This window comes from Oncorhynchus masou, chromosome 31 (genome assembly GCF_036934945.1).
Source record: "Oncorhynchus masou masou isolate Uvic2021 chromosome 31, UVic_Omas_1.1, whole genome shotgun sequence".
Taxonomy (NCBI): Eukaryota; Metazoa; Chordata; class Actinopteri; order Salmoniformes; family Salmonidae; genus Oncorhynchus; species Oncorhynchus masou.
This window is the reverse complement of record NC_088242.1, coordinates 40,615,047-40,687,135: the sequence shown is the minus strand read 5'-3', so window position 1 is coordinate 40,687,135 and position 72,089 is coordinate 40,615,047. Positions and strand designations below refer to the sequence as shown.

The following is a 72,089-nucleotide window of genomic DNA, read 5'->3' as shown; positions in this document are numbered from 1 at the left end:
CCCCAAAACGTTCATTAAAAATCATACAATGTACCCTTTGCTAACTCTCTGCCTCAATGCAATCCTGCCTCAGAGCTCTACGGACAATTACTTCGACCTCATGGCTTGGTTTTTTCTCTGACATGCACTGTCAACAATGGGACCTAAAATAGACAGGTGTGTGCCTTTCCAAATCATATCCAATCAATTGAATTTACCACAGGTTGACTCCAATCAAGTTGGATGATCAAGGAAGCAGGATGCACATGAGCTCAATTTCTAGTCTCAGCATAGTGTCTGAATACTTATGTAAATAAGGTATCTGTTTTTTATGTTTGATAAATTTGCAAACATTTCTAAAAATCTGTTTTCACTTTGTCATTATGGGGTGGTGTGTGTAGATTGCTGAGGAAAATGTTTTATTTAATCCATTTTAAAATAAGGCTGTAACATAACAAAATGTGTTAAAAGTCAATGGGTCTGAATACTTTCCGAAGGCACTGTATACAGTGTATAATAGTGTGTGTGTGTGTGTTATATTTTTATATATATACACATACACATATATATATATATATATACAGTGCCTTGCGAAATTATTTGGCCCCCTTGAACTTTGCGACCTTTTGCCACATTTCAGGCTTCAAACATAAAGATATAAAACTGTATTTTTTTGTGAAGAATCAACAACAAGTGGGACACAATCATGAAGTGGAACGACATTTATTGGATATTTCAAACTTTCTTAACAAATCAAAAACTGAAAAATTGGGCGTGCAAAATTATTCAGCCCCCTTAGGTTAATACTTTGTAGCGCCACCTTTTGCTGCGATTACAGCTGTAAGTCGCTTGGGGTATGTCTCTATCAGTTTTGCACATTGAGAGACTGAATATTTTTCCCATTCCTCCTTGCAAAACAGCTCAAGCTCAGTGAGGTTGGATGGAGAGCATTTGTGAACAGCAGTTTTCAGTTCTTTCCACAGATTCTCGATTGGATTCAGGTCTGGACTTTGACTTGGCCATTCTAACACCTGGATATGTTTATTTTTGAACCATTCCATTGTAGATTTTGCTTTATGTTTTGGATCATTGTCTTGTTGGAAGACAAATCTCCGTCCCAGTCTCAGGTCTTTTGCAGACTCCATCAGGTTTTCTTCCAGAATGGTCCTGTATTTGGCTCCATCCATCTTCCCATCAATTTTAACCATCTTCCCTGTCCCTGCTGAAGAAAAGCAGGCCCAAACCATGATGCTGCCACCACCATGTTTGACAGTGGGGATCGTGTGTTCAGGGTTATGAGCTGTGTTGCTTTTACGCCAAACATAACATTTTGCATTGTTGCCAAAAAGTTCAATTTTGGTTTCATCTGACCAGAGCACCTTCTTCCACATGTTTGGTGTGTCTCCCAGGTGGCTTGTGGCAAACTTTAAACAACACTTTTTATGGATATCTTTAAGAAATGGCTTTCTTCTTGCCACTCTTCCATAAATGCCAGATTTGTGCAATATACGACTGATTGTTGTCCTATGGACAGAGTCTCCCACCTCAGCTGTAGATCTCTGCAGTTCATCCAGAGTGATCATGGGCCTCTTGGCTGCATCTTTGATCAGTCTTCTCCTTGTATGAGCTGAAAGTTTAGAGGGACGGCCAGGTCTTGGTAGATTTGCAGTGGCCTGATACTCCTTCCATTTCAATATTATCGCTTGCACAGTGCTCCTTGGGATGTTTAAAGCTTGGGAAATCTTTTTGTATCCAAATCCGGCTTTAAACTTCTTCACAACAGTATCTCGGACCTGCCTGGTGTGTTCCTTGTTCTTCATGATGCTCTCTGCGCTTTTAACGGACCTCTGAGACTATCACAGTGCAGGTGCATTTATACGGAGACTTGATTACACACAGGTGGATTGTATTTATCGTCATTAGTCATTTAGGTCAACATTGGATCATTCAGAGATCCTCACTGAACTTCTGGAGAGAGTTTGCTGCACTGAAAGTAAAGGGGCTGAATAATTTTGCACGCCCAATTTTTCAGTTTTTGATTTGTTAAAAAAGTTTGAAATATCCAATAAATGTCGTTCCACTTCATGATTGTGTCCCACTTGTTGTTGATTCTTCACAAAAAAATACAGTTTTATATCTTTATGTTTGAAGCCTGAAATATATATATATTTACACTCACACACTACTGTTCAAACGTTTGGGGTCACTTTTTTTCTCCATTTAAAATAACTTCAAATGGGTCAGAAATACAGTGTAGACATTTAACATTGTAAATGACTATTGTAACTGGAAACGGCAGATTGTTTTTATTTGTATGAAATATTTACATAGGCATACAGAGGCTCATTTTCAGCAACCATCACTTCTGTGTTCCAATGGCACGTTGTGTTGGCCTTTTAAAATGATAAACTTGGATTAGCTAATTGACCATTACATTTTTTTTTTTGCAATTGTATTAGCACAGCTGAAAACTGGCCTTTAGACTAGTTGAGTGTCTGGAGAATCAGCATTTGTGGGTTTGATTACAGGCTCATAATGGCCAGAAACAAAGACATTCTTCTGATACTCGTCAGTCTATTCTTGTTCTGAGAAATGAAGGCTATTCCATGTGAGAAATTGCCAAGAAACTGAAGATCTCGTACAACGCTGTGTACTACTCCCTTCACAGAACAGCACAACCTGGACCATTGTCCCGTTGTTGTCCTTCATTCATCCAGGTGAGGAAGTTTTTTGGCCCTTTCGCCTGTACCTTTGTAATACAACGGTAGAGATGGAGATTTTTAACTGTCAGACAGGCTTTAGGAAAACTTGTTTAACTAATTAACAAGGATAGCAGTACAGCAAATGTGACTCCGCTATCAGAACATTCATTGAAACCTGTGTGTGTTATGGTCTTTGTGCATGGCCTCTTATCCACAGAAGGCCAGTATGGGTGTAGATTTTTTTTTTATAACCATTTGAAGTCTATGATTAGTTGATTTGTTCAATCAGGTATTTAGAACTCACATATGACAAGGTTGAAGGGTACATTCGGTACCAATTAAGCCCAGTCCGGACTTTTCACGTATTTTATCAAATGTTTTTATCTTAACACATTTTTGTAAGTACAGTCATAAAACTTCACATGAGAAATTACTCTTTCATTTTATCTCAATTTATCTTACAGAAATTAGGATAGTATATGTTAGGAATGTCTAAACTTAGATTTTGGTAGGCTTAGTAGGTACACTTACCCTATGCCTTTTTTTCTGACTTGGCAAAGATGGTATGATTTGCCCAGTCCTTCGGTGTGAGTCGTGGTGTTTGTCGCTTTATGTTGTGAATAATAAAAACAAATAGTGCCCCCGGTGGCTAAGGGGGATAATATCGCTCCCAAGACTGAGGCACCTGGCTGTGGGCCAACCTTGGAAAGGCAGCACTAATGACTGTCACACAAAGGCAAATGTCTAACTGCGAGGCGGGGGAAGCCGGCGGCGGCTTGGCTCACGGCTTGGCTCTCACACCGGCGCTCAGAATGTGGAGCACAGCCAGCCGGCCATGGTAGCATACTCCATCATCACTTCCTGCAGCACTGACCAGACTGCCTCTAACCTGGCCCTCTGTGCCTTAACCGTTGCCCTCTTATCTGGTCCTTCCACTGCAGATTTTATTCTGCTCTCCTTTTTGTTCCTCCCTTCATTCATAGTTCATTCATTCACTACCTTTTCTGGATATAACCCCCCCCCTTTGCTATTCCTTATGCTCCCTTCCTCTGTTCACCTACTCCTCACCAGTAACCCTAAGCTCTCAATCTATTTACCTTTCCCTCTCTTCATTACAGGAGGGGAGCCCTCTGCTCCTTGACTTTCCTAGTTCACTTTCATGCCCTGTGATTGGTTCAGAACCCAGTGCCTTTGTCAGTGATTGGTTAAGGTGATACAGTAGCGTCCTCTCCTCAGGGCTACAGTGAATGAAGATGAGGAGGATTATACTGGGCAGCTTGGCTGCAGGGTGGCTAGTGGAAACGAATGTGAATGCAGCAGGGTTTTGTGCAGGAAAGTGGTTCCCTTGCATTTCTTTGCCACTGAGAGCTCTTGGCCCCAAGCCTAGGTCTGCCACACTAAGAAGCTGAAGTGGGCACTTTTTGAGCAGCTCCACAGAACACAAGGCCAAGGACAGAAGAAGGTGGGTGTGTGTGGGTGGGGGTTCCCGCAAGCCTACAAGAAAGAAGTTGGTACCACAGGCTATGCCAGATCATGATCTCTTCATTAGTTAGATTTAATAATGCTTCAATGCAAAATACTTTTACTATTATGCATACTGAAACGGATTACTGTTTAAAAAATGTCATCAAATGTCACATGCGCCGAATTTATATATATATATATATATAACCTTTTTTAACTAGGCAAGTCAGTTTAGAACAAATTCATATTTACAATGACGGCCTACCCCGGCCAAACCCGGAAGACGGTGGGCCAATTGTGCTCCGCCCTCTGGGACTCCCAATCACCGCCAGATGTGATACAGCCTGGTACAACAGGTGTAGACATTACCATGAAATGCTTACTTACAAGAACCAATAACATTGAATGAGTTCATCATGTTGCTCCAGCGAGCACCATAACAATAGATTTTACATTGGCCTTCCTTTGCGAACAGTTTGTTTTTACTTTTGGTGATGAAGGAGGAGGTCTGAATGTTATTAAAATAGCTGCCGGGGAAATTCTGTTTGAAAAACATGAAGTTTCCCTTTTTTGTGGTTGTCTTGTCATGCTCGATTCCTTCCGTCAGAGTGGAAGCAGGGCTGTGGAGAGGTGTCTGTCTGTAAGGTAAATCCATTCGAATTCAATCCTATTTTGAGAGCATCCCTTTTGATTTAAAAAAAACTTTCAATACATGTTTGCCCCTTTGAAGAAGTGTTCAGAAAGTGACTTTTTGGACCTGAACGTCAAAACATTCAGGAGATAAAGCTGCTCAAAGTTGACCCATTTTGCATCCCCCACCATACCATGAGACATTCATGTCTTCATCACTGGAAAAGATAAAACGCTTGAGTTTGATATCTTTTCAGTTTACAAGCAGCATTGTCAAACGACAAACATTTTCACCTCCAAAAATGTTTTCATAAAAAGGAATACATTTTTCTGCCCTTAATGTCAGTTATCAGTTAAACTACAATTTATTTCATATTCGCACATTTTGCAGATTAGACCCTACTTTACATAATCTGAGGTTCTATTGTGTTGTGCTCGCCTTCAGTTGAGGCACAACATGCTCTTGAATACACGGTGGGTGTCATTTCTATCAAGAAATAGAATTCATAGAATGGAACAAGCCTGTCAGACCACTGCAATTTAGCTGGTGCACCATTGAAATTTTAATTTTTACTTCAAATGACTAACCCACCCTATGTCAATTTACAGTGCCTTCAGAAAGTTGAATGGCTGTGAACTGACGATAGATCAACATTGTAGTTACTCCACAATACTAACCTAAATAACAGGGTGAAAAGAAGCCTGTACAGAATACAAATATTCCAAAACATGCATCCTGTTTGCCATAACGTGATTCTAACAGGTGTAGATGGGTGATAAAAACATTGATTTAGTCTATTTTGGATTCAGACTAACACGACTAAATGTGGAGTAAGTCAAGTGGTCTGAATAATTTCTGAAAGAGGATTGATAGTATAATTTAATACAACAGATGTTCCCATTCAAGTCAATATTCTCTGTGTGGACCTCCAACTGTTAAAAATGTGCCAGAGAAATGTACTTTATGTTCTGATTACAAAGTGTTATGTTTGCGGCAAATCCAACACAACACGTCAATGAGTACACGCCTTCATATTTTGAAGCATGGTGGTGGCTGCATCATGTTATGGGTATGCTTGTCATCGGCAAGGACGAGGAAGTTTTTTTAGGATAAAAAGAGACAGAATAGGCAAAATCCTAGAGGATTGGTTCAGTCTGCTTTCCAACAGACACTGGGAGACAAATTCACCTTTCAGCAGGAAAATAACCAAAAACACAAGGCCAAATATACACTGGAGTTGCTTACCAAGATGGCACTGAATGTTCCTGAGTGGCCAAGTTAAAGTTTCGACTTAAATTGGCTGTCTAGTAATGATCAACAACCAACTTCACAGAGCAAAAAAAATATTGTACAATCCAGGTGTGCAAAGCTCTTAGAGACTTACCAAGAGCTGTAATTGCTGCAAAACGTGATTCTAACATGTGTAGATGGGTGATGAAATTGATTTAGTCCATTTTGAATTCATGCTGTAACACAACAAAATGTGGAGTAATTCAAGGGGTATGAAACCTTTCTGAAAGAGGACTGACAGTATAATTTGATACAACAGATATTCCCATTCAAGTCAACATTCTCTGATGTGTGGACCTCCAACCATTTTTGTGGTACCATTTTGAAAGCAGAAATGTACATTTTATACCCATTTTAATAGGCTACATTTATCAGCCAACATGTATTCAAGAGCATGATGTGTCTCAGCTGATGACATGCACAGAACAAAAACCTCATTATGTAATTTAGGGACTAAGATACAACTTATGCAAACATGATTTATTTAGTTGTTTAATGTGTTTTTTTTTAAATTATTGACGTTAAGGGCAAAAATAATTCTTGATTTCCATTAAAACATTTTTGGGGGTGAAAATGTTTATATAGTTTGACAACCCTATATGGATACACTGAGTATACAAAACATTAAGAACACCAGCTCATTCCATGACATAGCTTTCACCTGGTCAGTCTATGATCCCTTATTGATGTCACTTGTTAAATCCACTTCAGTCAGTTTAGATGAAGGGGAGGAGACAGGTGGTTAAAGAAGGATCTTTAGACAATTGAGACAAGGATTGTGTGTGTGTGCCAGGCAGAGCGTGAACGGGCAAGACAAACCTAGGAGGTGCCTTGGAACGGTGTATGTTTGTAGTCACGTAGGAGCCTCTACTAGTCAGCTTCTCACAGGCACACATTGACTGGAGTGGCCCTGTTGCAACAGTAACTTTAAAGGGGCTGCTGAAAATGTGTCTCATCTGTCATATTTAGCTTAAGTTAGCAATATACCACATTGCATCTTAATAGTAATACATTCCTTGTTTTAGAATACATCATCCATTTTGTTTCGTTTTTTTTTGGTGTAATTAATGCAAAAAAAGATATTTTGATTGGTAGGAAATCTGAGGGGTTGGTAAAAAAATATTAATATATTTTCTGCCTACCACAGTAGCTGGTAGACAATTTTTGTTTTGTTTTAGGCACTGCCTTTTTCTCTTGAATGTTTTGGCTTTCAGGTGAAAAAAAAGTCAATTTCTGAGCACTTCTACAATAAGCAAATATGTATGGATGGTTTTGTTCAAATCAAAATGGGTGCTGTCAAAATTGATTGAATTCAAATGGATTTACCCTTTTGACTGTGTGAGAGAGACTGTGTGTGTGAACATGGTCTCTCTCCCTAGCAGTGGGCTGCTCCACTAAGCCATAGAGAATTGAGTGAACAGCAGAGTACTGTGGAAAATGCACTTCACTTCACATTGCAAGTGTAACAGTAAGGTCGTGTGAGGACAGTTTCTGCTGTCATTGTTTTAGGGAGAAGTGCCCTGATCACAGTGTCTGTTTTGGTTGGAGTTGGACTATGAGTGAGCAAAGTGGTTTTAGAGATGGACCTAAACCCTCTTGTTTTTTAGTAATGGATAGTTGTTTCTGATTCATTTTATGCGTTTGAAAGATGAATACTGTGAATTTTTGAGCAATGGCCTTCAAGTACTTACTGCCTGACTGTTAGTGTTTTGAGGGTTAAGAGGACTTAACCAGGCGCTCTGTTACTTTGCTTCTCTTCTCTAAGGGCAGCTTTTTCCTATCTTCTCTGTGTTAGTGTTAACTACCGGACAGTAGCTAAGTCCATTCCTAGTTGGAGAGGAGTGCTGGCCGGGGCCAGGGAGAGCTTATCACTAATGGCTTCTGAAAGCAATGTGACTTCCTTTCCCTCTCACTGCCCTGGGCTACTAGTGGGCACCATTCACATGGCCACGATCACACACAGAGACACACCAGGGTTCTGTACTAACTTCTTCCACCGGTGCCACCAGCTGTTTGTCAGCAGTGCCTCTCTCTGACTGACAAATTATATATAAGCTGTAAACTGAAATAAAAGTTCCTAGAATAATTCATACTCACAAATTTCTCTCAAAAAATTTTTTCTTTACATCCCTGTTATTGAGCATTTCTCATTTGCCAAGATAACCCATCCACCTGACATATGTGGCATATCAAGAAGCTGATTAAACAGCATCATCATTACACAGGTGCTCCTTGTGCTGGGGACAATAAAAGGTCACTCTAAAATGTGACTCACCACCTGGATTAGGTCTTATAGTCGTATGAAAACGTTTGGGCACCCCTGACAATTTCCATGATTTCCATTTATAAATAATTGTGTGTTTGGATTAGCAATTTCATTTTGATCTATCAAATAACTGAGCAGTATTTTGGGTCGTTGTCTTGTTGAAATATCCAGCCCCGGTGTAACTTGAACTTTGTGACTGATTCTTCAACATTATTCCCAAGAATCTGCTGATATTGAGTGGAATCCATGTGACCCTCAACTTTAACAAGATTCCCAGTACCGGCACTGGCCACACAGCCCCACAGCATGATGGAACCCCCACCAAATCTTACTGTGGGTAGCAAGTGTTTTTCTTGGAACGCTGTGTTCTTTGCCTCCATGCACAATGTCCCTTGTTATGACCAAATAACTCAATCTTTGTTTCATCAGTCCACAGCACCTTATTCCAAAATGAAGCTGGCTTGTCCAAATATGCGTTTGCATACCTCAAGCGACTCTGTGGCGTGTGTGCAGAAAAGGCTTCTTCCGCATCACTCTCCCATACAGCTTCTCCTTGTGCAAAGTGCGCTGAATTGTTGAACGATGCACAGTGACACCATCTGCAGCATGATGATGTTGTAGGTCTTTGGAGGTGGTCTGTGAGCTGTTTTTGACCGTTCTCACCACCTTCGTCTTTGCCTCTCCGATATTTTACTTGGCCTGCCACTTCTGGCCTTAACAAGAACTGTGCCTGTGGTCATCCATTTCCTCACTATGTTCCTCACAGTGGAAACTGACAGCTTAAATCTCTGCGATAGCTTTTTGTAGCCTTCCTCTAAACCATAATGTTGAACAATCTTTGTTTTCAGGTCATTTGAGAGTTGTTTTTAGGCCCCCATGTTGTCAAGCTTCAGAGGAGAGTCAAAGAGAACAACAACTTGCAATTGGCCACCTTAATTAAATACCTTTTCTCATGATTGGATGCACTTGTCTATGAAGTTCCAGGTTTAATGAGCTCACCAAACCAATTGTGTGTTCCAATTAATCAGTGCTAAGTAGTTACAGGTATTCAAATCAACAGAATGATATGGGTGCCCACATTTTTGCATAGCCTATTTTTCAGATTTAATTTCACACAACTTAATATTGCTACACTAAAGTATTTGTCTGGACAATACCCCAATACTCAGCTTTTATTAGAAAATGAATGGCATGCCACTGTGATCATTTTCTGTGACGGCAGAGTACATTATTATGCAGCCTCAGAGGGGTGCCCACACCTTTTCATGCGACTGTAGCTAGCAAAATGTGAATTGTGTTTTTTCTACATTGGATAAAAGTAGAGACTCAGAGATACAAAATGGCATATCATACACTGCATTTGAGGAACAATGGGAAAGTAACTCTTTTTTTAAAGTTGATCAACTTGTAAACTCACTTTTGAGAAAATTGCATTTAAATGTTTTGGTATCTAGTGAAGAGCTCTTCTTTATCTACACCCATTCAGCATCGTTCACACCCTCTTAAGCTTTAGCCCCACCCATCTCCTTTCACTCGCAGAGCGCACACTTGACGTTCTGGCCGATGATTTGTTTGCCTATGGATAACATGAAAACAGGCTAACCAGGCTAACCAGCTCTGCTGGCAACAATTTCATTGCGCAATTTCATTACGCTTTTCTGCTTTTCCGCTTTTTTTTCTTACTGACACCGGCCATATTCAACTGGTGCTCTACACGTCACGTAATGTTAGCTAACGAGCCAGCCAGCTACGTTAACAATGAACAAAGTGCCAACAATGCCTAACGTTAGGCTCTAACTAGTAAAGCAAACAGTTCTGGGAAATGAATAATAACGTCCGCTAGGGAGCCAGCCAGCTAACACTAGCTAGCTAGTTAACAGTACACTTTAGCTTAAAACATATAGCTAGCTAGCTAAGTAAACAATTAACCTAACTAGATAAACAACGTTTAAGATCACACACGTCACGTAATGTTAGCTAATGAGCCAGCCAGCTAACGTTAGCTAGTTAAACAACATTGAACAAAGTGCCAACAAAACCACAGTGCTGGGAGCTAACCAACCAGGTCCAATGCTAGCTAGCAAACAGCTCCGGGAAACAAATAATAATGTCAACTGGCTGGCTCCCTAGCTAATGTTAGCTAGCTAACAGTACACTTTAGCTTGAAATGACTTTCTGTCAAAATATATTCAATGTGGCAGACCAATCTGAAATCATCTCTCTGCATGTCCAACCCACTCATTATCCCAGCCTATCATGGCTATTGGGAAGGTTGCTAACTTTTTCTGTGGCTCGTAATTTAACAATTGGTTTGTATTTACAGAGGGCATACACGTTTGTTATTAAGGCACATGAAAGTTCACATGTTTGAGAAGGCATTTCTGCCCCCAAAAAATGCATTTTGATTAAAAAATGTTTTTATGTTCAAACGGCTCTCCTGTGAAGTCGTGACTTGCGACATACATTTACACATGGATCTCACAGCTAGCTAGCTGCTATCTGTGTGACTATTGGCTTACGTTGATCCCGGAGCAAACATAAATTATTCCGGGAGCTAGCCAGTTGAAGAGTTCCATCAGCCACTCCTGGGCTACAATCACCTATCCGGACCCGTTTTACTGCCAATGTGGAGCCCCACCTGGCCTTGGATTACCGACGTTATCTGCCCGAGGGAGTTATTCAACTGGCCCCTCCGTCGCGACGTTACCTGAACGCCCATCTGCAGCCCGCTAATTGTAATCTGTCTTATCGGCTGCTATCTGAATAGGTCTATCGGACAATGTTTCTTGGGTCACTATGACTATATCTATTTTGCCAATTGGATTGATCCCCTCTACCACACAGAACCCCACTAATCTACCGACGGAAACGAACGAGGTGGCTAAAAACAGACCTCCATCCTATGCTAGCTTGCTACCGATGGCCCGGTTAGCTGTCTGAATTGCCGTGACCCTAACCAACCTCACTATTCACTGGACCCTTATGATCACTCGACTAAGCATGCCTCTCGTTAATGTCATTATGCCTTGTCCATTGCGTTTCTGGTTAGTGTTTATTGGCTTATTTCACTGTAGAGCCTCTAGCCCTGCTCACTATACCTTATCCAACGTTTCAGTTCCACCACCCACACATGCGATGACATCACCTGGTTTGATTGATGTTTCTAGAGACAAATATCTCTCTCATCATCACTCAATACCTAGGTTTACCTCCACTGTATTCACATCCTACCATACCTTTGTCTGTACATTATACCTTGAAGCTATTTTATTGCCCCCAGAAACCACCTTTTACTCTCTGTTCCAGACGTTCGAGACGACCAATTCTCATTGCTTTTAGCCATACCCTTATCCTACTCCTCCTCTGTTCCTCTGGTGATGTTGAGGTGAATCCAGGCCCTGTAGTTCCTAGCTCCACTCCTACTCCCAGGTGCTGTCTTTTGATGACTTCTGTAACCGTAATAGCCTTGGTTTCATGCATGTTAACATTAGAAGCCTCCTCCCTAAGTTTATTTTATTCACTGCTTTAGCACACTCTGCCAACCCGGATGTTCTAGCCGTGTCTGAATCCTGGCTTAGGAAGACCACCAACAATTCTGAAATGTTCATCCCTAACTACAACATTTTCAGACAAGATAGAACGGCCAAAGGGGGCGGTGTTGCAATCTACTGCAAAGATAACCTGCAGAGTTCTGTCCTACTATCCAGGTCTGTACCCAAATAATTTGAACTTCTACTTTTAAACATCCCCCTCTCTAAAAACAAGTCTCTCTCACTGTTGCCGCCTGCTATAGACCACCCTCTGCCCCCAGCTGTGCTCTGGACACCATATGTAAACTGATTGCCCCCCATCTATCTTCAGAGCTCGTGCTGCTAGGCGACCTAAACTGGAACATGCTTAACACCCCAGCCATCCTACAATCTAAGCTTGATGCCCTCAATCTCACACAATTTATCAATGAACCTACCAAGTACCACCCCAAAGCCGTAAACACGGGCACCCTCATAGGATATCCTAACCAACATGCCCTCCAAATACCTCTGCTGTTTTCAACCAGGATCTCAGCGATCACTTCCTCATTGCCTGCATACATAATGGGTCTGCGGTCAAACGACCACCCCTCATTACTGTCAAACGCTCCCTACCTAGCATTTTTCTACGGCTGGCCATGATTTTCACCTGGCTACCCCTACCCCGGTCAACAGCACTGCACCCCCCACAGCAACTCACCCAAGCCTTCCCCATTTCTCCTTCTTCCAAATCCAGGGCTAGACAATCTGGACCCTTTCTTTGTAAAATTATCTGCCAAAATTGTTGCCACCCCTATTACTAGCCTGTTCAACCTCTCTATCGTGTCGTCTGAGATTCCCAAAGATTGGAAAGCAGCTGCGGTTCCCCCTCTTCATAGTGGGGGACACTCTTGACCCAAACTTCTACAGACCTATATCTATCCTATCCTGCCTTTCTAAGGTATTTGAAAGCCAAGTCAACAAACAGATTCCCGACCATTTGGAATCCCACCATACTTTCTCCGCTGTGCAATCTGGTTTCAGAGCTGGTCATGGGTGCACCTCAGCCACGCTCAAGGTCCTAAACGATATCTTAACTGCCATCGATAAGAAACAATACTGTGCAGCCGTATTCATTGACCTAGCCAAGGCTTTCGACTCTGTGTCAATCATGACATCCTCATCGGCAGACTCGACAGCCTTAGTTTCTCAAATGATTGCCTCAAATGATTGTCAAATCGGAGGGTCTGTTGTCCATGCCTCTGGCAGCCTCTATGGGGGTGCCACAGGGCTCAATTCTTGGACTGACTCTCTTCTCTGTATACATCAATGATGTTGCGCTTGCTGCTGGTCTCTGATCTACCTCTACGCAGACGACACCATTCTGTATACTTCTGGCCCTTCTTTGGACATTGTGTTAACAACCCTCCAGGCGAGCTTCAATGCCATACAACTCTCCTTCCGTGGCCTCCAATTGCTCTTAAATACAGGTAAAACTAAATGCATGCTCTTCAACCGATCGCTACCTGCACCTGCCCGCCTGTCCAACATCACTACTCTGGACGGCTCTGACTTAGAATATGTGGACAACTACAAATCCCTAGGTGTCTGGTTAGATTGTAAACTCTCCTTCCAGACTACAATCCAAAGTTAAATCTAGAATTGGCTTCCTATTTCGCAACAAAGCATCCTTCACTCATGCTGCCAAACATACCCTTGTAAAACTGACCATCCTACCAATCCTCGACTTCGGCGATGTCATTTACAAAATAGCCTCCAATTCCCTACTCAATAAATTGGATGAAGTCTATCCCAGTGCCATCCGTTTTGTCACCAAAGCCCCATATACTACCCACCACTGCGACCTGTACGCTCTCGTTGGCTGGCCCTCGCTTCATACTCGACGCCAAACCCACTGTCTCCAGGTCATCTACAAGACCCTACTAGGTAAAGTCCCCCCGTATCTCAGCTTGCTGGTCACCATAGCAGCACCCACCTGTAGCACGCGCTCCAGCAGGTATATCTCTCTGGTCACCCCCAAAACCAATTATTCCTTGGGCCGCCTCTCCTTCCAGTTCTCTGCTGCCAGTGACTGGAATGAACTACAAAAATCTCTGAAACTGGAAACGCTTATCTCCCTCACTAGCTTTCAGCACCAGCTGTCAGAGCAGCTCACAGATTACTGCACCTGTACATAGCCCATCTATAATTTAGCCCAAACAACTACCTCTTTCCCTACTGTATTTATATTTATTTTGCTCCTTTGCACCCCATTATTTCTCTCTACATCTCTCTACTACATTATTTCTCTGCACATTCTTCCACTGCAAATCAACCATTCCAGTGTTTTACTTGCTATATTGTATTTACTTCGCCACCATGGCCTTTTTTTGCCTTTACCTCCCTTATCTCACCTCACTTGCTCACATCGTATATAGACATATTTTTCTACTGTATTATTGACTATGTTTGTTTTACTCCATGTGCAACTCTGTGTTGTTGTATATGTCGAACTGCTTTGCTTTATCTTGGCCAGGTCGCAATTGTAAATGAGAACTTGGTTAAATAAAGGTGAAATAAATAAATACGCCAAGTTTCCTGATTCGAGTCACAAGTGCACTTTTGTCACACAATGCAATGCCACAGATGTCTCAGGTTGAGGGAGTGTGCAATTGGCATGCTGACTGCAGAGCTGTTGCCAGATAATTTAATGTTTATATCTACCATAAGCCACCTCCAACTTCATTTTAGAGAATTTGGCAGCATGTCCAACCGGCCTCACATCCGCAGACCACGTGTAACCCCACCAGCCCAAGACCTCCACATCCTTCACCTGCAGGATCAGCCACCCAGACAGTTGATGAAACTGTGGGTTGTGCAACCGAATAATTTCTCAGAGAAGCTCTTCTGCGCGCTCGTCATCCTCACCAGGGTCTTGACCTGAATGCAGTTCGGTGTTGTCACTGACTAAATGGGCAAAGGCTGACTTTTGATGGCTACTGGCACGCTGGAGAAGTGTGCTTTTCAAGGATGAATCCCGGTTTAAACTGGGCAGATGGCAGACCACGTGTGGGTGAGCGGTTTGCTGGTGTCAACATTTTGAACAGAGTGCCCCATTGTGGCAGTATGCTTATGGTATGGACAGGCATAAGCGACGTACAATGAACACAATTGTATTTTGTCGATTTTAATGCAGAGAGATACCGTGACAAGATCCTGAGGCCCATTGTCATTCCATTCATCTGCCACCATCACCTCATGTTTCAGCATGATAATGCATGGCCCGATGTTGTAAGGATCTGTACACAATTCCTGTAAGCTGAAATTGTCCCAGTTCTTCCATGGCCTGCATACAGACATGTCACCCATTGAGCATGTTTGGGATGCTCTGGATCCACTTGGACGAAGGTATGTTCCAGTTCCGGCCCATATCCATCAACTTCACACAGCCATTGAAGAGGACTGGGACAACATTCCACAGGCCACAATCAACCACCTGATCAACTCTATGCGAAGGAGATGTGTTGCGCACAAATGGTGGTCACATCAGATACTGACTGGTTTTCTGATCCACACTCCTACTTTTTTATTTTTAAGGTTTATGTAACCAACCGATGAATATCTGTATTCCCAGTCATGTGATGTCCATAGATTGAATTATGTCCATAGGTCCTAATGAATAAATGTTAATTGACTGATTTCCTTATATGAACTATATAAGAATTGTTGCCTGTTGCATTTGTATTCGTGTTCAGTGTGTGTGAGGTGGAGTGTGTGTATATAGTATATACACACACTCACATACTGTAGTACTGGCAAAAATATTTGCACTTGCACTTTGTTCATATAATGCAGCATTTCTTCCAGAAAACGGTTGAAATTTTGGTATGTTTTGTATGTTTTCAATGTCTGAATAATTTTACTAAATCTTAGTTAATTCAACAAAGAAATCCTAAAATGTCCCGGACAATATTATTGGCACCTTCTGGAAGTAGTTAGAAATAATTCAATTTCAAGCAGGTGATTCTCTTTTACTTTGGAATTGAACTCACCAGTGGTGAGTTGCAGGTGCCTGCAGTATAAACACCACGTATTCATCCAGGTTAAATAGAGAAGAGGACTCATTCTCCTGTGTTGTGACACTGTGTGTACCGCAACAAGCATGGACAAAAGAAAGAACCAGAGAATTATCTGAGGACGTCAGACACAAGATTGTAGTCAAGCATGGACAATCTCTAGGCTACAAGTCCATCTCCAGAGACCTTGATGTTCCTGTTTCCACCGTACGTAATGTTATCGAGATGTTTGAGGCCCATGCCACTGTAGCTAACCTTACTGGACGTGGCCACAAGAGGAAACTTGATGGAAGATTGCAGCGAAGGATTGTTAGAATGGTGGATAAGCACCTCGGCCAACTGCCACACAGATTCAAGCTGACCTTCAGACACAAGGTAGGACAGATTCCTGTTTCACCATCCGTCGCCAACTCAATGGAAGGGAGTTATATGGTAGGAGACCCAGGAGGACCCCACTGCTGAGAGAAAGACATAAGAAAGCCTGACTGTAATTTGACAAAAACACACCTGAACATGCCAAAATCCTTCTGGGAAAATGTCCTGTGGACAGATGAGACCAAATTAGAGCGTTTTGGTAAAGTACACCATTTCTATGTTTTTGGGTTGCTTTGCTGCCTCTGGCACTGGGTGCCTTGAACGTGTGCATGACATCATGAAATCAGGAGAATACCAAGGTATTTTGGAGCGCAATGTCATACCCAGTGTCAGAAAGCTGGGTCTCTCTTCCAGCAGGACAATGACCCCAAACACATCCAGAAGTGGCCAGCAGATCTAAATCCCATTGAAAACCTCTATAATCTGGGAGAACTGGAGCAGTTTGCACAAGAGGAGTGGCCCAAACTGCCAGTACAGAGGTGCAGGAAGCTCGTCGTTGGCTACAGGAAGCGCTTGATTGCAGTTATTTTGACCAAAGGCTGTACTACCAAATATTAAGTCAAGGGTGTCAATGCCATTTTGTTTATTTTATGATTTAAATGGATATATCAACTTCTGAATCAAAAACAAAGGTTCTGTAATATTAACAGTGAAATGAAAAATTGTGGCGACCAAATACTTTGTTCAATTTCAACTTATTTTTAGGGATAATTGTGAGAAAAAAGTGCAAGGTTGCCAGTATTTTTGGCCACGACTGTGTATGTATATATTGTGAAAGGCCATACCTATTCACTGACAAAATCCTAGGCAGGAGAGCACGAAATGAGACGCAGAGACGTGACTTCAACAAAAAAGAAGGAATAGTCTCCAGCTCATCACTCTCCCCCCTATGCCCCTTTAGTCAGGCACAAACAATAATTAGTCAATCGGCCTCAGGTGAGCTCATCAGTAGTGGCTGTACTGCGGCCCACATCCAGGGGAGGGTGCAGTCGGACCACTTGATCCGGCTGATCCCTCACAATTCCCTCACAATATATATAATATACAGTACCAGTTATTTGTGTGAAAACATCAAAACTATGAAATAACACATGGAATCATGTAGTAACCAAAGGTGTTAAACAAATCAAAATATCTTTGAGATTCTTCAAAGCAGCCACCCATTGCCTTGACAACAGCTTTGCACACTCTTGGCATTCTCTCAACCAGCTTCATAAGGAATGCTTTTCCAGCAATCCTGAAGGAGTTCCCACATATGCTGAGCACTTGGCTGCTTTTCCTTCACTCTGCTGTCCAACCATTTACAAACCATCTCAATTGGTTTGAGGTCGGGTGATTGTGGGGAACAGGTCATCTGATGCAACACTCCATCCCTCTCCTTGGTTAAATAGCCCTTACACAGCCTGGAAGTGTGTTTTGGGTCATTGTCCTGTTATTGAAAAACAAATGATTGTCCATCTAAGCTCAAACCAGATGGGATGGCGTATCGCTGCAGAATGCTGTGGTAGCCGTGTTGGCTAAGTGTGCCTTAGATTCTACATAAATAATAGACAGTGTCACCAGCAAAGCACTATCACACCTTTTCCTCCATGCTTCATGGTGGGTACCACACATGCAGAGATAATCCGTTAACCTGCTCTGCGTCTCACAAAGACACTGCGATTGGAACCAAAAATCTCAAATTTGGACTCATCAGACCAAATGACAGATTTCTAATGTCTAATGTCATTTGCTTGTGTTTCTTGGCCCAAGAAAGTCTCTTCTTCTTATTGATGTCCTTCAGTAGTGGTTTGTTTGCAATTCAACCATGAAGGTCTGATTTCACGCAGTCTCCTCTGAACAGTTGATGTGTCTGTTACTTGAACTCTGTGAAGAATTTATTTGGGCTGCAATCTGAGGCTGGTAACTAATGAGCTTATCCTCTGCAGCAGAGGTAATTCTAGGTCTTCCTTTCCTGTGGCAGTCCTCATGAGAGCCAGTTTCATCATAGTGTTTGATAGTTTTTGCGACTGCATTCAAAATCACTGAAATGTTCCAGATTGACTGACCTTCATGTCTTAAATTAATGATGGATTATTGTTTCTCTTTGCTTATTTGAGCTGTTCTTTCCATAATATGGACTTGATCTTTTACCAAATAGGGTTGTCTTCTATATACCACCCCTACCTTGTCACAACACAACTGATTGGCTTAAATGCATTAAGAAGGAATGAAATTCCACAAATATACTTTTAACAAGGCACACCTGTTAATTGAAATGCATTCCAGGTGACTACCTCATGAAGCTGGTTGAGGGAATGCCAAAAGTGTGCAGAGCTGTCATCGAGGCAAAGGGTGGCTATTTGAAGAATCTCAAATATTAAAAACAAGTTTATTTATTTAGCAATTTTTGGGTTACTACATGATTCCATGTGTTATTTCATAGTTTTGATGTCTTCGTTATTATTCTACAATGTAGAAAATAGTAAAAATAAAGAAAAACCCTTGAATGAGTAGGTGTTCTGAAACTTTTGACAGGTAGTGTAGCTCAATGCTATTTTGTAAGATGCTGGTGTTGGTATCACGACATGTCAGTCAGATGTTCAATGGTAGGCGACAGTAGCTGATTATTGGCTCTGCTGTATTGCTATCTTTCTCTCTCAATCTCTCACACACATACATAGCACCACAGCAACATTTGCACTCCCCCTCTTGTCACTCCTCCTCTCTCACCTCCTCCGCAGCTCAAAGTGACCCTTCTCTTCACCTCTGGGACCCATGGCTAGAACAGGAGTAGAGAGATATGTCTTGGTCTATTAAAGGACCTCTTCGGTTGTAGCTGTGTTCTTGCCTGAAAGGGTTTAATGGAGTTGAACTAAGGGCAATTAGCTGGCCAGGACACCTGGTGCTCCAGTGGAGCTGTAGTGGAACAGTGGGACTTACCCGGGCCAGTCCAATCGCCGTCAATCTTAGAGAGAAGGCTTCTCATATTCCCGTACTACATGAAAGCACACAGTACAAGGCATAAGGAATATAGACTTACAATGCTTTTCAAAAGTGTGCACAGAATCATATTAAAAGGGAGATTCACACCTCTTAGGATGTTGTCTACAGTCAGTTCTGCTTCATATCCCTTTACAATGAACTGAACAGACATGCTCTGTTATTTATCTACCACCACTCTTAAAAATAGGCTACATTTCATCAGAAATGCGAAAGAATGTCCAGTCAATTCTGCTACACTTTTACACGGGCAAAGGCCGAGATGGATGTATTTCCTACTGTGTAGCACCTGTAACACACATTGTAATTGTATAACGCTGTATTATTAATAGTGACAGATGTACCCTGGCTAGCGAGTTGGTGCTAGTGCTGCTAGTGGTGCTAGCTCTTAGCACCTGATCTATTTCCCTCCCCATGTCCGTGTTCACACACGAGTGCTTTGATTGGCGATGACATTTATGGGCTCCGCTCGAACAACACCCCGTGACGAGTGTCCCCAGGGACATCCTGGTCCCTCGCCTCCTTCAGCCTGGCACCCTCTAGAGTTGGTCAACCGTGCCAGTCCCCTAGGACGGCCGTATGAACACATCTAGTTGGAACAAATCCTAGTTAAAAACACATCCTAGTTTGAACACATCCTAGCTTGATTGTTTTTAGTTTGAACACGCACTTCCTGTTCCTAGTTGGAACACGCACTTCCTGTTCCTAGTTGGAACACGCACTTCCTGTTCCTAGTTGGAACACGCACTTCCTGTGCCTAGTTGGAATACGCACTTCCTGTGCCTAGTTGGAACACGCACTTCCTGTTCCTAGTTGGAACACATCCTAGTTAGAACTAGAATGCTAGTCATTCTAGTTTTGAAAATCATCACTTTCTTTCAGAATTGGCCTAAACACACCAGCAAGGCCAAAGCCCCAATCCAAGATGGGAACACAACCGTCAGTGCCTATTTAAATAAATGTAGTGCTTTCATTCCAACTCACTCTATTTCCCCTTCTGTCTTCTCCATTAGAATTGGCCTTAGGGAGGATGATAGAAGGTGTTAGATTAGAGGTCCTGGTGTTTCTCCATACCAATAAGTGTCAGTCAGGTGGATGGTTGTGAGAGGGTTGTATATGGTTGTGAGAGCATTCACTCTGTATTCTCCTGCAATAGAAGCAGCAGCTTCTTCTGCTGTCTCTGTCTGTCTGGCTCCTTTCATCACAGGGGCATTGTGTATGGATTTACTGCCCTCAATGCCCCCAGGAGGGAGATTTGATTCCACTGCACTGGCTAATCTCTGTCTCTCTTCTCTCTTCCCCTCTTTATCTCTCTCTCGCGCTCTCTCTCTCTCTCTCTCTACTCTCTCTTCTTTTTTTCTACTACTTATCTCAACTCTTCTTTTTACCGACTGCTCCTAATATCCCCCCCCCCTACCTTCATACAGCCACTCTCACTCACCGGGCTCCATGGCGGCGGCGGTGCAAGGCAGCGAATGGTCTTGTGGCCGATGCACCTTCCTAAACGCAGCGGCGGCGCCGCGCTGCTCCATCTGTGAGGCACCTCGCCAGAAGCCTGACCTAAACCAGATCCTGAGGCTAAGCAGCACCGAAGAGCAGCAACGCTGGGCCTGCCCCCGCTGCACCCTCAACAACCCCCAGGGCTCCGGCGCCTGCACCATCTGTGGCTTTGGACCCTCGCCAAGCACCCCCACACCGACCACAACCATGGCGACCATCGCCAATGGCCTCGTGCTGCCGGAGACTCCCACGCCTGTCATGACTCCCATGGTTCTCCTGGAGCCCCGCGGGCAGCAGCTGTCCGAGGAGGCACTGAGGAGGTCAGAGAGCAACGGGGAGGTGGGGGGCCTGAGTGGCCTGGGTGGACCCGAGGGGCAGCAACACCACCACTTGGGCTGGGCGTGCCCACGATGCACACTTCATAATACTCCTGTTGCACTGTCTTGTTCGGCCTGCGGGGACCAAGGAAACTGTCGCTGCCCAAGATCCCCCCTGAGGCGTTGGTGGTGCCCGAAGTGCGCACGCCCGTGATAGGGTTTCCCGTCCACGTGGCCCCTGCCCTCCCGCTCCTCATTGACTTGACGGATGACTCACCCACTGCAGCTGCCCCCTGCGAACCCCAGGAGCTCCCCCACAGCTACTTGCCCCCACCGCCACGCTCCTCCCCTTTCACGCCCTTCTCCTCTCTCCAGAACAACCCGGTGCCCCGCAGCAGGAGAGAGGTGCCCCCACCGGGGCGTCCGCCCAACCCGAACCTCAATGCCCCAAGCCCAACTTCTCCATCCACGGCCTGCGTGCTGCCCCAGCACTGCCCTGCCCTCTGCCCTGCCAAGCCCAAGCACGCCCAGCCCCAGGAGCCCTCCTTCCCCAGCAAGCGCCACAGCGTCCTGGAGGAAGGGGACGGCACCCACCCCCTTCCTTATCACACCTCCAAGACCCCCGTCACATCAGCACCCACCTGGAAGTGCCATGGATGCTCCCTGCCCAACCTGAGTGACTCGTCCAAGTGCGAGGCATGCCACTCGTCGCGGGCCGGCGCAGACCTTATCGACCTGGTTGGCTGCGAGTCGGTGCGCTTCACGCCCAGCAAACCCCTCTAGTCCGGACTCCAGCACCTGGGCCTGCTCCAAGTGTACCCTACGCAACCCCCCCGGGATAACCGAGTGCACGGCCTGCTGTTCCTCCAAGCTACACGGCTTCCAGGAGCCTAGTTCTCACTGCTGCCCGCACTGCAAGCTCCCCGGCCCCTGCTACTGCTCCTCAGCCTCCTCCACATTGTCTTCTGGACACAAAGCCAGAAAACAGGCCCGGGTCTACCCTTCGCCCTCGGCCACCAACACCTCTTCCTCTTCTTCCTCATCCTCGTCCTTCTCTTCTTCGTGCACACTGCTGCAGGAGAAGCAGTGGGGCTGTCCGGCGTGTACGCTGCTCAACGACGTCAAGTCGAAGAACTGCGCAGCATGCCACACACCTCAGCAGTACCTGACACTGCGCAAGGTGGCCAAGCCGCTTAAGAGGAGGGAGAGCATGCATGTGGAGGCGAGGCGGCGCAACGACGAGGGTGAAGCCAAGGAACTCTGGGAGAACATCACTACCTTCTGTCGAGAGGTAAGCCATCTGGAAACATGACGTTGGGAAATTGATTGTGTTTATGATTTTCAAAAGGTAATAGTTTTCTTAATAAAGAGCATGGGTCAAGACAACTGACATAATACGCTAGCAACTTAAATCCGTTTCCATGTACAGAACACCATTTTTTTCATGCTGGGTGGTGCCTGGTAGCCATTTTGTTTCTTAACCTCTAGTGTCGAGCAATCCCGTATCCGGGAGCGTAATCATAGCCTCAAGCACATTAGCATAACGCAACGTTAACTATTCATGAAAATCGCAAATGAAATGAAATAAATATATTGGCTCACAAGCTTAGCCTTTTGTTAACAACACTGTCATCTCAGATTTTCAAAATATGCTTTACAACTATAGCTACACAAGCATTTGTGTAAGAGTATTGATAGCTAGCATAGCATTAAGCCTAGCATTCAGCAGGCAACATTTTCACAAAAACAAGAAAAGCATTCAAATAAAATCATTTACCTTTGAAGAACTTCGGATGTTTTCAATGAGGAGACTCTCAGTTAGATAGCAAATGTTCAGTTTTTCCAAAAATATTATTTGTGTAGGAGAAATCGCTCCGTTTTGTTCATCACGTTTGGCTAAGAAAAAACCCCGAAAATTCAGTCATTATAACGCCAAACTTTTTTCCAAATTAACTCCATAATATCGACAGAAACATGGCAAACGTTGTTTAGAATCAATCCTCAAGGTGTTTTTCACATATCTATTCGATGATAAATCATTCTTGGCAGTTGCCTTTCTCCTCTGAACCTGGAGATTGCGCAATAATTTCGACGGAGGACACCAAGCGTACACCTGGTAAATGTATTCTCTTATGGTCAATCTTCCAATGATATGCCTACAAATACGTCACAATGCTGCAGACACCTTGGGGAAACGACTGAAAGTGTAGGCTCATTCCTGGCGCATTCACAGCCATATAAGGAGACATTGGAACACAGCGCATTCAAAATCTGGGACATTTCCTGTATGAAATTTCATCTTGATTTCGCCTGTAGCGTTAGTTCTGGGGCACTCACAGACAATATCTTTGCAGTTTTTTTTCCAAAGCTGTCAATTATATGCATAGTCGAGCATCATTTCGTGAAAAAATATCTTGTTTAAAACGGGAACGTTTTTTTATCCAAAAATTTAAAGAGCGCCCCCTATATCGAACAAGTTAAGAGCTCACCACTGACACGTCAGCATCTCTTTCAATGGAGATGAATAGTCAAGAAGCTTCCCAAACAGCATATGTCTTTGTGCCTTGAAGAGTGAATCCGTTAGTGTTGTTTTACATGCGTCACACTGCAACACTGAAATGCCATACAGCACAGTACAGGGTTTTCTCTGGATGGAAAAGGGGCTTAGGTGGTGGGTGTGACAGTAATTAAGGAACGAGCCTTGGCTTGTGAGATCCGGAACAGCTCACAGTGCAGGAGCCTATCTCCTTTTTCCGTGAGCATGAGGCAGGTTGATGTACAAGTACAGAGAATTTAGCAGCTTTAAAGATACTTTCCTGCAATTATTTTGTATTTATTATTTAGTCAGACTGCATCTGTGTCCTCTTACTGATGTTGACCTAAGTTAGCGTAGCACTTACCTACACCGTCCTAACGTCCTACCCTGTGTCAGCATCTAGGGGCAACGTCAACCTATGACACCATGCTGCCCCCAGTACACTTTCTGATCCGCATAAGGCTTTATGGCTCTCTGACTCGACTGTCTCTCACATAGACACTACCAGTCGGTTTCAGTCTTCAATTCACCCAAGGAAACATTCATCGTAATTTGTTTTTAATTAAGAGGTGATAAATTGAAACTGAGAAATTAGGTTTTTGTAATGGTGAGATGGTGGCATGCAAGTCAACATTGGTCAGTTCAATTGCATTTCAAATCCAATTTTTCTAACTAACCTTTGATATAACATGTTTAATTAACAAATTACAGGAGGGTTGACCGTTTATCAAGGGGTCAACATAAATGTCAGTCTGGAAAAATGAATAAAGGTATTTTCTTAATTGAGAAAAACGAATTACAACCTAATCTCCAGATTAAAATACCTAATGTAGATTGACGTCCCTTTTCCCCACCATTGTGGCGCGATACTGAGGGGTTCTGATTTCTTAACCTTTGAAATCATGACATATACTTATTCATTTCATCGAGGGAGAGAGGGTAATGTATAACGTTTATATTATGTCAGGATATGTCACTGAGGGAGAGAGGGTTATAGCGTTTACATGTCATTTCATCGAGGGAGAGAGGGTAATGTATAATGTTTATATTATGTCAGGATATGTCACTGATACAGAGAGGGTAATGTATAGCATTTACATTATGTCAGGATATGTTACTGATACAGAGAGGGCAATGTATAGCGTTTACATTATGTCGGGATATGTCACTGATATAGAGAGGGTAATATATAGCATTTACATTATGTCAGGATATGTCACTGATACAGAGAGGGTAATGTATAGCGTTTACATTATGTCAGGATATGTCACTGATACAGAGATGGTAATGTATAACGTTTACATTATGTCAGGATATGTCACTGATACAGAGAGGGTAATGTATAGCATTTACATGATGTCAGGATATGTCACTGATACAGAGAGGGTAATGTACAGCGTTTACATTATGTCAGGATATGTCACTGATACAGAGAGGGTAATGTATAGTGTTTACATTATGTCAAGACATGTCACTGATACAGAGAGGGTAATGTATAACGTTTACATTATGTCAGGATATGTCACTGATATAGAGAGGGTAATGTATAGCGTTTACATAATGTCAGGATATGTTACTGAGGGAGAGAGGGTAATGTATAATGTTTACATTATGTCAGGATATGTCACTGAGGGAGAGAGGGTAATGTATAGTGTTTACATTATGTCAGGATATGTTATTGTTAACCATCAGAGGGATCCTATGGGAGGATAAGAGACACAGTCTGATACAAGTCACCATGACAGCCGTGAGTTGGGGAGGCGTGAGGAATTTAGGCAGAGGTCAGGTCAGATGAAGTGAGGAAGAACATATATCACTAATGTTCTGTCTGGCAACAAAGGGGTATTGGCTGTTCAGATGTGTAAGGAGGGGCTCAGCATATGAGAAAGGGTTAAATATCCGTGAGTGTGTGAATATGTTCGTTGTCTGTTCAGATGTTTGATCCTTTGGGTGAATGAACTTGGTTGGAGCTTTTAAATAATGCAAAAACAAAGTGTTGGGGAAGAAAGTAAAAGTGCAATATGTGCCATGTAAGAAAGCTAATGTTTAAGTTTGTTGCTCAGAACATGAGAACATATGAAAGCTGGTGGTTCTTTTTAACATGTGTCTTCAATATTCCCAGGTAGGAAGTTTTAGGTTGTAGTTATTATAGGAATTATAGGGACTATTTCCCTCTATACCATTTGTATTTCATTAACCTTTGACTATTGGATGACTATTGGATGTTCTTATAGGCACTTTAGTATTGCCAGTGTAACAGTATAGCTTCCGTCCCTCTCCTCACTCCTCCCTGGGCTCGAACCAGCACCACAATGACAACAGCCACCATCCAAGCAGCATTACCCATGCAGAGCAAGGGGAACAACTACTAGAAGGCTCAGAGCGAGTGACGTTTGAAACGCTATTAGCACACACTAACTAGCTAGCCATTTCACTTCGGTTACACCAGCCTCATCTCGGGAGTTGATACTCTTGAAGTCATAAACAGCGCAATGCTTGACGCACAATGTAGAGCTGCTGGCAAAACGCACAAAAGTGCTGTTTGAATGAATGTTTATTTGCCTGCTTCTGTCTAACACCGCTCAGTCAGATACTTAGATACTTGTATGCTTGTATGCTCAGTCAGATTATATGCAACTCAGGACACGCTAGATAATATCTAGTAATACCATCAACCATGTCATCAACCATGTGTAGTTAACTAGTGATTATGATTGACTGTTTTTTATTAGATAAGTTTAATGCTTGCTAGCAACTTACCTTGGCTTACTGCATTCGCGTAACAGGCAGTCTCCTTGTGGAGTGCAACGAGAGATAGGCAGGTCAATATTGCATTGGACTAACTGTAAAGTTGCAAGATTGGATCCCCCGAGCTGACAAGGTGAAAATCTGTCGTTCTGCCCCTGAACAAGGCAGTTAACCCACCGTTCCTAGGCCGTCATTGAAAATAAGAATGTGTTCTTAACTGACTTGCCTAGTTAAATAAGGGTATAAAAAAACAGGAAAATCGGTGCCCAAAAATATAGATTTCCGATTGTTATGAAAACTTGAAATTGTCCCTGATTAATCGGCCATTTCCGATTAATCGATCGACCTCTACCGCAGACCACATGTAACCACGTCAGCCCAGGACCTTCACCTGTGGAATCGTCTGAGACCAGTCACCCGGACAACTAATGAAACTGGTTTGCACAACCAAAGAATTTCTTTACAAACTGTCAGAAGCCATCTCAAGGAAGCTCATCTGTGTGGTTCTTGACCTGACTACAGTTCGGCTTTGTAACCAACTTCAGTGGGCAAAAGCTCACCTTCGATGGCCACTGGCACACCGGAGGAGTTTGCTCTTCACAGATGAATCCCAGTTACAACTCTACCAGGAAGATGACAGACTTATGGCGTAGTGTGGGCGAGTGGTTTGCTGATGTCAACGTTGTGAACATTCTGGCAGTGGGGTTATGGTATGAGCAGGCATAAGCTACGGACGATAAACACAATTGCATTTTAGCAATGGCAATTTGAATGCACAGAGATCCTGTGACAAGATCCTGAGGCCCATTGTCGTGCCATTCATCCGCCGCCATCACCTCAAGTTTAAGCATGATAATGCACAGCCCCATGTCACAAGGTGTTGTACACAATTCCTGGAAGCTGAAAATGTCCCAGTTCTTCCATGGCCTGCATACTCACCAGATTATCTGGATCGACATGTACAGTAGCGTGTACCAGTTCCCGCCAAAATCCAGCAACTTCCACACCCCTACTTAAAAATATATATATCTTTCTAGGGAGTTTTTCCTAGCCACCGTGCTTCTACACCTGCATTGCTTGCTGTTTGGGGTTTTAGGCTGGGTTTCTGTACAGCACTCCATGACATCAACTTATGTAAGAAGGGCTTTATAAATACATTTGATTGATTGATCTGTGACCAACAGAAACGCACATCTGTATTCCCAGTCATGTGAAATTCATAGATTAGGGCCTAATGATTTATTTCAATTGACTGATATCCTTATATGAACTGTAACTCAGAAAGTCATTGAAATTGTTCCATGTTGCATTTATATTTATGTTCAGTGTAATTGATTGCAGCCATTTTTTTATGTATAGGATTCACCATTTTCTAAAAATATAGTACCTAACGTATGATTTGGCCCAAATTTTTTTTTTTTTTACAGAGGAATCCAAAGAAATGGTAAAAAGCAACACACGGACCCCCACACCCCACGCCAAACCCACCCCAACGAGTATATAGTATCTATTCTCTGTCTGTTCCTGCAAATAGGTGATTTATTTTAAATAATAAACTACAAAATATCATATTGGTTTAAGTAGTCTATGAACAAGGTATGACATCAATCCATGCTTTGGTTTTGTTGTCCATTTTTTACATATTAGCATTTGTGGCACAAATCCAATGCAAGTCAATGGAACCTATATTAGCATTTTGACACTTCATGTCCAAACTGTCCTAAAGGAGTGGTTTTGGAATTTTTTCAGTGGGCACCCCATTTTTTTCCTCCTGAATTTCTGTGGACCCAATTTTTCTCCTAAAATTTCTCGCAACCCCACGCCAAATCTAATGACACAAACCTAATTTTCAAATCACTAAATGACCAAATAACTTTGAATAACACTGTCCTAAAGTAATCTAAAAAAAAAGGTATTGTTACTTATCGATGATTTTGATGTGAAGCGTGAAAATGCTAATATAGGTTCCATCTTTGGATGGGTTGCTGTTATACCTGGTCCATAAACTGCTTACAAGCTAAGGAAACCAATTTGGCATTTTGAAATTTGGGTGGACTATCCCTCAAAAATTGAGGGGAGGGGGAGATCATAAAAAACACACCTAATAGCAGGAACAGCCCCATCTAGTGGTCAGAACCCAGTAATATCAGGATGTAAACTCAGCTAAAAAAGAAACAGCCCTTTTTCAGGACCCTGTCTTTCAAAGATAATTCATAAAAATCCAAATAACTTCACAGATCTTCATTTTAAAGGGTTCAAACACTGTTTCCCATCCTTGTTCAGTGAAGCATGAACAATTAATTAACATGCACCTGTGGAACAGGAACACTAACCGCTTACAGACGGTAGGCAATTAAGGTCACAGTTATGATAACTTAGGACACTAAAGAGGCCTTTCTGCCAACTCTGAAAAACACCAAAAGAAAAATGCCCAGGGACCCTGCTCATCTGTGTGAAAGTGCCTTAGGCATGCTGCAAGGAGGCATGAGGACTGCATATGCGGCCAGGGAAATAAATTGCAATGTCCGTACTATGAGACACCAATGACAGCACTACAGGGAGACAGGATGGACAGCTGATCGTCCTCGCAGTGGCAGATCATGTGTAACAACACCTGCACAGGATCGGTACATCCGAACATCACACCTGCAGGACAGGTGCAGGATGGCAACAACAACTGCCTGAGTTACACCAGGAATGCACAATCCCTCCATCAGTGCTCAGACTGTCCGCAATAGGCTGAGAGAGGCTGGACTGAGGGCTTGTAGGCCTGTCCTCACTTGTAGGCAGGTCCTCACCAGACATCACCGGCAACAACGTCGCCTATGGGCACAAACCCACCGTCGCTGGACCAGACAGGACTGGCAAAAAAAGTGCTCTTCACTGACAAGTAGCGGTTTTGTCTCACCAGGGGTGATGGTAGGATTTGCATTTATCGGCGAAGGAATGAGCGTTACACCGAGTCCTGTACTCTGGAGCGGGATCGATTTGGAGGTGGAGGGTCTGTCATGGTCTGTGGTGGTGTGTCACAGCATCATCGGACTGACCTTGTTGTCATTGCAGACAATCTCAATGCTGTGCATTACAGGGAAGACATCCTTCTCCCTCATGTGGTACCCTTCCTGCAGGCTCATCCTGACATGACCCTCCAGCATAACAATGCCACCAGCCATACTGCTCGTTCTGTGCGTGATTTCCTGCAAGACAGGATTGTCAGTGTCTTCCATGGCCAACAAAGAGCCCAGATCTCAATCCCATTGAGCACGTCTGGGAGGGCTAGGGCCATTCCCCCCAGAAATGCCCGGGAACTTGCAGCTGCCTTGGTGGAAGAGTGGGGTAACATCTCACAGCAAGAACTGGCAAATCTGGTGCAGCCCATGAGGAGGAGATGCACTGCAGTACCTAATTTAGCTGGTGGCCACACCAGATACTGACTGTGACTTTTGATTTTGCCCCCCCCCCTACCCCCCCTTTGTTCAGGGACACATTATTCCATTTCTGTTAGTCACATGTCTGTGTAACTTGTTACAGTTTATGTCTCAGCTGTTGAATCTTGTTATCTTGTTACAAATATTTACACATGTTAAGTTTGCTGAAAATATATGCAGTTGACAGTGAGAGGACCTTTTCTTTTTTTGCTGAGTTTAGGATGGCACATAGGTCTATCAACTTCGATTACTCATTTCTCTGAACAGGAGAACAAAAACAACACCAAATTCACTGAGAATACATTACATAGCATGACAAAACAAAACTTAGAGCCACAGCTTCATACTCTTTGTCTGTGGCTTTTGACCATTTCTGTGGATTTCTCATGTCTTACTCACTAACCACGTTTCCATCCAGAAACACTGTGTAACATTTTTTTTTTAAATCAAGACACCTATGATGGAAACAGGACGTTTGGTACAATTTTATAAATGCTGACAGATTATTTGTTTGTTTGACATGGTGGGATCTTTTTGTGTTGGTAAAATGTATTGCGCAATAAATGATTGTGGAAACACCTTTATGCACAAATAGTGATATTATAACCATTATACCAAAGTAAACTTGGAGTCACGCAATGATATGGTGTGTGATCCTCCCACTACGATTCGAGAAACCATGCAGTTTATTGCAGTGTTTATTCGGCTACAGATGAAATAACTTATGAACTTCAGAGGGTGGTGAAAGTGCACAGAGATCTTGATGCTCCTTTCCAATAAATATTGAGTGTCTGATCCTGGTGACATGATGATCGATACTTGCAGATTTTAGAATATTCACGTGATAATATGTCGCCATTTCGATAGAAACCTAGTTATATAGTGTTATAAAAAAGTTTGCTCCAAATCAAATGTCAGGTACTATATTTTTTGAATATTAAATTATTAATCCTATAAATTAAATTAAATGACTGCCCAATTTGTGTGCAGTCATTTAGCTTTTTAATAATGTTTCAGGAATTCTAATCTCATCTGTTTCTAACTACAGACAGGATTTCAGAACAATCTGAGATGGTAGGTGTCATGGCTGATGAAATGACATGGAACGACCCCCACAAAAGAGGGGGAAGATGGCAGCATCTGTTGCTAGCTCACTTTTGAACTTTTTCAAAATCAATTCAAATTTTATTGGTCACATACACATGGTTAGCAGATGTTATTGCGAGTGTAGCGAAATGCGTGTGCTTCTAATTCCGACAGTGCTGTAATATCTAACAGGTAATCTAACAATTTCACAGCAACTACCTTATACACACAAATGTAAAGGAAAGTAAATAAATATATGGCTGAGGAGGAATAGGCGAGATGCAATAGATGGTATGAAATACATTACTCATCTCATTTGTATATACTGTAAGATATGTAAACATTATTAAAGTGGCATTATTTAATGTGGCTCGTGATCCATTTCTATAAGTGGCCAGAGATTTGAGTCTATATGTTGGCAGCAGCCACTCTATGTTAGTGGTGGCTGTTTAACAGTCTGATGGCCTTGAGATAGAAGCTGTTTTTCTGTCTCTCGGTCCCTGCTTTGATGCACCTGTACTGACCTCGACTGGATGGTAGCGGGGTGAACAGGCAGTGGCTCGGTGGTTGTTGTCCTTGATGATATTTTTGGCCTTCCTGTGGCAACGGGTGCTGTAGGTGTCCTGGAGGAAAGGTAGTTTGCCCCCGGTGATGCGTTGTGCAGACCGCACCACCCTCTGGAGAGCCTTGCTCTTGAGAGCGGTGCAGTTGCCACACCAGGTGGTGGTATGGCCCGACAGGATGCTCTCAATTGTGCATCTGTAAAAGTTTGTGAGGGTTTTAGGTGACAAGCCAAATTTCTTCAGCCTCCTGAGGTTGAAGAGGCGCTGTTGTGCCTTCTTCACCACACTGTCTGTGCGGTGGACCATTTCAGTTTGTCAGTGATGTGTGCGCAGAGGAACTTAAAACTCAACACAACTGACACAACTGTCCCGTCGATGTGGATGGGGAGGTGCTCCCTCTGCTGTTCCCTGAAGTTCACAATCATCTCCATAGTTGACGTTAAATGAGAGGTTGTTTTCCTGACACCACACTCCGAGTGCCCTCATCTCCTCCCTGAAGGTTGTCTCGTCGTTGTTGGTAATCAAGCCCACTACCCTTGTGTCATCTGCAAACTTGATGATTGAGTTGGAGGCGTGCATGGTCACGCAGTAATGGGTGAACAGAGAGTATAGGAGGGGGCTGTCGACACCATTGAATTGGCATTTCGGTGTTTACCTTGTCCTAAATCGTCTCATGTATAAGCAAGAAAATGGGGGGGAAATTGAAACTGCAACAGTCGCTCACACATTTCATTCCATGTGTAGGGTATCGTGTTCATCATGCAAAAACATTGGCTCTACCTTGCATTATTCATGTCAAATGCTACTCTGTGAGTTGCAGGTTCACCTTTGGAAGCGTGTGTGGGAAGCAGGCTATAGAGGAAGGATGTTAGAGAGGTCCTCTCTTCCTCTGGAACAATTAGGGTAAATGTACAGCTGAAGTCGGAAGTTTACATACACTTAGGTTGGAGTCATTGAAACTCATTTTTCAACCACTCCACAAATGTCTTGTGAACAAACTATAGTTTTGGCAAGTCAGTTAGGACATCTACTTTGTGCATGACACAATTCATTTTTCCAACAATTTTTTACAGACAGATTATTTCACTTATAACTCCCTGTATCACAATTCCAGTGGGTCAGAAGTTTACATACACTAACTTGACTGTGCCTTTAAACAGCTTGGAAAATTCCAGAAAAAGATGTCATGGCTTAAGAAGTTTCGGATAGGCTATTGACATCATTTGAGTCAATTGGAAGTGTACCTGTGGATGTATATCAAGGCCTACCCTCAAACTCAGTGCCTCTTTGCTTGACATCATGGAAAAATCAAAAGAAATCAGCCAAGAACTCAGAATAAAAATTGTAGACCTCCACAAGTCTGGTTCATCCTTAGGAGCAATTTCCAAACGCCTGAAGGTACCACGTTCATCTGTACAAACAATAGTACGCAAGTATAAACACCATGGGACCAAGCAGCCACTCAGGAAGGAGACGCGTTCTGTCTCCTAGAGATGAACGTACTTCGGTGCAAAAAGTGCAAATCATTCCCAGAACAACAGCAAAGGACCTTGTGAAGATGCTGGAGTAAAACGAGTCCTATATTGACATAACCTGAAAGGCCGCTCAGCAAGGAAGAAGCCACTGCTCCAAAACCGCCATAAAAAGCCAGACTATGGTTTGCAACTGCACATGGGGACAAAGATCGTATTTTTGGGAGAAATGTCCTCTGGTCTGATGGAAAAAAAAATAGAACTGTTTGGCCATAATGACTATCGTTATGTTTGGAGGAAAAAGGGGGAGGATTGCAAGCCAAAGAACACCATCCCAACCGTGAAGCACGGGGGTGGCAGCATCATGTTGTGAGGGTGCTTTGCTGCAGGAGGGACTGGTGCACATCACAAAATACATGCCATCATGATGGAGGAAAATGATGTGGATATATTGAAGCAACATCTCAAGACATCAGTCAGGAAGTTAAAGCTTGGTCGCAAATGGCTCTTCCAAATGGACAATGACCCCAAGCATTTTTCCAAAGTTGTGGCAAAATGGCTTAAGGACAACAAAGTCAAGGTATTGGAGTGGCCATCACAAAGCCCTGACTTAACATGCCCTAACATTTGTGGGCAGAACTGGAAAAGCGTGTGTGAGCAAGGAGGCCTACAAACCTGACTCAGTTACACCAGTTCTGTCAGGTGAGTTTTGACCCATTCCTCCTAACTTATTGTGGGAAGCTTGTGGAAGTCTACCGAAATGTTTGACCCAAGTTAAACAATTTTAAGGCAACACAACCAAATACTAATCGAGTGTATGTAAACTTCTGACCCACTGGGAATGTGATGAAAGAAATAAAAGCTAAAATAATGAATTCTCTCTGCTATTATTCTGACATTTCGCATTCTTAAAATCAATTGGTGATCCTAACTGACCTAAGACAGGGATTTGTTACTGGGATTAAATGTCTGGAATTGTGAAAAACTGAGTTTAAATGTATTTGGCTATGGTGTATGTAAACGTCCGACTTAAACTGTATTCCTTCATATGTTATTTCTCGTCCTTCACTCGCATTATCATAAACCTCCTCTTCCTCCTCTCACTTCTATTCCCCCTTGCACCATAACTCCCCACCTTTCCTCTGTTGCTGTGGCACTACCCATGTGCACACTGAGGTGAACACGGGCCATTCTATTTTTAGAAACGGGGGAGTAGGGTAACAGCAATTATCCACTTCCCTAAAGCGAATGTAATCAGCGGGAGCATGGAGCGGCACATCTCAGTTTATGGAGGGTGACGTCGGCTAAGCACACTCTGTCCATGCAGTGCATCTATCTCCCCTAGGGTGCCTCATGACTGCCTCAGCCTAACACAAGATGATAAAATACTTCCTCCGGTACATAAACGATAGGACTACCACTCAGAGTTGGCATGCACAGAGTGCCACAGACCACACACCACTCCAAAGCCACTCTACAGAATGTAACGGTTTGTCTTGGATTTCCTGATGTGGTCTTGTGTCCTTCTTGGTCAAAGATAAGAGAGCTAAGATGAGTACAATGTTGTGGAGGCATATCTCCTATCTATTTCAGTCACAGACAAGGAGATCAAGAACGGATACTATATGAGAGTGCAGCACTGATGGTATTTAGATAGATAGATAGTTTAAGGACAAACAACAATCCACATAGACAATATCCCTCCATGGTCTACTACTTGAGGTTTTAAGCAATAAAGAAATAGCCCCAAGTGTGCCCATCCACTGTACGATTTAATACAGGGAACGACACTGAGGCGTGTTGGCGTTCTTTCTAACCTGTAAAGCCCCGTGTGGTGAAGTGTGCCCATCCACTGTACGATTTAATACAGGGGAACGACACTGAGGCGTGTTGGCGTTCTTTCTAACCTGTAAAGCCCCGTGTGGTGAAGTGTGCCCATCCACTGTACGATTTAATACAGGGGAACGACACTGAGGCGTGTTGGCGTTCTTTCTAACCTGTAAAGCCCCATGTGGTGAAGTGTGCCCATCCACTGTACGATTTAATACAGGGGAACGACACTGAGGCGTGTTGGCGTTCTTTCTAACCTGTAAAGCCCCGTGTGGTGAAGTGTGCCCATCCACTGTAAGATTTAATACAGGGGAACGACACTGAGGCGTGTTGGCGTTCTTTCTAACCTGTAAAGCCCCGTGTGGTGAAGTGTGCCCATCCAATGTACGATTTAATACAGGGGAACGACACTGAGGCGTGTTGGCGTTCTTTCTAACCTGTAAAGCCCCGTGTGGTGAAGTGTGCCCATCCACTGTACGATTTAATACAGGGGAACGACACTGAGGCGTGTTGGCGTTCTTTCTAACCTGTAAAGCCCCATGTGGTGAAGTGTGCCCATCCACTGTACGATTTAATACCGGGGAACGACACTGATGCGTGTTGGCGTTCTTTCTAATCTGTAAAGCCCCGTGTGGTGAAAACATTGTTTCTCGGCTACCACCAAATGCAGAGTAAACTGAACATATGAATTGTTTCCTGTTGACAACATCATATGGTCTTCTAGTCCCTTCCTTTTTTCCATTAAATAGCTGAGGCTATGTAACAGCACAGTTCACACAGTAGGCCTACATGTGGATTGTAACTGAAAGCAACAGCGACAAGGCAAACCACCACTTTCCACTTGGACAAATTTCAACCGCCACACGATTTAACTGGTCAGAGCGGCTCGTTTTACAATAAGCCACTTTAAATGACGCCGTTATCGGTGCTCTTTTTATGTGACGGCGGTGTGCCAATGTCACGTCGGCTCAATAGCCATCCATCACTACTGTTACCACGATCAATAGGTTGGCTGTAGCGTCGAACTGGGTTGCAGGGAGTGCCAGTCACTCCCTCTCTGCATTCAAACGTCCCCGTATTGATTCAGGTTTCTATAGAGACTCAGACAGCTGGAGTGCTGTTTGTTTTGTTAGCCGGAATAGTCTAACCATGAACTGTGAGTGCTCTCAGGCATTGGCCCAGCCTTGAGAATTACCCAACACAGTTCCATCGGAGACAGTCAGACAGTCAGTCAGACTAGCACTGTGTTACACTGTCGCCCTCACAACAAACAGCTGGACCTGGCGAGAATAGGTGAAGGGACACTAAAGCTGCATGTGACTGTTTGTGTCTTGTCTGTTTGGCTTGCTGTGGCAGTCTGTCCTATTTTTGCACGGGTCATGATGGTGCTTCGTCTTTGTTTTTCCTTTGATTTCGGGGACACGCTCCTCATACATGTTTAACCAAGTTCTTCTACCCTACCGTCTCTGTGAGGTCCTGAGCTGTCGGTGAGTGGTTTTTGGAACTAAAGTAAAAAAAAGGCCTCTATTTGCAGGTCTGTAGGGCCAGAGCTGAAAGCTCTCCCAACTGCTGTGAAGCAAAGAAAACTTTATCGGTGTCTGGCTAAGCCCAACAACAAACAGGGTGGTGTATACCTCTGAACTACAGAGCCAGTGAGTCACTGATAGCCCCCGGTGGGGCTAAATCTGCTGGAGCATGATGGGAAATGGGGACAGGGGCCAAGGTACTGCTGCCGATGTCTGGCACAGTGTCGAGGGCGACAGAAGTGGCTTTTGTTTAGGATGACGAATGAATTTTCCTCCACCGGCTGTGCGACGCCGGGATGCTTACAGTTCCACTGGTTCAGGATGCGGGATCCAACTGCTGCCACCAGTGAGCAGAGGAAATAGGATAGATAGAGTCTTTGTATGTGTGCTCTCAGGTTTGTCGAGCAGGGTTTTGGCAGTGACAAAGTGTGACACACAGGTTGTGTACTGTAGGTCAGTTAGCCTAAATGCAAACTGTTATGTTGAAGTAGACATTTTTTTGTGTGTTTCAAAGAGGCCATGTTTAGCCTAAGTGAGCACTTGATAGTTCTTCACGGGGAGCGCGGGTCAGTGTGTTCAGAAGCGTCACGGTGTAATTCAGTGCGCCGTCTTCTTGATCTCGGGAGATGCGTTTTGATATGTGTTAGCACAGCACATTCCATGCGGCGTGTGCATCTTAATGTGTTAGCCGCAGGGGGAAGCTCCTTGAGCCGCGCGACCACTCAGTGCCGGTGGTTGTCCTTGTGCTTTGTCTCGGCATCCTGTGACTCCTACAGTGGCCTGCAAGGCTCCAAATGTATCATCATTCGTTTAACACAGACATCAGACAGACATCTGGAGGCTCGGGTCTGTAATGGCTTATAGGCCTAACCTTAGATCCCTCATATTGTCATGTTGAGGCTATTTGACATGTTGTTAGTTTACACATACTGTATTTACAATATATTGTGGGATTTCCAGAGTGCAGCCAACATACACATTTTCTCTCAGTGTGGTGACTTAGTCTTGTTTCGACTAGTCTTGATGCCAGTATGATGTTACACTTGTTCAGCCTTCTCCTCTCCCAGCAAATGTTTTGTGCCAGGGGCAGTAACTTACTTCATCAGACACTACTGATCTTTGACTGTTTCTCAGCTGGACTGTTATGAATCCTCTGTCTCAGAGTTTTATACCTCTCGTTCTTTTAGAATGTGGTGAACTTCGTCGACGACAGCTTCCCCCCAGGTCCGTGTTCCGTGGGCTTCCCCGAGGGTGACAGCGTACAGCAGCGAATCAAAAAGTGGCTCCGCCCCCACGAGATCAACTGCAACAACTTCAAGGACCGGGGCGTCAAATGGTCCGTCTTCCGCACCCCGCGGCCTTCGGACATCCTGCAAGGCCTGCTGGGAAACTGTTGGTGAGTTGTCGTCACTGAACGTGTGCAGTGTCGTAGTATCTGTAGCTCAGCGTGTGTGCGTGCATCTGCGTGCATGTGTCTGTGTGGGTACCAAACTGTGTACAACCTACCTTAAGCAGCGTGTGTTCATGCTTGTGTGTCTGTGGCTTTCGTGTAGAAATGTATCCACGTGGCATGTTCAGTGTGCCTGCTGTGCTTCTTAGACACAGTATTTGTCTCCGTCCTCCCTGGACTATTCCAAATGTGTTTCTGAATGAATAAACCAACTCCACTCTGCATATGAGAGGGGATCTCAACATCGCTTGTCTTAAAGGTCAGGGGGAATAACAGCATATTGGTGGCCAGTGTAGTTTATCATTGAGCAGTGACTATAGATGTACTCTCTGGGCCTAAAGCAGATAGAGGAGGGAGAAGGTGGGAGGGGGAGAGACAGGTAGAGAGGGAAAGGGGGTGTTTAACCATCTAGAGTCTAAGCTGGGGGGAATTGTTTTAAGATGGGCATACCAAGGATCATTTGATTAAACATTTTAAGACCCTAAGGTATTTTTTGGGGATGAGACATTGAATTTGGCTTTATGGCTATTAGCCATTAGAAATGCATTGAATAACAGTCTCCCAAAAAAAGCATCGTGTTCATGAGAGTCTCAGCGAGAGTGGTCACAATAGTTTGTAGGCTACACCGTTCGGATGCTACAGACATTTTTGTGAGAAGACCGAATTTGGGGATGTGTCATTGTCTGACAAACACCCGTCTAGCTCTGCCACCTATAAGCAGAAAGGTGCTATATCGGCGGATGCGGTGGACTGAGACGCAGCCAATGCAAAAAAAAAACACAAATGGGGGGCGAGGGAGAGCTTTGTACGCGTCTCTGTGTGCGGAGTACAGGTGATCTAGAAATGTTTTCCCTCTGGTCGCATATTTAACATGTTGATAGAATTTGGTAGGACTGATTTCAGTTTCCCTGCATTAAAGTCTCTGGCCACTAGGTGCGCCGCCTCTGGGTGAGTGGTTTCCTGTTTGCTTATTTCCTTATAAGGCTGACTGAGTGTGGTCTTAGTGCCAGCATCTGTCTGTGGTGGTAAATAAACAGCCACGAAAAAAAGTATAGCTGAAAACTCTCTAGGCAAATAGTGTGGCCTGCAATTTATCACAATATACTCTACTTCAGGTGAGCAAAGTCTAGAGACTTCCTAACATTTCATGCACCATCTGTTTACAAATATGCACACACACAACCCCCCTTCCCCCTGCTCTTACCGGAGTGTGCTGTTCTATCTTGCCGGTACAGCATATATCCCGCTAGCTGAATATCCATGTCATCATTCAGCCACGATTCCGTGAAACATAGGATTATTACAGTTTTTGATGACCCGTTGGTAGGATATTCATGATCGTTCCTCGTCTAGTTTATTGTCCAATGATTGCACGTTGGCGAGTAATATAGACGGTAACGGCAGCTTTCCCCGTATTATGTTAATTAGATTTCCGCGGGGCGCGACCATTGTAGGCCAAGGTTTAAAAAGAGAGAGAGAGAGAGAGAGAGATAGATAGGGACAGAGAGAATAAACCAAGAAATAACTGGGGAGAGAAAGAAAGAAAGTGAGAGGGGAGAGGTGAGGCGACCAGATGTACTGATGCATCACCTGACTGGGGGATTATTCAGAGGAAATAGGTCTGGACACAGACAGTTTTCTCCATGTACTTGTTTTGGGTGTCCTTGGGCCTTGTAGTCATCCCTATACACACACACACGCGCACACGCACGTTTATCATAAATAACCCTCCCCAGAGCCCCCTCCACACACCCTTTCTCTCACACTACAGGAGGTAAACCAATTCCCATCCTGAATCACACCCCAGTCACATTTGCAGTCCACGTTACACATCCCCAGCCACGCAACCATGTCCAATCACATTTCCCCTCTCTCGCTCGCCCTTGAGTGGCCGGAGAAGCTAGAAACCCGTCATTGTCCGGCGTTCCATCGCTGCGACCAAAGTAATTGGATTTAGATTTTATTATTTTTTTATCTGATTTGCATTGATTTGATTTACATGGGGATGGCCCTGCTTGCACTAGCGCCGGAGCAGACTGGGGGATTGAGTTATTATTGAAAACGTCTCGTTGAGAGGATAAAATCATCCAGAACCTCTCTCGAGACAGATTCTCTATCTCGAGAACACACAACCGATTGCACGCATGCTCACACTCACACATTCTCACACAAACATCTCAGGTCATGTGGCCAGGTGCTTGTTCAGTAAGGTGTTGAGTAAGGCCTCAAATAAATGGAGCTTTGCACTAGGAAGGAGAGATTTGCAAAGAGATTGTCAGCTTTCCCGAAACTCCATCTGGAGCAGGCAATTCATTTCCATGGAGGGCCACATTAGAATATATTTTTGCCATCGCGTGCCAGAATGAAATTACAGGGTTATACATCATGTGTACGACTGTGTTGACAGATATATCTACTATAAATCACATCCAGATATGCCACTTATTCTACTTGTTTAACATGCACAGAAATAAACCACATCCATGTTCTCCTTTTGGTAGGTATTTTCATTATTAAACATGCAATGAACTACATGGAGGGAAAAGTACACTGTGCATTCAGCACCATGGACAGAACTCTTGTTAACTGCACAAAAACACAAGAGAGAGAGAGCTCAACATTACATTTAAACTACTCAATCAGTGTGAGGAGTGAAGTCTCTGATGGGCATTGACAAGAGTAGTGAAGTCAGGTATGGTTTCTGACGTCGCTATGAGCAGGATTACTGAGAGGTGAGAGTCAGTAAGAGAGGATCTGTGCCTTGACTTGTTATATTTCATCACTGAAAATGTCAGTTCACATACACAGGTTGACCCAAACAGTACAAACATATTCTAAACATGAAAATGTTGTACATCGAGAGATGCATAGAACCTCGTCAGTGACATTGTTTTGAATAGTTCTCCAATCACTGCATCAGACTGAAGATGGATAAGCTCAAATTGCAGGTCAGTGGGAGCGTTATCCACATTGAAGGTGAAAGGAGAGGAAACCAACAGCATGTCATTTTCTAACACTCTGAAATCCTCAAAATGATGAGAAAACTCACTTTTCAAAGCACGCAGCAGCGATGTATACTTCTCTCGCTGGTCATTTGATAGGGAACAGACTAGTAGTGTCGGAAGGTGGGTGAGATTGTTGTCCTCTGATAGGGAACAGACTAGTAGTTTTGGGAAGGTAGGTGAGATCTTTGGCTTCTACTTGGCGGGTCAGGAGGAGTAATTTTCCCTTGAAGGTTTTGACAGGTTGTACATCTGATGTGCAAAAAGGCCCTTCCCTTGTAGTTTGGAATTCAGTTCATTCATGAGGGCGATGATATCCATGGTGGCGGCAAAATCAGCCAACCATTCTTTATATTGCAGTTGAGGGAAATCCACATATTTTCCTTTTCATTTGCAAAAATTCAGGAATCTCCGACTTCAGGTCCCACACCCTTTTAAGCACCTTCTCCAAACTCGGCCATCTCACGTGTGTGAAGTAGGGGAGATCTGCATGACCCCACTCTGTCTCTTCCAACAGTGAGACAAACTGTCTGTGGTTTAAAGATTTTGCTCTTATGAAGTTTACCACTTTAGTGACTGTATCCACAACATATTCAGAACATATTTACAGATCACCTCTTTTAGCTACTTGATCTTGTATCCTTTTCAACAGGCCAATGTTCTTTCCTGTCAAGTTTGGGCACCGATCAGTGGACACACTGGATAACTTTTCAAAACTCAGTCCCAGCTTTGCCACACACTTATTAACCTCCTCCAATAAATCTGTCCATGTGGTTGTGCTCTTCATTGACTGCACTGAAGCCAGCTCCTCTGTAATTTCAAAGTCTGGGGTTATGCCTCTTAAGAATATCAACAACTGCACCATTGCAGGTGCATCACTGTTCTCATCCAGGGCCAAGGAGAAATAGGTGAAATCCTTTACCTTGTCTTTCAAGTGTTGTTCCATATTCTCTGCGATGTCCTCAACACGCCGTGCCACTGTTAGTCTTGACAGGGAAACATTTTCAAACAGCTCTTTCTTGCTGGGGCAAAGTATTGCTGCAGAGTCTATTAAACATTCTTTAATGAATTTGCCCTCAGCGAATGGCTTGCTATGCTTAGCAATCTTGTGGGATAGCACATAGCTAGCTCTAGCAATTCTGTTGTTTGCTGAATGCAGTTTTGTTAAAAGTCCTTGCTGCTTTTGCAGCTGAGAAAGCAACTCTTCCGATGCACCTGCCCTCTGCTCAGAAGACACATTCCTATATTTCTGCTTCGTCTGGAAGTGTCGGGACACGTGTTAGTCTTTCAAAACAGCGATGCTCTCTTTGCACAATAATCACACAGCTTTCCCTGATACCTCAATAAAGAAATGTTTCGATGTCCACTCTTGCTGGAACACCCTACATTCATTGTCTACTTTCCTTTTCTTTGAAATCTTTGAAAAACATATTTTTGCGCCATTTCCAGCTAGCTACTATTTGTAACTGTGACGTGTGTGTCAGCCTGTCAGTCACTGGCTGTCCTCGTGCAGTTGTCATTTACGTGCCTTCAAATAAATATCCCACAAGCGGTGGGCGTTAAATCATTACACAAAGGCGAGTATTCATTTGGGCATTTAATTTCAATAACAAATAAGTTTTTAAAAACTTTACTCTCGCAAATTCTTTGTGATCTGAGCTTGATTCCGCGGGCCGCATTGAATCAGGTCGCTGGCGGACCGGCCTTTGCCCAGGCCTGCTCTAGAGACTGCTTCCTCAGGATGTTGTCTTCTGACATGTAGAGTTTTCTGGATGTAGTCGCCTCCACTTACAGTTGCTGTTACGTTCACCATCAGTACCACATGACTCGACCATAACAGGTCAGAGGTTCTGTCACGGAAGGTGATGAACACAAGGTATGACCAGCTTACCTCCACTACAAATATGTTTTATTTTCGCCTTTATTTAACCAGGTAGGCTAGTTTAGAACAAGTTCTCATTTGCAACTGCGACCTGGCCAAGATAAAGCATAGCAGTTTCGACACATACAACAACACAGAGTTACACATGGAATGAACAAAACATACAGTCAATAATACAGTTGAACAAAAGCAAACAAAGTGCAAATAAGGTCAAATAAGGGAGTTAAGGCAATAAATAGGCCATGGCGGCGAAGTAATTACATATCTATGAATACAATTTGCAGAATGACTTGATATTTATGAACTTTCTAACTGATTAATTTAATAATTGAATGACTGACTGATTGATTGTAGTGCTGGGAATTTGCCAGGGTCCTCACCATACGATATTATCACAACATGATATGTATTGCGATTGTATACATTCTTTATATACAGTGGGGAGAACAATTATTTGATACACTGCCGATTCATTTTCCTTTGAAGAACTTCGGAAGTTTTCAATGAGGAGACTCTCAGTTAGATAGCAAATGTTCAGTTTTTCCAAAAAGATTATTTGTGTAGGAGAAATCACTCCATTTTGTTCATCACGTTTGGCTAAGAAAAAAAACGAAAATTCATTCATTACAACGCTAAATGTTTTTCCAAATTAACTCCATAATATCGACAGAAACATGGCAAACGTTACTTCGAATCAATCCTCAAGGTGTTTTTCACATATCTATTCGATGATAAATCATTCGTGGCAGTTGGGTTTCTCCTCTGAAGCAAATGGAAAAATGCACGCAGCTGGAGATTACGCAAATAAAATATTTTCTTTGAAGAACGGAGGGCACCAAGCGGGCACCTGGTAAATGTAGTCTCTTATGGTCAATCTTCCAATGATATGCCTACAAATACGTCACAATGCTGCAGACACCTTGGGGAAACGACAGAAAGTGTAGGCTCATTCTTGGCGCATTCACAGCCATATAAGGAGACATTGGAACACAGCGCCTTCAAAATCTGGGCCATTTCCTGTTTGAAATTTCATCTTGGTTTCGCCTGTGGCATCAGTTCTGTGGCACTCACAGATAATATCTTTGCAGTTTTGGGAACGTCAGAGTGTTTTCTTTCCAAAGCTGTCAATTATATGCATAGTCGAGAATCTTTTCGTGACAAAATATCTTGTTTAAAACGGGAACGTTTTTTTATCCAAAATTAAGAGTGCCCCCTATATCAAAGAAGTTACACAGCTCGCTGGTCTTGGCCATTGTGGAGAGGTTGGTGTCTGTTTGATTGAGTGTGTGGACAGGTGTCTTTTATACAGGTAACGAGTTCAAACATGTGCAGTTAATACAGGTAATGAGTGGAGGACAGGAGGGCTTCTTAAAGAAAAACTAACAGGTCTGTGTGAGCCGGAATTCTTACTGGTTGGTAGGTGATCAAATACTTATGTCATGCAATAAAATGCTAATTAATTACTTAAAAATCATACAATGTGAATTTCTGTATTTTTGTTTTAGATTCCGTCTCTCACAGTTGAAGTGTACCTATGATAAAAATTACAGACCTCTACATGCTTTGTTAATAGAAAAACCTGCAAAATCGGCAGTGTATCAAATACTTCTCCCCACTGTATGTATTGCAAACATATAGCTCAAAACATATTGCTCACTATATATTTGCTGCAGAGAGACCATAGAGAGCCATGAGAAAACAAGTTTTGATCAGTCATGAAAAGAAAAGGGCTGAAAACATGTTTACCATTGAGAAGAAGATGGAGAACAAGCTATAGAAGGAGAAATATTGGAGTTTTGGTGCAGGTACAGCCGACTAGTGCTTTTTAACATTAAATGGAGTCATAGAATCGATTTATAATAGCGGGAAAACTTATATTGCTATACTGTATCTGTAACTTATATTAATATACTATTAATATACTGTATTTTTTTCCCCCCATCACCTAGTTAATTGACTGTCTATCTTATTGCCCTGTAGGTTCCTTAGTGCGTTGGCGGTGCTGGCAGAGCGTCCAGAGCTGGTGGAGAGGGTGATGATCACCAGGGGCATCTGCCAGGAGGGGGCTTACCAGGTCAGGCTGTGTAAGGATGGTACCTGGATAACCGTCCTAGTGGACGACATGCTGCCCTGCGACGAGTATGGATACCTGCTCTTCTCCCAGGTGAAGTGGGGGGGGATACACCACACACACACACACACACACACACACACACACACACACACACACACACACACACACACACGTGTATGGATATAGTATGCACGCAGACACACTGTATACACACACATAACTATATCTAGTCTAGTCACTCACTCTCTGTCTCTCTCAAACTCGCATACACACACACACAAACAAATGATCATGCAGTGAATTGTCATGCAGTGACTAGCAACCTAATACCTTTATGGTTGAGTGAAAACATACACACACAGATTTTCAAACACTGTCATTAGTCATACAGACGCACAATGTTATGCATTGAATATAGCAACCTGATATTCCAACTGGTGAGTAAACACACACACACACACTCATTCAATTCATTCCAAGGTTTTAAATATCAGCTGTGGTGGATACAGAGGTTCTCAGAAATGTCATAGAGGAAATAAAGAGGGGAAACCCTACCTCTTCATAGAGTATCTTAAATAATCCCACGTCACCCCCCTCGTAAACTAACACTCGCACTTTACTTTTTTACCCCTTACTTGCTCTGACTTAGCTGATAGTACATCATTATTTCTACAATAAAGTAGCTACGCTACCGTTCAAAAGTTTGGGGTCACTAAGAAAGGTCCTTGTTTTTGAAAGAAAAGCACATTTTTCATCCATTAAAATAACATCAAGTTCATAAGAACTACAGTGTAGACATTGTTAATGTTGTAAATGACTATTGCAACTGGAAACTGCAATGGAATATCTACATAGGCGTTTTATTGCTTCTTTAATCAGTTTTATTGCTTCTTTAATCAGAACAACAGTCTTCAGCTGTGCTAATATAATTGCAAAATGGTTTTGTAATGATCAATTCGCCTTTTAAAATGATAAACTTGGATTAGCTAACACAACGTGCCATTGGAACACAGGAGTGATGGTTGCTGATAATGGGCCTCTGTATGCCTATGTAGATATTCCATTATAAATCATAGGTTTACAGCTACAATAGTAATTTACATCATTAACAATGTCAACACTGTATTTGTTATCCATTTTATGTTATTTTAATGGACAAAAAAATTGTGCTTTTCTTTCAAAAACAAGGATATTTCTTGGTGACCCCAAACTTTTGTATGACTGAGCTAGGTGGGACAACCACCTATCAATCTTAAAATGAATGCACTCTGGATAGGAGCGTCTGCTAAATGACTCAAATGTAAATGTAGGGGCACTTAATTAACCACTGAAGGTCTTATTATTGTTATTGGATAAGATTATTTCTCTCTATTTAATTACATTTGAACAGTTTTTCATGACCTAAGGCTACAGAAATGGAATAGTCCTATGAACTCCTATGAATGTTTTCTTCCCTGTATGTTCATTCGTTAAACATACATTTGACCTTCCCACCCTTTCTCTACCCTACTCTCTCCTTCTATCCCAATCCTTCCTTCTATCTGTCCTTCTCTATCTCCCTTTCTCTTGCTCTCTCTGTTTCTCTCTCCCGCTATCTTCTCTCTCCTTCCGTCTATCCCCTTTCCTACTGTTCTGTCCCTCCCTTTCTCCATCATGCACTTCCCTCTATCCCCTTCACTACCTTTCTCCCTCCCTTTCTCCACCCTCCCTCTATCACCTTCCTTTCTCCATCCTTCCTTCTTTGCCACCTATATCCCCCTCTGCCTTTTACTATCCCTATTTTCTTCTCTTTATCTTTCCTTCTTCCTTTCTCCATCCCCCTTCCCTCCCTCCTCTCTCTCTCTTCCTAGGCCCAGCGTAAGCAACTCTGGGTGGCCCTGATAGAGAAGGCCCTTGCCAAGCTCCACGGCTCCTACTTTGCCCTGCAGGCAGGGCGCGCCATCGAGGGTCTGGCCACGCTGACAGGGGCACCGTGTGACTCCCTCATGCTGCAGGTCAGCTCCACCAACCCCCGCGAGGAGCCCATCGACACAGACCTCATCTGGGCCAAGATGCTCAGTTCCAAGGAGGCCGGGTGAGTGGAATAGAGGAGATTTGTCTTTGGAGAAAGTCTCTGAGATGTATCATGATGTGCACAAATGGGACAAGGAAAGAAGTAATTACTTGGAACTCATCATGGGGGGCTACAGTGGCTCATGTGTCTGTGTACCCATATCCATACTCCCCCTCATGCAGAGAAAAATTATGCCGTTTTAAAGCAAATTTCCTGCAATTCTACACATTTTGCAATAGGATGGAGGCAAATGTTTGATTATCAATGACACTACACATCCAAGTGTATCTGACCAAATTATGAAAAAAGCATTGTACTGAGAGAAATTGATGATAAAAAGATTGTCAGGGCAGTTTTGTTAGATTTAGTCTGCTGGAACTTAGATTGTAGACTTAGATCATAGTCTGCTGCTGGAAAAACGTATGTATTATGGCTTTACACCCTCTGCTATTTTGTGAATAACAGAACACATAAGTAAAGCCAGTGTATAGTGTTGAGTCATCTGCACACAATAGACACGTCAGCTTCTACAGCGACTGAAATGACTGCCATGGGTGGGGAAAAATAAGTTTGTCCTAAATATTTCCAAAACTAAAAGCATTGTATTTGGGATAAATCATTCACTCAACCCTAAACCTCAACTAAATATTGTAATGAATAATGTAGACATTGAGCAAGTTGAGATGACTAAACTGCTTGGTGTCAAAACATATTGATGCAACAGTAGCTATGATGGGGAGAAGTCAGTCCATAATAAAGCACTGCTCTGCCTTCTTAACAGAACTATCAACAAGGCAGGTCCTACAGGCTCTAGTTTTGTCACACCTGGACTTCTGTTCAGTCGTGTGGTCATTGGCTCAGAACAGGGCAGCACGGCTGGCCCTAAAAAGTACATGGGGAGCTAACATTAATGATATGCATGTCAATCTCTCATGGCTCAAAGTGGAAGAGAGATTGACTTCACTACTTGTTTTCTAAAGAAGTATTGACATGATGAATGCACCAAGCTGTCTGTTTAAACTACTAGCACACGGCTCGGACACCCATGCACCACAGAAAATGCCAACAGAGGTCTCTTTGTCAGACTATGGGAGGCGCACAGTACTATATAGAGCCATGATGACATGGAACTCTATTCCACATCAGGTAACTGATGCAGGTAGTAGAATCAGATAAAAAAATGGGAGAAAATACACCTGAAGAGACACACACAAAGGTACAGACACGCATACGCACACGACTGCTAGAACATGCATTCTACGCACACATACTTTGTAAAATTGTTGTATGGTGGTATTATACATTTTGTATTGTAGAGATGTAGTGGTGTAATAATGTTACAGTGGGGCAAAAAAGTATTTAGTCAGCCACCAATTGTGCAAGTTCTCCCACTTAAAAAGATGAGAGGCCTGTAATTTTCATCATAGGTACACTTCAACTATGACAGACAAAATGAGAAGAAAAAAATCCAGAAAATCACATTGTAGGATTTTTACTGAATTTATTTGCAAATTATGGTGGAAAATAAGTATTTGGTCACCTACAAACAAGCAAGATTTCTGGCTCTCACAGACCTGTAACTTCTTCTTTAAGAGGCTCATCTGTCCTCCACTCGTTACCTGTATTAATGGCACCTGTTTGAACTTGTTATCAGTATAAAAGACACCTGTCAACAACCTCAAACAGTCACACTCCAAACTCCACTATGGCCAAGACCAAAGAGCTGTCAAAGAACACCAGAAACAAAATTGTAGACCTGCACCAGGCTGGGAAGACTGAATCTGCAATAGGTAAGCAGCTTGGTTTGAAGAAATCAACTGTGGGAGCAATTATTAGGAAATGGAAGACATACAAGACCACTGATTATCTCCCTCGATCTGGGGCTCCACGCAAGATCTCACCCCATGGGGTCAAAATGATCACAAGAACGGTGAGCAAAAATCCCAGAACCACACGGGGGGGAACTAGTGAATGAGTAACATAGTCTACCGTCAGTAACACACTACGCCGCCAGGGACTCAAATCCTGCAGTGTCAGACGTGTCTCCCTGCTTAAGCCAGTACATGATCCAGAAGAAGATTGGGAAAATGTCATATGGTCAGATGAAACCAAAATAGAACTTTTTGGTAAAAACTCAACTCGTCGTGTTTGGAGGACAAATAATGCTGAGTTGCATCCAAAGAAAACCATACCTACTGTGAAGCATGGGGTTTGAAACATCATGCTTTGGGGCTGTTTTTCTGCAGAGGGACCAGGACGACTGATCTGTGTAAAGGAAAGAATGAATGGCGCCATGTATCGTGAGATTTTGAGTGAAAACCTCCTTCCACCAGCAAGTACATTGAAGATGAAATGTGGCTGGGTCTTTCAGCATGACAATGATTCCAAACACACCGCCCGGCCAACGAAGGAGTGGATTCGTAAGAAGCATTTCAAGGTCCTGGAGTGGCCTCGCCAGTCTCCAGATCTCAACCCCATAGAAAATCTTTGGAGGGAGTTGAAAGTCTGTGTTGCCCAGCAACAGCCCCAAAACATCACTGCTCTAGAGGAGATCTGCATGGAGGAATGGCCCAAAATACCAGCAACAGTGTGTGAAAACCTTGTGAAGACGTTTGACCTCTGTCATTGTCAACAAAGGGTATATAACAAAGTATTGAGATAAACTTTTGTTATTGACCAAATACTTATTTTCCACCATAATTTGCAAATAAATTCATTAAAAATCCTACAATGTGATTTTCTGGATTTTCTTTCTCTCATTTTGTCTGTCATAGTTGAAGTTTACCTATGATGAAAATTTCAGGCCTCTCTCATCTTTTTAAGTGGGAGAACTTGCACAATATGTGGCTGACTAAATACTTTTTTGCCCCACTGTATATGATGTACTGTTTATTATTTTGTTTGATATGTAATGTAATTGCCTTATAATGTGTTTGGACCCAGGAAGAGTAACTGCTGCCTTGGCAACAGCTAATGGATCCCTAATAAATATGAATTAAAATACAAATGGGCCCCATGCCGGTCAGTGTCTTATTGGTCCCGCGTGCCTATAAAAGAGTTGCCCATCCCTGGTCTCGGTCAATAACAAAACCTTAATTTGAAAAGACATGAAGAGGCTTATTGAATGGTCCCTGATTAAGCTTACTCCTTGACTAACAAGCATGTTCAATGGACAATACTTTTTTAGTCCAAGAGTAGGCTTATATCTGGGTCCACTTTGGCCCCAAGTTTAAGGTGATGGAAATGAGCTCAAACTTATTCTTATGTGTCTCTATCTATGTTGTGTGTGTGGTGGGTAGGTTTCTGATGGGGGCATCATGCGGAGGAGGGAACATGAAGGTGGATGATGTGGTGTATGAGTCGTTGGGCCTCCGCCCTCGTCATGCCTACTCTATTCTGGACGTACGGGACGTGCAGAGCTACAGGTGAGAGCTGATTGGGTTATTAGTGGGACAGGGTGTGGCCAATTGGTCACAAGTGATAAGGGGGTAGGGCTAATATGTTATTGTTGAAAAGGGCCATGTATCTTTATTTTTCTGAAATCCCGTCATTGTTATCCTTTTATGTCTTTACCACGGTTAGTTGTAAGAACCTTATCAAACCCTGATATGAGTCCTTCCCAATTGCATTCATTTTAATTGCTTCAGCTAATGACATGCTCTCTCTCTCCCACTCAGACTTCTGCGGTTGAGGAACCCGTGGGGTCGCTTCTCGTGGAACGGCAGCTGGTCAGATGAGTGGCCTGATTGGCCGCAGCTCCTCCGCCACGAGCTCATGGCCCACGGCAGCAGCGAGGGCGTCTTCTGGATGGAGTATGGAGACTTCATCAAGTAGGTCCCGTCTTAATGTGCCAATCACCCAAGGACCTAGGACTAGGTCAAGGATGGGGGACTACGATGTTGGAGACCCATTGGGTGTGCTCTCACTAAAACCAACAAATGCCATTAACGAGTCAATTAGATGGTATTTCAGGTAATGGACTAATTGATAGTTAATTAGCTGACTCAGCAGATAATCATTCATGTGTAAGACTTAAACTGAGAGGCACTGACCTCTACTAGCTTGTTGAGTAGCATGAGTTAAACTTAGTGCCTGGTAGTCCAATAAGTGAATGCTAGGCTGTGAATCAGACTCTGAGAGTGCATTGCAACAAGGATGCACCTCCCTTTCTGACTGTCAGCTTGTTTTCCTTTGTCAATTAAGTGAACGTTGCAATGTAGGGTACAAGGCCCAATGCTCTGTGCAGTCTGTCTGTCTGCCTGTCTTTGTTAAATTCATCTTCTCCGTCAATTAAATGAGGAATGGAATCTAGAGTCTGTCTGCCTATATATTGTATCTGAAAGAAGAGAGAGAGAACCCAGTAAATCTGCTCAGCATCCAGCAAGGTAAACAGTACTTGACAGACAAATAAATGGTAGACAAGCGACAAGAGGTGAAGTCCTCGCAGCATTTAACTCAATGAGTCCCACTGCGACACTGGCGCAATTTGGACTTCTAACCCCTTTTTAAACATGTTGTACAATTGGATTTGTCTTTGTCTTCTGCATACGTTGGTACCAACCATTCGTCTGTGTGATTAACGGGCGCTGAGGTAGATAAGACTTTGTGAGACGAGGGCGGATCCCAAAGGGCCCCAGGCTGGGTTTTTTTTTACAAAAAAAGTCTGTAGAGGCCGAATAATTTGAGCTAGAAACTATTACACACCATATATGAAAAGCTGAGACTCTCACGAACACGCACATGTAACATGATGCTCACAAGCTACACAAAAGTAATTTGAAGGTAAAGGGTTCTTCAACATAGTAGATAATAGGAAATCCAAGGACATCAAATCTAATTTTATTGGTAACATGCACATACTTAGCAGATGTTATTGTGGGTGTAGCGAAATGCTTGTGTTCCTAGCTCCATAGACTCTATAATACTGTAATAAACACACATAGTTTCTGTCACTGTCACTGACTAGTTGGATATTAATTTCCCACTGAGCAAACAGTTTCTGTACTTACAACATTCATATAAATTCATTTTTATCAGGGATTTGCTTTGTCAATAAAACTCATCAATGCAACGGTACATGTCAAATTGTTTTGTGTTTTACTTGGCCCTGGTCATGAAAAGAAAATGATAAAACATTTAATTGTCTACATATACAATATAATATACAGTTGAAGTCAGAACTTTACATACACCTTAGCCAAATACATTTCAACTCAGTTTTTCACAATTCCTGACATTTAATCCAAGTAAGAATTCCCTGTATTAGGTCAGTTAGGATTACCACTTTATTTTAAGAATGTGAAATGTCAGAATAATAGTAGCGAGAATGATTTATTTCAGCTTTTATTTCTTTCATCACATTCCCAGTTGGTCAGAAGTCTACATACACCCAATTAGTATTTGGTAGCATTGCCTTTAAATTGTTTAACTTGCGTCAAATGTTACGGGTAGCCTTCCACAAGCTTCCCACAATAAGTTGGGCGAATTTTGGCCCATTCCTCCTGACAGAGCTGGTGTAACGGAGTCAGGTTTGTAGGCCTCCTTGCCCGCACACACTTTTTCAGTGCTGCCCACACATTTTCTATAGGACTGAAGTCAGGGCTTTGTGATGGCCACTCCAATAGCTTGACTTTGTTGTCCTTAAGCAATTTTGCCACAACTTTGGAAGAATGCTTGGGGTCATTGTCCATTTGGAAGACCCATTTGCGACCAAGCTTTAACTTCCTGACTGATCTCTTGTGCTGTTGCTTCAATATATCCACATCATTTTCCATCCTTATGGTGCCATATAGTTTGTGAAGTGCACCAGTCCCTCCTGCAGCAAAGCACCCCCACAACATGATTCTGCCACCCCTTTGCTTCACATTGGGATGGTGTTCTTCGGCTTGCAAGCCTCTACCCTTTTCCTCCAAACATAGCAATGGTCATTATGGCCAAACAGTTCTATTTTTGTTTCATGAGACCAGAGGACATTTCTCCAAAAGGTACGATCTTTGTCCCCATGTGCATTTGCAAAACGTAGTCAGGCTTTTTATTGGCGGTTTTGGAGCAGTGGCTTCTTCCTTGCTGAGCAGACTTCAGGTTATGTCGATATAGGACTCGTTTTTATTGTGGATATAGATACTTTTGTACCTGTTTCCTCCAGCATCTTCAAAAGGTCCTTTGTTGTTGTTCTGGGATTGATTTGCATTTTTTGCACCAAATTACGTTCATCTCTAGGAGACCGAATGTGTCTCCTTCCTGAGCGGTATGACGGCTGCGTGGTCCCATGGTGTTTATACTTGCGTACTATTGTTTGTACAGATGATTGTGGTACCTTCAGGCATTTGGAAATTGCTCCCAAGGATGAACCAGACTTGTGGAGGTCTACATTTTTTTCTGAGGTCTTGGCTGATTTCTTTTGATTTCCCCATGATGTCAAGCAAAGAGGCACTGAGTTTGAAGCTAGACCTTGAAATACATCCACAAGTACACCTCCAATTGACTCAAATGATATCAATTATCCTATCAGAAGCTTCTAAAGCCATGACATTATTTTCTGGAATTTTCCAAGCTGTTTAAATCCACAGTCAATTTAGTGTATGTAAAATTTTGACCCACTGGAATTGTGATACAGTGAAATATAAGTGAAGTAATCTCTCTGTAAACAATTGTTGGAAAAATTACTTGTGTCATGCACAAAGTAAATGTCCGAACCGACGTGACAAAACTATAGTTTGTTACCAATACATTTGTGGAGTGGTTGAAAAACGAGTTAACATAAGTGCATGTAAACTTCCGATTTCAACTGTAAGGCTGGACATGAAGATAAATGAAAAGCCGGTTTTTGCTGGGCTCTCGGGACTGATAGGATTAACCTTTGTGTTGTCTTAAGGGTAACAATGACCCACCACTATGTTTAACAGCAAAGAAAACCCCCTAAATTATATTTTTTCACCTTGAAATTTGACATATTTTCCTAGAGTGACCCCAACATTAGAAAAAGTGAAACATCGCCTTTGTTCATGTTTTCATGAAAGCTGTACACCACCAGGGTACAAAGATTGTCTTAGGGTCATTTTTGCCCCGGCAGTTATAAAATCATTTACACACCACAAAGAAAACACAAATACACACACACAATGAGAAATTGAGATTATGTGTGCAACTGATTGAACTCAGACAAAACTAAAACGTTCTTGTGCACGTGCAGCATCTCCCCTCCACGACCCCACACATGACCCAAGTTCACAGACAAAATAAAAACAGTTTCAGACAAAAATAAATATTTCTTGTTAACTAATGGAGAAGGCAATCAAAGGCAATATAGGTGCTGCAGATGACAGTCCCCCAGTTCTCTCTTTGCTGAAGACATGAGGGCACGTTTCAGTGCCCAACAGGTCATACATCAGATTTTTTCAGATGTCCAGGAGGAACAAGAGAACAATGATTTAGAAGAGGAGGAGGTATCTCTCCCTATTTTCCTCTTAGTCATCAGTCTGCTTTTCTTTCTTGTTTTCCCAGATGAAGTGAGGGATAAGAGGGAAGGAGGTGAAAGAGATTAAAATCTCTCCACATGTGCCCCTGCGCTTACTTTCAGCTTTGAAACCAGAGAGAGGGATAGACACACACCACCACCCCTTGTCTTACCAGACGTAGCTGTTTTGTCCTGCCGATGCACGGAAACCCAGCCAACTGTATATTATCCGTGTCGTCGTTCAGCCACGACTCAGTGAAACATAAGATACGACAGTTTTTAATGTCAGGTTGGTAGGATAGTCTCGAACAGAGATCGCCCAGTTTATTCTCCAGTGAATGCACGTTTGCCAATAGACGGATGGTAGACTCGGGTTAACCACGCGCCGATGAATTCTTACAAGGGACCCGGATCTACGCCCACTGTACCTCCGTCTTTTCTTCATGCAAGTGACGGGGATTTGGGCCTGGTCCGGGAGAAACAGTATATCCTTTGCATCAGACTCATATTTGTCTCAGTCCTGAAATCTATAAGCTATTTTGGGTCATAGGACACGGTAGGAGCAACATTATGTACAATCTAAGTTACAAACAAAGCGGGGGAAAAACACAAAATAGCACAATTGGTTAGGAGCCAGCAAAACGGCAGCCATCCCATCTGGCATAGCAAACAACAGCACAATTGGTTAGGAGCCAGCAAAACGGCAGCCATCCCCTCTGGCGCCGTTAACACGTGTTCTTCCTTACATTAGTACCCCTTGTCATCTTAGGTTTCATCACATACAGTCGAGAAGAACTACTGAATATAAGATCAGCGTCAACTCACCATCAGTACAACCAAGAATATGACTTTCACAAAGCGGATCCTGTGTTCTGCCTTTCAACCAGGACAACAGAATGGATCCCAGCCGACGATACAAAAAAACGACTTCGTAAAAGAGGGAAACGAGGCGGTCTTCTGGTCAGACTACTTAGACGGGCACATCGTGCCCCACTTCCTAGCATTCTTCTCGCCAATGTCCAGTCTCTTGACAACAAGGTTGATGAAATCTGAGCAAGGGTAGCATTCCAGAGGGACATCAGAGACTGTAACGTTCTTTGCTTCACGGAAACATGGCTCACTGGAGAGACGCTCTCGGTGGCGGTGCAGCCAGCGGGTTTCTCCACGCATCGCGCCGACAGAAACAAACACCTTTCTGGTAAGAAGAGGGGCGGGGGCATATGCCTTATGGCTAACGAGACGTGGTGTGATCACAGAAACATACAGGAACTCAAATCCTTCTGTTCACCTGATTTAGAATTCCTCACAATCAAATGCAGACAGCATTATCTACCAAGAGAATTCTCTTCGATTATAATCACAGCCGTATATATTCCCCCCCAAGAAGACACATCGATGGCTCTGAACAAACTTTACTTGACTTTATTTGACTTTATTTGACTTGCAAACTGGAATCCATACATCCTGAGGCTGCATTCATTGTAGCTGGGGATTTTAACAAGGCTAATCTGAAAACAAGACTCCCTAAAATGTATCAGCATATCGATTGCGCCACCAGGGCTGGCAAAACCTTGGATCACTGTTATTCTAACTTCCGCGACGCATATAAGGCCCTGCCCCGCCCCCCTTTCGGAAAAGCTGACCACGACTCCATTTTGCTGATCCCTGCCTACAGACAGAAAACTGAAACAAGAAGCTCCCACGCTGAGGTCTGTCCAACGCTGGTCCGACCAAGCTGATTCCACACTCCAAGACTGCTTCCATCACGTGGACTGGGACATGTTTCATATTGCGTCAGGCAACAACATTGACGAATACACTGATTCGGTGTGCGAGTTAATTAGAACGTGCGTTGAAGATGTCGTTCCCATAGCAACAATTAAAACATTCCCTAGCCAGAAACCGTGGATTGATGGCAGCATTCGCGTGAAACTGAAAGCGCGAACCACTGCTTTTAATCAGGGCAAGGTGACTGGTAATATGACTGAATACAAACAGTGCAGCTATTCCCTCCGTAAGGCTATCAAACAAGCTAAGCGTCAGTATAGAGACAAAGTAGAATCTCAATTCAACGGCTCAGACAAAAGAGGTATGTGGCAGGGTCTACAGTCAATCACGGACTATAAGAATAAATCCAGCTCAGTCACGGACCAGGATGTCTTGCTCCCAGGCAGACAAAATAACTTTTTTGCCCGCTTTGAGAACAATACAGTGCCACTGACACGGCCTGCAACGGAAACATGCGGTCTCTCCTTCACTGCAGCCGAGGTGAGTAAAACATTTAAACGTGTTAACCCTCGCAAGGCTGCAGGCCCAGACGGCATCCCCAGCCGCGCCCTCAGAGCATGCGCAGACCAGCTGGCTGGTGTGTTAACGGACATATTCAATCAATCCCTATACCAGTCTGCTGTTCCCACATGCTTCAAGAGGGCCACCATTGTTCCTGTTCCCAAGAAAGCTAAGGTAACTGAGCTAAACGACTACCGCCCCATAGCACTCACTTCCGTCATCATGAAGTGCTTTGAGAGACTAGTCAAGGACCATATCACCTCCACCCTACCTGACACCCTAGACCCACTCCAATTTGCTTACCGCCCAAATAGGTCCACAGACGACTCAATCTCAACCACACTGCACACTGCCCTAACCCATCTGGACAAGAGGAATAACTATGTGAAAATTCTGTTCATCAACTACAGCTCGGCATTTAACACCATAGTACCCTCCAAGCTCGTCATCAAGCTCGAGACCATGGGTCTCGACCCCGCCCTGTGCAACTGGGTACTGGACTTCCTGACAGGCCGCCCCCAGGTGGTGAGGGTAGGCAACAACATCTCCACTCCGCTGATCCTCAACACTGGGGCCCCACAAGGGTGCGTTCTGAGCCCTCTCCTGTACTCCCTGTTCACCCACGACTGCGCGGCCACGCACGCCTCCAACTCAATCATCAAGTTTGCGGACGACACAACAGTGGTAGGCTTGATTACCAACAACGACGAGACGGCCTACAGGGAGGAGGTGAGGGCCCTCGGAGTGTGGTGTCAGGACAATAACCTCACACTCAACGTCAACAAAACTAAGGAGATGATTGTGGACTTCAGGAAACAGCAGAGGGAACACCCCCCTATCCACATCGATGGAACAGTAGTGGAGAGAGTAGCAAGTTTTAAGTTCCTCGGCATACACATCACAGACAAACTGAATTGGTCCACTCACACAGACAGCATCGTGAAGAAGGCGCAGCAGCGCCTCTTCAACCTCAGGAGGCTGAAAAAATTTGGGTTGTCACCAAAAGCACTCACAAACTTCTACAGATGCATAATCGAGAGCATCCTGGCGGGCTGTATCACCGCCTGGTACGGCAACTGCTCCGCCCACAACCGTAAGGCTCTCCAGAGGGTAGTGAGGTCTGCACAACGTATCACCGGGGGCAAACTACCTGCCCTCCAGGACACCTACACCATCCGATGTTACAGGAAGGCCACAAAGATCATCATGGACAACACCCCCCCGAGCCACTGCCTGTTCACCCTGCTATCATCCAGAAGGCGAGGTCAGTACAGGTGCATCAAAGCTGGGACCAAGAGACTGAAAAACAGCTTCTATCTCAAGGCCATCAGACTGTTAAACAGCAACCACTAACATTGAGTGGCTGCTGCCAACACACCGACTCAACTCCAGCCACTTCAAAAATGGGAATTGATGGGAAAGGATGTAAAATATATCACTAGCCACTTTAAACAATGCTACCTAATATAATGTTTACATACCCTACATTATTCATCTCATATGTATACGTATGTACTGTACTCTATCATCTACTGCATCCTTATGTAATACATGTATCACTAGCCACTTTAACTATGCCACCTTGTTTACATACTGATCTCATATGTATATACTGTACTCAATACCATCTACTGTATCTTGCCTATGCTGCTCTGCACCATCACTCATTCATATCTTTATGTACATATTCTTTATCCCCTTACACTGTGTATAAGAAATTAGTTTTGGAATTGTTAGTTAGATTACTTGTTGGTTATTACTGCATTGTCGGAACTGGAAGCACAAGCATTTCGCTACACTCGCATTAACATCTGCTAACCATGTGTATGTGACAAATAAAATTTGATTTGATTTGGAATTGGTTAGGAGCCAGCAAAACGTCAGCCATCCCCTCTGGCGCCATTAACAACAGCACAATTGGTTAGAGCCAGCAAAACGTCAGCCATCCCCTCTGGCGCCGTTAACAACAGGGCAATTGGTTAGGAGCCAGCAAAACGGCAGCCATCCCCTCTGGAGCCATTAACAACAGCACAATTGGTTAGGAGCCAGCAAAACGGCAGCCATCCCCTCTGGAGCCGTTAACAACAGCACAATTGGCTTTGAGCGACGAGTGTGTGCATAAGGTCGTAAGGTAACGTCCTGGTCAGGATTGAACTGACTCTGTTACACAGTTAGAGATTCTAATCCTGTCTAACAGTGTATTTTCTTGTTTCCCACAGGTACTTTGACTCAGTTGACATCTGTAAGATCCATTCGGATTGGCAGGAGGTGCGGTTGCAGGGCTGTTTCCCCAGCAGAGCCTTTGGTCCTGTTACGGTCACTGCCCTGACCGTGCTGGAGAGGACCGCGCTGGAGTTCGCCCTCTTCCAGGAGGGCAGCAGGTACTCTCGCTCTCTTTTTCTACTCTCTCTCTCTCTCTCGTTTTCTCTTTCTCAACAGGCACCTGTTGGAATGAAAAATACATATTTTAAACTTCTGAATTTATACTTCCCTCCATCCTCTAGGCGGTCGGACACAGCAGACAGCCACCTGTTGGACCTGTGTATCATGGTGTTCAGAGCATCGTTTGGCAGTGGCAACAAGTTGACCCTGGGCCGGCTGCTGGCCCACAGTAAGCGAGCCGTTAAGAAGTTTGTGGGCTGTGAAGTGATGCTGGAGCCGGGCGAGTACGCCATGGTGTGCTGCGCCTTTAACCACTGGCAGATGCATATCAGCGGAGTGGGGCTGCCCACACCAGGTACACACAAACACACATACATACAGTATAGCCCTCTACAGATAGCCCTCTAGCATGAATGGATGGTGGAGAAGTACTGCCCACACAAGCTAACGCACACACACACAAATTTGTGTTCTTGTATACATTTCCATTTTCACATACAAAAACATTGACACACACATATTCAAAACAACATAGACATTCTGAACTGGTAAAGCATTCAATAGGGAGAATGCCCATGGACTGCTTAATCTATCATAGACTCCCAAGGACCATGTCATAAACTAGCTATGTTGTCCCTTCCATAAGTGCTAATGCTTACACCTGTAGTTAACCTGCTAGCTTGTGGATTGAACCTAGCCAATCACAATGGAAACAAAATGGAATCTTCTCTTGTCTTCTTTTAGTGTCTAGCCCCACGAGTGCACGGCGTCCCACCCAAGACTTCCCAGGGTACATTCTGGCCATCTACAGCTCCCGTCAGGTGATGGTGGAGCAGGTGGAGGCTACCGCTACCACGCTGGCCGACGCCATCATCCTACTGACCGAGAACAAGGGAGAGAGACACGAGGTGAGGAGGGAGTAGCATACACCATGTACACTTACTCTGTAACAGACACACACTCACACTCGCACAGCGACAGCAAAGAGCATTTCACTACTGGAGACGAAACACATCCAGTTATAGAAATCAGAAACTGGCATTACCTAAACATAGTAAGAGGATTGAATAGAGAGAGACTGTGTCACAGGCATATGTGTAACTCCAATGGAATCTTATGTATGTATGTATCTTTGTTTCTGTCTGTCTGTGTTTTTTTCTGTGTGTCTGCCTCTGTGTTCCTGTGTCTGTCTCTCTGTCTCTGTATGCCTCTGCAGGGTCGCGAGGGCATGACATGCTACTACCTGACCCACGGCTGGGCGGGACTGATCGTGGTGGTGGAGAACCGCCACCCCAAGTACTACCTCCACGTGTCATGTGACTGTACAGACAGCTTCAATGTAGTGTCCACCCGCGGCAGCCTCAAGACCATCGACAGTGTACCGCCTCTACACAGGTACTACTGTACACCGAACAGTACATAGTTTACATAGGCATTTTTAGAATGTAAGCTTACACAGGTCCTAATAGGCAGAGGTGGGACCAAGTCACAAGGTCCAAGTCTCAAGTCACAAGGTCCAAGTCTCAAGTCGGGTCCCAAGCACAACCGGTCGAGTCTCGAGTCACAAGGTCCAAGTCTCAAGTCGGGTCCCAAGCACAACCGGTTGAGTCAAGTCCAAGTCTCAAGTCACAAGGTCCAAGTCTCAAGTCGAGTCCCAAGCACAACCGGTCGAGTCTTGAGTCAAGTCCAAATCGTGCATTCTGAGGTCGAGTCGAGTCACAAGTTTTTTCAAGTCAAGTTAAAAAAATATAGGCTAGAGGAAATGACCTATTCAACTACAACTCTTTGTCTATGTATTGAGGCTACCAGACAGCCCTTTTGATTATTTTGTCTACAACACATTTTGATTATATAATAATACATTTTAACAGCAAATCCAAAATGCAAGCATCATAAGTAAATGATCGTTTTCAAGCAATTTTGACCTACCAAAAGATCAGTAGGCATGGGTTAGGGTTAGGGTTTTGCCCCATTTCTGGTGAACCAGCAAAGTAAAAGGTTCATATTCTTGACCACCAAACAGTTTTTGGAGCTGCATATTCATGTATGTATCCTCTCTGCCTACAATTTGATGTTTGTGCTAAATCTGATCCTATAGCAGTAAAACAAATCTGCAATCTGGTCACTAGCTCAGTGGTTTTTGCAAGCTTTGTGACCCGCAACCCCCAAAAAGGAGTGGTTCAAAGCTTGCGACCCCTGCACATGTACACAGGGTGAGCACGCGCATGCAATCGCTGCCCAAATGTAACAGCCAAAAACGGTAAAGCATTTTCAAAACGCAAGATACAGAAAAATAAACAGAGTTTTACACCTGGATTTTGAGCTGAAAGTCATTGATGTGTGCAGTCAATTTCAACAAGGAATATCATGTCACATTGTCACTTTGGAGTTCAGAGCTAGCAGGATCATATGGCCTACCTGTGGGCCTATGCAGCGGAGGTAGCAGGATCATATGGCCTACCTGTGGGCTGATGCAGCGGAGACTGCAGGATCATATGGCCTACCTGTGGGCCGATGCAGCGGAGGTTGCAGGATCATATGGCCTACCTGTGGGCCGATGCAGCGGAGGTTGCAGGATCGGATGGAAAACATGATCTGTAGCCTTTTTCTTCCTCACAAATAATATAATGTATTTGCCAGATTGTTACATCTTCATCCCATAAGTATTGAAGGTTGTGCGATGTTACAGCCATCTTTAGACATATAGCCAGTACCACCAATGAAGTATATCATTTTAACTCACCTAAACTAGGCCTATCTGAAATATGAAAAGGATCAATGAAATCAGAAGCGGCCCTGAACATGTGTGCATCAGTTTTCGTAAAAAAAGTTGGCATTTATAAAAAACTAACTTGACGTGAGAATGTGCTTATCCTCCCGCACATTTTAGACCATGTGTACGCACAGCTTCTAGTGGTTGAAGTATTGCATTGCAAGAAGGCAAAAAAGTGTAATTGTGTAAATGGGGAATATATGATGACACTCTTATTCATAACAAAGGAACAGGTAGGCCAAGCTGAATTACAAGATTCAATCATTTGTCATTATTGAGAAAAACAAATTGATTTATTTTTGCATTCTAAAATCATTTGAAATATCCACATATTTCCCACTATTTATTTCATTTCCATGATCATTGCAGGTTAAATTCCTCACCTTTCGGACTGTGATGGTTTCATACGCTACTCGCAAAATAGCCTATAGGCCTACAACAACTTAGGATAGGTTACCATTCGTCCCACTTCACAGCATTGAATAGATAGCCTATAGGCCTACAACAACTTAGGATAGGTTACCATTCATCCCACTACACAGTAGTAAATAGATAGCCTATAGGCCTAACTTAGGATAGATAGTTACCATTCATTCATCCCACTACACAGCAGTTGAATAGATAGCCTATAGGCCTACAACAACTTAGGATAGGTTACCATTCATCCCACTACACAGTAGTAAATAGATAGCCTATAGGCCTACAACAACTTAGGATAGGTTACCATTCATCCCACTACACAGTAGTAAATAGATAGCCTATAGGCCTACAACAGGTTAGGATAGGTTACCATTCATCCCACTACACAGTAGTAAATAGATAGCCTATAGGCCTACAACAGGTTAGGATAGGTTACCATTCATCCCACTACACAGCAGTAAATAGATAGCCTATAGGCCTACAACAGGTTAGGATAGGTTACCATTCATCCCACTACACAGTAGTAAATAGATAGCCTATAGGCCTACAACAGGTTAGGATAGGTTACCATTCATCCCACTACACAGTAGTAAATAGATAGCCTATAGGCCTACAACAGGTTAGGATAGGTTACCATTCATCCCACTACACAGTAGTAAATAGATAGCCTATAGGCCTACAACAGGTTAGGATAGGTTACCATTCATCCCACTTAGGATAGGTTACCATTCATCCCACTACACAGTAGTAAATAGATAGCCTATAGGCCTACAACAGGTTAGGATAGGTTACCATTCATCCCACTACACAGTAGTAAATAGATAGCCTATAGGCCTACAACAGGTTAGGATAGGTTACCATTCATCCCACTACACAGTAGTAAATAGATAGCCTATAGGCCTACAACAGGTTAGGATAGGTTACCATTCATCCCACTACACAGTAGTAAATAGATAGCCTATAGGCCTACAACAGGTTAGGATAGGTTACCATTCATCCCACTACACAGTAGTAAATAGATAGCCTATAGGCCTACAACAGGTTAGGATAGGTTACCATTCATCCCACTACACAGTAGTAAATAGATAGCCTATAGGCCTACAACAGGTTAGGATAGGTTACCATTCGGCCCATCTGTCATTTTTAATTGGACCCACTTCACAGTAGTAAATAGATTTCAAGCAGCATATTTTGCTCTGTGCGATCCGATCCTAAGCGCAGTTTAATGGCAGGTTCACCTTTTCCATTGATGTTTGTAGGCTACATATTAGTACTGCAATGTTAATTTCGAGCATAGGCAATATTTAATTTCTGAACATAATACATATATCATATCCATTCTGTAATAAAATTTCTCTCCTTTTTCTGACCATGATTTGATATTCCCATAGTAGCCGTACACCAAATTACCATGCGCATCTCTCAATTACCTGGGACTATTAGTTAGGCTATTATAAATTCAAGTTTTTGCTCTTTGCATCTGAAAGGCAGTGCAGTTTATAACATACAGTAGAATTTAACAGGTGAACAGACAGTTGATATTTTTCATTTGCAGGCTACCACTGGAAGTAGGTCCACTGTACTTTTTATTTTGTTTCAGAATTCGCGTGTAGTGAAGCATATTTAGGTTCTGGAAAAAGTGAATGCAAAACATGCATTCAAACAATCTGTTTACAGGTCCACAACAATTGTTTTTTGTCTTTCAGAAACGGCCACTGCAAAATGAAATGTTCTTCCGCGACCTCCAAAGACATTTGATCAAGTTGCTATTTCCTTTAGTTACTGTCTTGGTCTAATTCCAATACTTTCAAACTATACACCATAAAAGGTAGATGATGGGCGCTTTCAGGCGGAGATCTAATGCTCGTTCGCACATACAGGTCTAATTTATAATGGATACATGGGTATGTACTGTATGGGGTTCCACAAGTTTATAAATCGTATCATTTTTGTGCATCTGCAGTGTTTTCAGAAATGGTGCACGCAGATATTTAGTGGTAAATGTATGCAATGGTTATAAATGAGGCCCCAGGTAGACCTGCTTTCCCGACAGAGGTCATTGCGGTGTGATCGTCATTTTTCACGCTGCGGTTGGGAGCGGGAGGTCAGATCAGAAGATTTTGAGATTAAAATGTTTTAGTTGTCCTGAAGATTATTTGGAAACAGTCATCTTTCTGCTTTGTATGCATTAGCCTACCTATTGTATTAAAAACACATTTTTGCCACATTCACATACCCAGAATTCACTGCTTCAAGTTAAGTAGCCTACCTCTCCTCTCTTAGTTGGGCGTGTGCCATCAAGTACACCTAGTATATGTGTGGTCTCAATGAAATAAAGTAGGCTGGCTATGCATGGGTTGGAGAAGCACAAGGCAGTTATCTTTCCAAAGAACTGGACCTCCTAAATATGAGTAGGCTATAGTTTTCTACATTGCCTAGAAATACATATTTTAGAATCAATACTTCGTTATATAGCACCTCACTGTTCACGGAATGATTACAATGTTTTCTGGCAATGTTCTCTCCCGGTCATATTCTCCACTATTCATATACCTCGTCTTTCTGTTGAAGACGGTCATGTTTCCTGACAGTGTTTCCTGACTGTGTCTCCCCCTGCAGGCAGGTGCTGGTAGTGCTATCCCAGTTGGAGGGCAACGCAGGCTTCTCCATCACCCACCGGCTGGCCCACCGCAAGGCCGCTCAGGCCTCCCTCGGGGACTGGACCCCCACCAAGGCCACGCACAGCCCCCAGCTCACCCCCGACATTGACGGGCTGCACCGGCCACGGCCCCTATGACCACGGCCCCCCCCTCGCACACACACATACACAAGCTAATGACACACGCGTACGTGAACACATATGTGCGGAAAGAGGGGGCTGTATCAAGCTGGAATACACACAAAACATTTGGAGAGAGGGGGTAATTGCGTGGGGAGGATGACTGGACAGAGTACATGTGGTTTTCCTCCTCCACCTTTTTCTATAATTCCTCGATCCCTGAAGGATGATCCTCAATCCTGCCAAACGCACCTGGATCCAGTTGGGAATTAGGAGAAGAGGGTGGATTGATGTGCCATTTTGGATGTGGTGGGGGATGAGGGACACCTCCCAGGTTAAATCAGCATTTCTGGGTGACTAGAGGGGTCCTGAGCCTGAGATCCTTCAACCTCCAACAAACAATGAAGAATTATATATCTAGCCTTGTCAACTACAACGCTGTACTGTATGTCTGACTATGGACCAGTTACAACTGAAGTCGGAAGTTTACATACAACTTAGCCAAATACATTTAAACTCAGTTTTTCAGAATTCCTGACATTTAATCCTAGTAAAAATTCCCTGTCTTAGGTCAGTTAGGATCACCACTTTATTTTAAGAATGTGAAATGTCAGAATGATAGTAGAGAGAATGATTTATTTCAGCTTTTATTTCAAATTCCCAGTGGGTCAGAAGTTTACATACATTCAATTAGTATTTGGTAGCATTGCCTTTAAATTGTTTAACTTGGGTCAAATGTTTTGTGTAGCGTTCCACAAGCTTCCCATAATACGTTGGGTGAATTTTGGCTCATTCCTCCTGACAGAAATGGTGTAACTGAGTCAGGTTTGTAGGCCTCCTTGCTCGCACACGCCTTTTCAGTTCTGCCCTTAAATTTTCTATAGGATTTAGGTCAGGGCTTTGTGATGGCCACTTCAATAGCTTGACTTTGTTGTCCTTAAGGGATTTTGCCACAACTTTGGAAGTATGTTTGGGGTCATTGTCCATTTGGAAGACCCATTTGCGACCAAGCTTTAACTTCCTGACTGATGTCTTGAGATGTTGCTTCAATAATTTCCCTCCCTCATGAGCCATCTATTTTGTGAAGTGCACCAATCCCTCCTGCAGCAAAGCACCCCCACAACATGATGCTGCAACCCCCTTGCTTCACACGTTTGGGATGGTGTTCTTCGGCTTGCAAGACTCCCCCTTTTTCCTCCAAACATAACGATGGTCATTATGGCCAAACAGTTCTATTTTTGTTTCATAAGACCAGAGGAAATTTTTCCTAAAAGTTGCAAACCGTAGTATGGCTTTTTTATGGCGGTCTTGGAGCAGTGGCTTCTTCCTTGCTGAGCGGCCTTTCAGGTTATGCCGATATAGGACACATTTTACTGTGGATATAGATACTTTTGTACCTGTTTCTTCCAGCATCTTCACAATGTCCTTTGCTGTTTTTCAGGAATTGATTTGCCCTTTTTGCACCAAAGTATGTTCATTTCTAGGACACAGAACGCGTCTCCTTCCTGAGCGGTATGACGGCTGCGTGGTCCCATAGTGTTTATACTTGCATACTATTGTTTGTACAGATGAACGTGGTACCTTCAGGCATTTGGAAATTGCTTGCAAGTATGAACTAGATTTGTGGAGGTCTACAAAAAAATTTCGGAGGTCTTGGCTGATTTCTTTGGATTTTCCCATGATGTCAAGCAAAGAGGCACTGAGTTTGAAGGTAGTGTAGCTCCCTTCAGTAACCACGATCACAACCGTTCCTTGATTTTAACTGGCGGCTTTATTCTGTAGTTTTAGTCAGAATTATCACCTTCCGTGAGAACTATAAAGTAAATGAAAAATACAGTTAAGCACACTCTTATAACCTTATCTTACGAGTGACTTATTAGCTTGGTATAACTTTGAAGTGCTTACATGCATAACAGTTTAGCCGGCGTTATAACGGGTTCAGATTAACCACATGAATAAAGGAAGAAATACCTCATTGGCTGCTTATTAGAGAAGGGAGGAAATCAAACTTCACACGTATTATTCCTGGCATGAATTCACACTTCATTCTAACATACACTCTTCAACCTTTATGAACTACACCCAATGACATGAAAACTTAGCTAACGCAGTGCAGGATTGCCTTCCTCCAACAGTGTGTTGCTACAATAAGGATCCCCGTTACAACAGTATTAGCTACGTGGTTCCGCTTGTATTATCATTTCCCCCACACAGCGGACACGTAAACAATTCAAACAAAAGACAACGACATAACCTGTAAGTCTAACTGTCAGTTACAGGTAGGCCTTGAAATACATCAACAGGTACACATCCAATTGACTCAAATGATATCAATTAGCCTATCAGAAGCTTCTAAAGCCATGACAACTTTCTGGAATTTTCTAAGCTGTTTAAAGGCACAGTCAACTTAGTGTGTGTAAACTTCTGACCCACTGGAATTGTGATACAGTAAATTATAAGTGAAATAATCTGTCTGTTAACAATTGATGGAAAAATTGCTTGTGTCATGCACAAAGTAGGTGTCCTAACCGACTTGCCAAAACTATAGTTTGTTAACAAGAGTGTTTGTGGAGTGGTTGAAAAACAAGTTTTAATGACTCCAACCTAAGTGTATGTATACTTCTGACTTCAACTGTATATTGCACAGACAGATGCCAGAACTGCGCCTGTTCCTTCCCTAACCCCCCAACAGATGTCAACGAATGCCCAGGAACCCCACATCTCAAGGGTTAAAGGTCATTCAGAGGTCATTGTGGAGTGCTATAACTACTGAGCCACCTTGGGGCTGTTCCCCCACTGAGCCAATTCACTACGTGATCTGACCACCTGAAACCCACTGTTCTTGGTCTATGGACCCAACTCACCTTACTCAAGTTAGAAGTTGCCTTGAGCTGTTCTAGGATCAGCTTCACCTCCTTATAGCCTAACCTTTACCATTGGCGGAAGAACTGCAAAAATGTACCTTAGATCAACGTCTCGGCCTAGTGGAAACGTTGTCCTACACCCAATAGGCTCTGCTATGTGAGGTTTGGTTTGGGATGGATGGAGGGAGGGAGGTAGAGGGTTAGTTGCTCTCTCCCCCAGGCTCCTGTCCTGCCTCTTTCACCCTGCACCTGTGGAGCTGACAACTATCAACAGGATGGGGAGGGGGGTACAATTATGATCCTCTGTTCTACACTCTGGAACTACGTGAGCCAAACCCGACTACCAATTTTACCACAATCATTTACTATTTTTAGAAGCCATGTTGTCGTTGCCAGTCTAATTTTTATTTTTGCCAGCATTCTTTGGTCTGTATTTTGTATGTGTGCTTGAATCGTTTAACAAGCCATCTAGTGTCCCATCTCTCTGTTGCCTGTCTGTCTGTCTGTCTGTCTGACGGTCATCTGTCCAAGCCCTCCCCAGTTTCTCTGCTGTTGAAATGCAAGGCAACTCCTATCCACTTCAAATGAAAGCTGGACTTTGATTTGACATGTTACAGAATCATTGGGTTTCATATACAGTTTTCCACATACAGTTAGTTGGACAGTACATATAGCATAGCTAGAATCTTCAAGTTGTTGGACCTCGCTATTTTAACTCGACATTCTGTCGTTCGTTATCCATGCTGTCCGTCGCTCCGGATGAGGCGACAGGTTTGGGACGGTTGCTGCTTTTCATCCATAGCTGTTAGTTTTGAGTACGGAGGAAGAGAGGTAGAGAAAGAGCGTATGGTACAGCTCAACAATTTGAGTCTATCTGGGTGTCGTGAAAAAGAGGAAATGTAACCTCTTAGCCTCGATTTTCCTTGTCTTACTTTCTCCCTCAGTTAAGCAGTCAATGTCGAAGGAGGCAAGATCATTTTTCCAATCTCCTGCTCTGTCTCCCTGAGGTTGATTGACTTTGCACATTCAGTCAGCCTGCTCACTATTTGGTACATGTATATCAAGGCTTGCTCCAGCATTAACATCAACTCTTCAGATACACAAAGTTAAAGTCCTGTTGGGAAAATACAACTGTGGAGGTCAATGGATCATTGTCATGTTAAAGTCTCCATTGTAGGTCTTCCTGAATTGTTAGTAGTCTCCAGTTTAAGGAGAAGACATACTAACATACATACATCATTATTAGGCATCAGATGGAAGAAAATGTCCTGAAACAGGGAGGGACAACCTGGACTTGTCCAATAAGGAATGATCATTTCCGTTTTTCATTGCCCGTTCTAATGAACAGGATCTTGAAGAGGAAGTGAGTTTGTTTTAGCATTGGAGGAGTTGTTTGAGCATTCAGTTAGGTTGGTGCGTCAACCTCCGAAAACAGAGCATCTGCACTGCTGTCCCTAAGGGACGCCCCAACACATTAGAGAACAAATGTAGCTTTTTAATAACAAATTAGATGTTTTATTGGACATGCACACACACACACACACACACAAAGACGCAAGCACAGACGCACACACACTCTCTCTCACACACACATACACTGAAGAGGCCCCTGCAATATGGTGATGCCATGGCGGAATGTAGTGTTTTCTTCCCTCCGGCAATCTTGGTGCGCTGTTGTGCCATAATGCACAGGGAGCCGTGAGACTATGTGAAGTCACAACTATTATTCATGTTTTACGCCGTAGTCATCAGACTTCTAGCCTGTTTGACACTGTACAGTGTTCAGTCTGGTTTAACCAGGCTATCAGACTTCTAGCCTGTTTCACACTGTACAGTGTTCAGTCTGGTTTAACCAGGCTATCAGACTTCACAACACAAATCCCAATTTTGAAGCTGAAACAATTCACTTGTTCCTTCTCCTGCCAGAGGTTGAAAGAGGAGCCATTCTTAAACACGGGCGGGGGGGGGGTGGTGGTAATGATTTCTATAAACTTTGCATGTGTTCTAATGTAGTGTCCCAGGAAATAATGGAATTATGGAATAAGATCTTGAGCTGACCAAGTCTGCACGATGACTTTAATAATATGGCTTTTTGACACCAGTCATGGCAAGTAAATAGCCTGACAATGTCATCATGATACATGCTGTCTCGTGCAATAAAACCACGTCTAACTTGTTGCATAGCCAACTAGTTGCCTAAATAGCATACTCATGACAGTGTCAGTACTTTAGGCATTATGACCATAATATAGTTCAAGTAGTTCACTGTTTTAGTCCAATTCTAACATGTACCAGAACACTTTCAGGATCATGTTGGTTCGCTCTCTGTGATTTCAGCCGTGTCGATTTCCATTCTCTTGAGTTAATTTATTACGGTAAAAAAGGATTTGATCAAAGCACAAGAGAACCTGCTGTATCGCAAATGTGAAACGTGTCCAAGTGAGATGGGATACATACTGTACATGTATGAGTGTGTAATCTGTGGATATGATGAGTACAGCGATTGTGAACATCCATTGATTGATAGGTGACAGAAACATGAATGTTTTATATATTTTAGCCGAGCGGGACTGGCTTTTGTCAGACACTGAAACCTGCACTGAAAAATACCTGAAATCAAAAGGCACCTCAAATGTCTGTGTCATGAGGCTCTGTGACTTCACTTTGCATGTTGTGTGCTTACATGTTTTTGTTGTTGATAAATGTCTTTCTTGTTCATGTTCTCTCGCTGTCTCTGTGTTGTTCCATTGGATCATTCACCTCGTGTTGAGTTGTGGTGGTAGTGACTCTTCCTTGCAGAAGGGGCCCTGGTGTTTTCTATAGACTATGGCCAGTGTTGTGGACTATGTGGAAATCTCGACCCTTTGACTAATCATAGTCTCTGTCGATCTATCTGGTTCTTTCTTTGTAAACTGTACAGACTTCAACGCTATAACCCGCACCAACTGATACAGTGAAACAACCGTTTTAATCCAACATATTGCTGTAACAAAAAATGGAACTCTTCTTATTTGGGCAGGAATGTTATATACTGTATAGAGTATTTTATTGATTTTGAGGAGAAAATCTATATCTAAAAAAAAAAAAAAAACGATGTATGTTTTTCATCTCAGGTTCCGATGGGCCAAATAAATAAAAACTATTTAAAAAAAATACAACTGTAAGTTTCTTAATATGTCCTCTACTTATGTATCAGCTTTCTCTTCTACCTACTCTACTCTTCAGTCAGAGAGTACAGGTATTCAAAATGTCTGCATGCATTGTAAATGTGTCTGCAGTATGTTTATAGCATACAACCATATGTCAGTATTATTCTCTGTTTTCACTGGCCACAGTTTGAAGATATGTGCACTTTGCTCTTCAGAATCAGCTACTCTTCTTCCTTTGTCCACCAGAAAGCCCTTCAGCATGTGAGGCTGGGGCAGAGGAATGTGCCTTGATAACCATGAACATGAGGTCATATGTCACCCAGAACCCCTTCCCAAACCACTTAACCCCCTAACAACCCTCTTACCGTCTACACCCTCCCAACCTCCGCCCCTGTTTATCACTGAACCTCAAAGCTCAGGCTTCAGCGCTTCACCTTGCCCCCCAGCCCAGCTCGTAGGGGAATAGGGTTTCACGACCGGCCCCACTGTTTGGTGGTAGCGTTGCACAACCACCACCTAACCCGAGGTGCTGCCATTCACCCTCACCATCCCTCACTGGGGAGTCTCGAGTGAGGAAGAGACTAGAAAGAGACCAAGTGAAGAAGAAAAGTCTAGACCACATTCCTCTGAAACAGACCTGACAAGGTATTGTACATTTTGGTTGGTTTACAAGTTTACAAGCATTGTTATAATTTGTCTGCATAGTGGTTCAGTACAGTAATGTGTTTAGTTATTTAGAATGGACAGCCTGTCTGTCGTGATTTTCGACTATGGTATCAACTTCGTGGTCAAAAACTCTTTGAGTTTGCTTTGCTCTCTTTGTGCCCTGTAGATATGAAAAATACTAATATACTGTAGCTATTTCAATTTGGCTCAATTCAAGATAGGACCAGGGTGTTTTCAGGGTGGAAAAATCCATTTTTTCACCTGTTCCTGTGATTGTCTCCACCCCCTCCAGATGTTGCTTATTTTCCCCAGTGTATTTATCCCTGTGTTTCCTGTCTCTCTGTGCCAGTTCGTCTTGTATGTTTCTAAGTCAACCAGCATTTTTCCCATTCTACCTGCTTTTTGCATTCTCCTTTTTCTAGTCCTCCCGGATTTGACCCTTGCCTGTTTCTGAACTTTGTACCCGCCTGCCTGACCGTTCTGCCTTTCTTGACCACCAGCCTGTCTGCCATTCTGTACCTCCTAGACTCTGATCTGGTTTTGACCTTTTTGCCTGTCTACGACCATTCT

General features: G+C 43.3%; 1 protein-coding gene across 1 annotated transcript; it reads left to right on the top strand.

The window, feature by feature from the left end:
- The first annotated feature begins 20,723 nt into the window (after positions 1–20,723).
- Positions 20,724–66,484, top strand: LOC135523944 (calpain-15-like). Its single transcript, XM_064950979.1, is given in 13 exon segments — positions 20,724–21,228; positions 21,231–21,856; positions 21,858–22,382; positions 37,468–37,676; positions 44,595–44,778; positions 46,539–46,762; positions 50,041–50,166; positions 50,419–50,571; positions 58,706–58,867; positions 58,991–59,223; positions 59,613–59,776; positions 60,085–60,263; positions 64,681–66,484. Coding segments are annotated over 13 exon segments (3,468 nt in total). The 3' UTR covers positions 64,859–66,484.
- The last annotated feature ends 5,605 nt before the right edge of the window (positions 66,485–72,089 follow it).